We start from the raw sequence: 71,136 nt of genomic DNA, 5'->3' as shown, positions 1-71,136 counted from the left end.
TACTTCGAAGCATATACCTCTCATGTTCTCTTCCGCCAAAACACCTTCCTTTGACGCCCACTGAAAACCTGCGACAACTGAATCCTTGATTTCATTAAGGTACTGAACTCCCTTACACATATCCACAACCATGTTTGGACCAGTAGTATCGGGACCAAAACACCAGATCTTCTTTGCAAGATCCTTATCCCATCCAAACTCTTCAGATAAGATCTTTGAACGAACTTTAGGATCATCTCTTGGACCAATACGACCATCATCAATGGCTTCAGCAAGTCCATCCTCAAGAGGACGTGCCTCCATGTACAAACGGTTGTGCTTGTTTGGAGATTTGCTCATCACAGTTCTTGAAGACTTTTCAAGCACAGTCTCACGGAAAGACACCACGGGGTCGGACTTCACAATTTCAGCACCACCCATGAAATCATCCTGCAAATCCTTCAAACAGATCTCAAGATGGAGTTCTCCAGCACCTGAAAGAAAAACATTTTAGATCTAATCCACTTTCACATGAGAGAGTGTGTCATGTAACAGAAGGAAGATGATGAATAGTAACAGAAGGGATGACAAACCTGCAATAATGTGCTCGCCCGACTCCTCAATGGTACACACAACCATAGGATCAGATTTGGACAGACGCTTAAGCCCTTCAACCAGCTTGGGCAAGTCAGAGGCAACCTTACACTGGACAGCAACACGAACAACGGGAGAGACAGAAAACTTCATGGCTCTGATTGGATGAGCATCAACTTCCTTCTCGTTTGTGAGGGTTGCATTCTTGGTGATAAATTGATCCAATCCGACCAGGGCAACTGTGTTACCACAAGGAACATCCTCAACAGACTCCTGTTTCTTTCCCATCCAGATAACAGTCCTCTGGACACTCTTGGTGTACAAGTCCTTCTTCCCACCAGGAACATAGTTAGGCCCCATGATTCTGACTTTAGCACCTGTTGCAACCTTACCAGCAAAGACGCGACCAAAGGCAAAGAATCTACCTTTGTCGGAGGCAGGAATCATCTTAGACACGTAGAGCATAAGAGGACCATCGGGATCACAGTTTCTGATGGCATTAGCATACTGGTCATCAAGAGGACCCTCGTACAAGTTCTCAACACGATACTTCTGAGCTGTGTGGGGAGAGGGGAGATGATAAATCATCATTTCAAGTAGGGCAGTAGCAGCAGGGAGCCAAGTCTGCATCACACGCTTCATCAAGGGCTTTCCAATCAATTCCTTCTCGTCATTCTTCATTACAACACCAAGCTTTTGCAACATAGGCCACAACTTGTCCTTTTGATCATTCATGCAAGTGGCAATGATCTGCTTGATGGGTTCATAACAGAACTGGACAAACCCACGCTTACATGTAGGAGACGCGGTTCTCTTATTAGTCCACTTCTTAGTTGCTGGGTCAAAGAAGTTCTCACCCCAAAGCCTCTCCATCATCTTACTGTGTTCAACACCGAACTTAGAAGCATACATGTTTGCGAAATTGGTTAGAGTGAAAGCCCAACCGTGCAAACCAGCAGAGAAGGCGACTGTTCCCTTTTCAGGGTAAACCTGGACGTCACCGAGGAGTGGGTCTTCGTAAGTGGCCATGATAACATTGGCATTCTCAATAACTCTGGAGAAAGTCTGATAAGCCTCTTCTCCATCAACCTGTAGCTCTAGGAAACATCTGTCCATCTTGTTGACAGTCAACACAGGCCTGATCCTTTCTCCAAGAGCTTGTCGAAGGACAGTCTCGGTTTGAACACAGACACCCTCAATACAGTCCACCACAACAAGTGCACCATCAGTAATACGTAATGCAGCTGTGACTTCAGAAGAAAAGTCGACGTGACCAGGTGAATCGATAAGGTTGATGAGGTACTCGTTACCCATTCTGTCACCCTTGTAGGCCTTTAAAGACTCATCAGACATCTCATAATAGAGAGAGATACCAGTAGATTTAATTGTAATACCACGTTCTGCCTCATCTGCACGGGTATCTGTCATACGAACATCACCAGCAGTTTCTTGGGCAATAATACCAGCAGCAGCCACAAGAGAATCAGTAAGTGTTGATTTTCCTGCAAAAGACACATAACAATATGAGCTAAACTAACCAACTTCATGCACAAACCATCTAAATGCAACGTCAATACCAAACAGAGTCAATACTAAACAGAGTTGCATACCATGGTCGACATGAGCAATGACGGACATGTTCCTGATATTATGCTTCAGGTCCATGATCCGGCGCAGCTCTTCAGCTGTAAACTTCACCTGCACAGATTAAACCGTAAAAAGAGTATCAGAAACACGCCAATCATAAAATCATAGCATATTGAACATAATAATAAATAGTCTGCAGAAAAGCTTACCATCTTTGCTTCTGTAAAAAATAACTTTGTTACTACCAAATATCACTGAACAGGCAAATCCCTGAAACGTAAAACACAAAGAACAGATCCACCGAGTCACATTACAGTTAACAAATATCACAAATTGATGTTTAAAATCTACATCTGAAAAAAAAAATCATTAATCAGCTGAATACAACACCAATCTATAAAATCTATAACACTAAGATTACAAAAACACATGGATTGATTAACAGGATTATTATTTCATCGAATCATTAAATACCAAAACAAATACTCAAATCTCTACGCTATCATAGATTTACTTTCAATACGTGACTAAGATAAAGCAAAAACCCTAAGATTGAACAAAAACAACACAATCTAGCACATATATTCAGAACAAACATGACGGATTAAGATTTAACAATCAATCTATCTAGAAAACAATCAGATCTGAAATTTTCTAAGCAAAACTCATAAACAAAATCAGCATCTGAAAAAAGATTTGTTGACTTCTAGAAAATCAAATCCAAGTTTCAACAAATCAAATCAAAATATCAGTAACAGAACAGATGATGATATGGAGGAATCATAAAATCTTATATGTAAGAACTGGAAACCCTAATTTACCTGAGAGGAAGTGCCGCAGTGGGAGGAGAAGAAGGAGAAAGAAAAGAAGTAACGAAAAGAAGGAAGGGTTTCCTCTTCTTATCTAAACCCTAATGGTTAGGTGTTCGGACTTTGGAGGAAGCAATCTTAGCCTTAGGTCCAATTTATTATCCATCCACAGGTCCAAGCCTCGTTTGTGATAAGAAACTAAAATGACCGAACTACCCCTCTTCTATTATGCTATTTGCTGAATGGTGCGTTTTTCAGCTGCTGACTCGAGCTTCGTTCACGGCTGATTCACATATATCGGTGTTGGATCTTGGTTGCCAAGACTCGGTCACTTGAAGGCCACGGTTCTTACCAGGTATAGGCTACAAAAAATATACATAATTATGCAAGTCCCCTTCATTTTATCCTGTAATTAGTGGCGCAGCTAGGGTTGACTTATCATAGCTATAGTCCCCACAAAAATATACATAATTATGTAAGTCCCCTTCATTTTATTCTGTAATTAGTGTTTAGTCCACCAAATATCTAAATTCGGTCCATTTTTGAATATTTTTCTTAAGCCCCTACATAGAGTTTTCTGGCTCTACCGCTGGTTCTTACACGTAAAATTATTGATAGATACTATACATGGAACCGGGAGTTAGTGCCATTATTTAAGATTCATAAATGACATATAAGCTCAGCAACATCTTCATAAAATCTGAATAAATCATTAATAGGAGATGGAGGATGTGGGAGTCCAGGGATCCGTCTCCCTAGCCATATCTTTGTTTTTCTTCCATTGTTGACTTCCATAAAGTAATTCTGCTGAACAATAAGTAAACCTTTAGTGATTACATTCCAAGTATATGAACAATTCTTAGCTTCAATCTTTCTATGAATTATGTCACCATTCTTAAAGTATTTGCTGCTAAGAAGTTGCACCATTAAGTTGTTGGATTCAGTACAGATTCTCCATGCTAATTTTGTGAGAAGAGTAAGATTGAGCTTTTTTAAATCTCTGAAAGCAAGACCTCAAATGTCTTTTGGTTTACAGATCTTGAGCCAGTCCAGAGGGTTGGAACCCTTGTTGGATTTATGTCCCCAAAAGAAATGTCTTTCAATAGCAGTCAATTTGTTGATGAGATGATTTGGTAGCTTGAATGTACCCATTTGATAAGCTGGAACTGAATTAAGCACATGTTTAATCATAGTAGACCTCCCTGCCTGAGTTAAAGATACAGAATTATAAGTGGATAACCTTTGTTCAAAGCTTTCTTGAATAGATTTAAAAGCTTCTTGCTTAGAATGACCCAGTAGTAAAAGAGAACCTAAATACTTTTCTTTAGATCTCATGACTTAGACTCCCAGATATGAGTTAGACATTCAGCTACTTCTGGTTTAGTATGCTTGCTGAAGTGTACTGCAGATTCCTCAAAATTTATAACTTGACCTGACTGTGAACTGAAATCATTGAGAAGATTGAGAAGATTGTTGACAGAAGAGAGATTTGCCTGAGTGAAAATCAGGTAGTCATCTGCAAAAAGCAAATAATTATTGGCAGGAGCATTATTGATAAGTGCATAATTCATATGATTTTAGTGTAAATTCCATACTTGTTTTAGCTATTATTCTTGCATATTTTCGTATTATTACTTTGATTTTCTCTTATTTGTCTCAAATAAGTGAATCATCCAAAAAGGAGCTACAAAGTGCTGAAAAGAGCTAAGAAGAGAAGTATCCCAAGTATCCAAGCGCCCAAGTCCAAGAGAAGTGGGAGAAGTGCGACGAAAAGGAGCAAAACGCTCATAATCAAGACACATGCCAAAGACCGATCTTGACTCATTAAAATTAAGTATTTCTCATCATCATCTTGAATATAATTGAAATATAAAAAGAATTCAAAAAGAATGAGGTCATTCCGAGTTCGGATGAAGAAGTTGTGGCCAAAACAGTTTTCATTGAATACCGAAGACAGTGAAGTCCGCGAACTGGGTTTGCGAACCGAGTTCGCAGACTTATTTCCGAAAATATCTGTTGGAATTTGAAGTTTTCGGATTGGGTAGTGAACTTATCAAATGTTAAACGTGTATTTACACTTTGGAAAGCCTAAGGGCACGTTTGAAGTCGTTAGGTCATATTTTCGGGTCGGGTTCCTAAACCTAACTAAATACTTGGAGACCAAGCAATGTAAACCTATAAAAAGGTATTAGGTTATGTAAAATAAATCATCGAATCTCATATCACAAATTTTACATCAAAAACCTAGGGTTTACCCCTTTAGGGGGAAACCACCGTTCTTCATCTTCTTTGTAATATGAGTAGCTAAATCCTTTGTTGATTAAGGATGAATTCAATGTTCTAAGCATGAAGCTTTATTAATAATACAAATCTATTGAGATTTCTTATCATCATCGTTTGTCTTTACCATATCTAGGGTTTATGAGTGATTCTTATATTGATTTGGGAGGCCTACTAGATCAGTATATTGATCATTCTATTTCTAGTAGAAGTTAGGAGATAAGTAATCGTCGATTAACTCTCTACACAAGTAGAAATCGCGAGACCTTATAGAGGGATTCTGTGTAGCAATCGGGGGTGAAGATAACACCAGCAAGTAAACCTTGAGCTAAGAGTTTAACTACTGGGATCAACCTAATTCACAAAGCTTAAAGCGTTCGATTGGATTACACCTTGAGTGAGCTACTACTTGGTGGTTCAGTTGAATAGAATCTGATATTGGAGAGCTTCTGTATCCGTGGTAAAAGGAGTTTTGGGGATAACACTGAGCTAGCTGTTATTCTACGGTTGGTGATGAATGGTTCTTATGAACAATAGATAAGTATATTAATCCAGTTATCGCTTGGTAACGGCGAAGGATTCCTTGATCATCTTTCTTTTATTATTATCTTTTTATTAATCTTAAAACCAAAACCCCCCTTTGTTATTTACTTTTTTTTGCTAATACAAATAACCTATCAATTACACAGCTCTCTGTGGGAACGATCTCTTACTACCGCTATATTACCATTTAATTAGTTGGAAATATATTTAATAATTTGTTGAGCCTACGACAGCCCATATAATTATCAGCCACTTTAATACATTTGATAGTTTTGTCTTGTTGAGATGCAACAAGATGTCTTGAGAGGAATTCCATAGCAAGTATGAATAAATAGGGTGAAAGAGGATCACCTTTTATTATACCTCTTGTGGGATGAAATTCTTCGCATGGAGAGCCATTAAGAAGCACCGAAAGTGAAGTAGTACTTATACATTAGTGAATCAAGTCACACAAGTCATCACTAAAACCAAAGTAGTTAAGAACTTTAAGAAGAAAACTTCATCATAACCTGTCAAATGCCTTAGACATGTCCATATTGAGTGCCATCCAACCAATTTGTCATCTTTTTCTCTTCGTTAAATGAATGATCTCTTGAGCTATGATGGTATTGTCACTTATAAGTCTACCTGAAACATATGTTGCTTGATAAGGAGAGATAATTTTCTCCATTAATGGTTTCATCTTGTTTACAAGAATTTTGGAGATTATCTCGTAAGAAGTATTGCACAATCCTATTTGCCTGTAATCTGCTGCACAAACTGATTTCTTCTTCTTAAGGATAAGAGAAACATAAGTTTTGTTAATTTGTTTTAACAGATGCCTAGACTCAAAGAATTTTTTGACCATTAAGCAAACATCTTCACCAATAATGTTCCATTGGCTTTTGTAAAATCCATCTTGAAACCCTTCTGGACCTGGAGCACTCCAATTCTGCATGCTCTTTAAAATACTAAGAATGTCTACTGAAGAGGGTATACTTGTCAGGAGAAGGTTATTTTCAGCTGAGATGATTGTAGGAAGGACAACATAGAGACCTTCATCGAGTACTGGATTTGTAGAAGTACTTATGCTACTGAAATAGTGTGTAAGATGACTGGCAATATCCTCTCTATTGTGCAACCAAATGCCATTGTAATCTTGTAGAGAGTCAATGTTTTTCCTGCTTCTTTTCCTGTTACATTTTGCATGGAAAAACTTGGTATTGTTGTCCATGTCCTTGATAAAATTATCTCTAGATTTCTGCTGGTAAACTCAGTCTGCACCTTATACAATTTGTTGAGATAATTAGTAACTGCTATGACTTGATCTTCTGCCAATGAGCTGTATGGTTGATCTTGAAGTATAAAAAGCTTATGTTGCAGATCATCTACCTGTTTATTAATATTACCAAAATGCTATATGTTCCATTTAGAGACATCATTCCTAGTGACATGCATTTTTCTAACTAACTGAAAAGTTGGTGAACCATTAAATTCAGTTTTCCAAGCATCAGAGGTAATTGTTGAACAAGACTCATCATTAAGCCAAGATAAGAAAATTTTAAATGGTTCCAACGGTTTGGCAGTGACAAGCATTACTGGACTATGATCACTACCTACTTGATTTAGATGATACAATTTAGAGTTAGGAAAAAAGACATTCCAGTCACTATTGTCTAAAACCATTTCTATTCTAGATTTCTTGTCTCCCGTGCCTAAATTGTTACTAGTCCAAGTGTGACATTTAAAATTTTGTAAATGACATGAAAAACAAGAATCTGGTCATTGCAAAAGTGAAAGTAAAAATATATATATTTTCCTATGTATTGGAACCATGCAACCAATATGGCAACGAAGGAAGAAATTGATCGGAGTTTCATCTACTAAAACAACGGAAAAAATGGGTTTCAGCAAAAGGATATGAAGAATGTAAACTTCGTAAATGGTTTCTTAGGTTTAAGAAAATTTGGTGAGAAACACATGTACGTTGTACATATGAGACTTGTGGTTTGTAATACTAGAACCAGAAGGTTACAACAAAGAAACAAAGTTCAACAACAAGATGAAGTAGCTCCATTGAATGGAAGAAAGTATGCATTAAGGAGGAGTGTTGAAGTCAATACACATTCTAGAATCACCTAGGCTGCAAAAAGTAAAGGAGTTAGTAGAATAGTCTAGAGTTAACTTATATAAATTTGTTGTGACATGTAAGAGTTAAAGAAAAGTCTACAGTCAAGTCGGTTAACTGTAAGTGTGAAAATATAAATTTTCTAGTCAGACTTTAAAAAAGAAAAGAAGCCTTCATAGAATACTGGAGCTGGTTTGTAAGTGAGTAAGATTAAGATGAAGGAAATAAAAAAAAATAGAGAAGTTAAGTAAAAGAGAAATATTACAGAAAAATAGAGAGAGTTTGAAATAAGTAAGATAATCGTGAGTTAGAAATCAAAAATTGATTGAGATAACATTGTTAGAGCTCTGCTTGTTCGAACTCGCAAGTATTGATATCACAAGCTTGTCGTCAAATTTAGTTACACAAAACCGTATCTTGATTTCTAGTCTACATATTAGTCAGGTCTCAATCTAGGATAGAATTGTGTAGTTGAGTTTCAGACATCACTGATTCACCTGTTGAAGACGGAGATCAACCGAAGACATCTGAAGAACTTCATCAACAAAAGGTAAGTGAAGACTGAACCATCCTATTTACTCATTTTTTCACCATTCTATCTTTACAAGAAAAAGTCATATGACTACGTGAACTTTAAACATTGTATGGAAGAAATTTTGAATCAAGCTTGTCTATTGCTCATGAACTAAGTAATGATTCAAGATTGATCATTCGAGAATAGCCCGAGCGATGATATATATATTCGTCGTTGATGTCATTTGGGAATGTTTCGAATCGATGAAAAGAGAGATATAAAACTACTGAAAATCTAGATATAGGACGGTATGCATACCCAATACTATACTGACTCAATTGTATTGGTTCTAGATCAGTGGTATGCGTACCGCGTAGCTATATGGTTCGATGACTTTGGGTACGCATGCCTAAATTATATATTCGTGAATTGGACTTTTAGGATACGCATACCCTGTATGCTTAAAAAGTGCTTGAGTTCAGAAACTGCTTTGAGGTACATGTACCCAGTACACATATCTTGGTAAGCTGAGTTCTCGAATTGGGTTGGTACACATACCCTGTATGCACACCATCTCTTGTCGAATATTCTCATATGCATTCAAACTATTTCCTACTATATGTTTGGCATTTAATTTGAAAAAGCGGGGGTCTAACAACCACACCCAATATTTCACTTAGCAACCTATATGGACTAACTCCAATATACTTTCAGAGAATCAACTATACATTCAGACTCAATCTTAAGAAAAGTATATCAAAGAGTTATATATTTATTTCTCAATTCAATCTGCAATCAAACAAATAGGAATTTGTGAGCCCGATTTGAAAAAGCGGGGGTACAACAACCTCACCCAATATTTCGATTAGCAATCTGTATGGACAAACTCCAATATACTTTCAAGAGAATCAACTAGACTCAATCTTAATAAAGTATATCAAAGAGTTATATCTCTCTTTCTCGATTCAATTCTTACTCAAGCAAATAGTAATCTGCGAGTCTAATTGAATACAAGAGAAATCACTTGAACGGTGCCAAAACTAATATTCAAGTATCAATCAATTTCAATTAACAACCAAAGGTCGGATTTCCAATTGATTGATTATAACGCACATCCCGTGATATTTCAATTATATAACAAAATATAATGCGGAATATAAATAACACAAACACCAAAATTTTGTTAACGAGGAAACCGCAAATGTAGAAAAACCCTGGGACCTAGTCCAGATTGAACACACACTGTATTAAGCCGCTACAAACACTAGATTACTACAAACTAACTTCGGTCTGGACTGTAGTTGAACCCCAATCAATCTCACACTGATCCAAGGTACAGTTGCGCTCCTTACGTCTCAGATCCCAGCAGGATACTACGCACTTGATCCCTTTAGCTGATCTGACCCAAAACTAAGAGTTTATACGACCCAAAGTCGAAGACTTTAATAAACAAATCTGTATCACACAGAAAAGTCTACATTAATAGATAAATCTGTCTCCCACAGAAATACCTACGAGTTTTTGTTCCGTCTTTTGATAAATCAAGGTAAACAGGAACCAATTGATAAACCAGACTTATATTCCCGAAGAACATCGTAGTATTATTAATCACCTCACAATAATCTTAATCGACGCGGCGAAAGAAGATATTGTGGTATCACAAATGATGAGACGAAGATGTTTGTGACTACTTTTATATCTTGTCTATCGGATATATTAATCTCAAGCCAATCATTACGATTGTACTCAACACGATAGAATATGCAAGATCAAGTCACACAACTACGAGAAAGTAGTATCGGTCTGGCTTCACAATCCCAATGAAGTCTTCAAGTCGTTAACCTGGTTTTCAAGAAGAAACTTAAGGTTAAAAGAGAATCGACTCTAGCTAATACAACCAGTATCACACAAGAGGTGTGGGGATTAGGTTTCCCAGTTTCCAGAGTTCTCCCTTATATAGTCTTTCAAATCAGGGTTTGCAATCAATGTTAGCTTAGTAACAAAGCATTCAATATTCACCGTTAGATGAAAACTTGCTTAGATTCAAGCTAATATATTTCAACCGTTGGATCGAAAACTCAGCTTGTTACACACAAATGAAATGCACGATTTTAGGTTTGTGTAACCGTACCCAAACATGTACATTTGTTGGTTCAACAATAGTTAACCAAATGGTTAGCCATATGAGCACTTTTATATCAACCATATTCTTCTTCACCATAACTAGTTCAAATGACTCAAATGAACTAGTTAGAGAGTTTTTCAATTGTATAAATATTATGTAACTACACAAGACACAATCGAAGCAAAAACGATTTGATTCAGTCGAATCGATTCATGAACTTTATAGCCACGGTTTGCATTTTGCATTCCTTAGTTAATATAAATATAAGTTCACAAAAATCATCTTTAGATATAACCAACTTAAATTGGCAGACTTAGTTCGCGGACTTAAGTTCCCGGAAGGAGTTCTCAAACTCCATCGGATATTCTCGGGATGAGAACTTCCGCCAGTTCGAGGACTGGGTTCGCGGACTGAGTTCACAGCTCTTGTTCCGGTTTTCCTGATCAACAAAGTACGAATACTTCGGTTCAAGGAAAAAAGACTTATACATATATGCGTTTCCACACAATGCTTATATCCAACAATGGTTATATAATCTAAACTCTCATTTCAATCATTGAAACATTCTTAGAGGATGTTATTATATAGTTGTTATTCACAAACTATTTTTCCTCAAAGCAATTTTCAAAGTGATTGAAACATAACATGACTTTCGTCACTAGGTAAAGATGAACTTGGCCAAAGCGAAATCTTACCAACACATATTTCGAGAAATAGATAGGCGAGATAAACTCGGCTTAAAATAACAAATGTGTATAATCAAAGTCTATATAGCAAAACGACTTTTATCTCAAAGATAGGAGATAGAATAGATAGACTTTTGAGTGATAGATAAGTTCAAGTCTCCACATACCTTTTAGTCGATGAAGTTCCACCAGTTCCTTGAGTAGTTCTTCGTCTTGTATGGTGATTGCCATGGTGTTCTTGAGCTCAACTATACTTTCTATCCTAGTCCGAGACTTAGCTATAATAGACTAGAAACCAAGAATTATAGTTTTGATCATTAACATTGACAAACATGCTTGAGATAGCAACACATGCAAGTTCGACCAAGCAATGCTCTAACAATCTCCCCCTTTGTCAATTTTAGTGACAAAACTATCAATACATATGGAATACAAAAAATAAATGAATTACTTTTGTAGCTCCTATTCCACATGCCTAATCTTCAACATTACTCGAAATCTTCGTCACTTCCAAGTACTCCAATGATCCCAAAGGTTGTAAGTTCAGCATCATTGTTGTTGAAAATTTGTAGCTATAATAATGAGAAAAAAAGAATTCTCAATCATTGTTATGCAGTGTCATAGTATCATTATATAGCATCAAAATTCAATTGTATCACAACTTCGACAACAATATTATGGTGATATATATCACTCCCCCTTAGTTAATACTCCATCTCACATGTAAACCCCTCCCCCTTACATAATAATCCGAAAACCATATGTATTTGTAGTGTGAACCACATATTAATTCTCCCCCTTTTTGTCAATAAAATTGGCAAAGGTACGAAAACGGGATCCTAATGAAATTTCCAAAAGAGACATTTCATGACCAAAAGAAAGCACATATCATCTTATTTAGATGCAATCATATAGCTGAAGCTAAATGCATTCATCAAGGAGTTTATAAAGATACAAGATAATCCCTATAATATTCCACAGCCGCACTCCCCAAAAATATTTGGCAATTAAGCACAAGTTCAATTAAGAACTCCCCCCATAAAATGTCATTCTCGAAAGAACAACAAGAGCGACCTTAATTTCAAAAGAAAAGAAGGATTTCTTTGGACATAACAAATCACATACAAGTATGAATTTAAATCCAAAATACTCAATTAAATTAACCACAAGAGAACCCATGATTAATTTAATCGAAAATATACAATCAAATTTACCACAAAAAAGTTATTAAGTTAATTGACCATGCTCGACATAAGAGAACTTACGGAGCCTCACAGTAATACATAAAAAATATGGATCAGGGAAGATCAATACTGCGGAATATACAAGGATTCATTCTATATTCCATCACTATTCGCATAATGACATACAATAGACATAATCCTTGTCAACAAAAGATTTTAACCTATCTTCCATCAACAATTGACATAATAGGCTTAACTTTTGTATTGTCAAAAGTTCATTCCTTCTTTTATCAATACATGCATATCGACATATGAAAGACTTAACTTTTGACAAGGTATGGGACAATCATAGTTCACGGACGCAAACACACATATCCTATAACAAATTGCAATATATAAAACCATAAATATTAATACTGCAAAAATCATCTTCCAAACAATTTTAGAATTTAAACCAATAAATCTAAAAACATGATGATGAAAACGTTGCACATATATATGTATAATCACAATAATGGCAATTCCAAACTCTAGTTATTCTTCTAAACAAAACAAGAAAACAGAAGATTTACTAGGCAAATAACATTAATTTACTCATCGTCTTCATCATCGGAAACACTCCAAGATGCTTGAATCGTGTCCAATTCTTCCTTGATCTTGGAAAACTTAGTTGCAACCAATGACAATTGTTCTTGTACGCACTTCACTCTTGAATTTACCTTACACACACCCTTGTGAATTTTTTGGAGTAGACTCAAGGTGGTAGGGTCACAATCATCAAGGGAATTATCTCTTTGTCTTTTGCACACATTCTCCCTTATACGTTTGAAAGTACATGGACGAACCAGTTTGGGAACCCCAAGTGAGTTGCCAATTGCATCAATACCACGTTCACGAAAAATTTGATCAATCAAGCATGGGTAACCTAACTTCTTGCTGGGTGAAGTCATCGAGATCATTTGAGAAATGATGAAACCACAAATATCGAGACTCGGAACACCCAATTCAAGGAAATAGACCAATTCCGCAAACTCATGACTCCACTTAGAATTCTCAATTGTGGAGGGACAAAGACTAGAGATACCAAGTTTACCAAAAGCGATCAAAGCAACACTAAGAACATTAGTAGGAAACTTTCCTTGATTCCAAGTCACCTTCTTACCGCAAAGGCCAAGAGAGATGTCATCATGCGATGGTCGTTCATCACTTGGTCTAGGTAGATGAACATTTCCCAATGGAATTTTGGTAATCTTCGAAATCAAATCTCTATTAACAAGAAATATTTCTCTATTTATCATGGTTTTGAATTCCATTTACCAAGATCAACATCATGAATGTTGGCATATAAGATTCTTGTGAGAGTATCAAATCCTTGACCAAGACCATCAAATAAGTTTCCAAGATTGAATTTTTCAAAGCAAACTAAATCCTCTTTATGTCCACTAGAAGAATCCAATTTCTTTTCTAGAATAAAACCCATAGATGAAATCCTTTCAAAAATATTAGCACAAGAATCATTGACAAACCTAATTCTAATAGAATTTTGGTCCAAAGGAAGATCCATGCTAGAGGAATCCAAACTTTTTGAAGTTCTTTTTGAACCCTTGAGATTCATCATGAGATATAGAAATTGGAGAGGAACAAGAGGAAATTACTTATTTGGAATGAACTTTGACCACCTCCTTGTCTTATTTTCCTTCAAGGAAGAATTAATGGAGAAAAGAGATGAACCCTAAAAAGTTCACGTACGCGGACTGTTGAGAGGAAGAAGTAGGTCCGCGTACTTCTTCTTTATAGGCTCACTTATGGGCTTGGACCCGTTTATGAACCGTGACCCACAAAAGGAATGTGGGATTTCTTTTAATGTGCAATTCGTGATAACAAAAAATGTTGAGAGGAATCGGATGCCATAGAAAGCCAAATCTAAACTTAACCCAACTGTACACAAATCAAACCAGTTCTTGCCCCATCTCAAGATATATACAAATGGGGTAATGTCAGGTATGTTACCAAATGGCATGATGTGCAGAGGTATCCTCATACAACATTTCTGGTTGATATTTGTGAACAGTTCCAGTGATATAATCAAAGTAATAATGATAATCAGGGTTGTCTGAGCTTTCTATCTTCCTCTTTGGATGACTAGAAAGAAGATTCTTCCGAGTTTTAGTACGTACATTATTGTTTGATACATGTACAAGACTTTTATCGGGTTTATTCTTAGACTTAACAAAATTAAGTTTTTCTAAGAATTTAAAAACACTTTCGAAAGCTCTGAATAGATCTTTGTTAATTGATCCATTATGATAGTATTCCTTAAAGAGATTAAGAATTAATCTAGTGAGAGTCCATATCTTTGAGCGTGACGAGTGTTTCCTCAATCTTCCCTTCTTTTTATTTTTTCCTTTAGATTGAATTTCATCATCTAAATTTTCCTTTTTGGATGAGTTGAAATTATCATGAGAAACCAAAGGTTTTATCCATAATAATCTTTCAGCAATCTTCAAGGAATTCCGGCGTGCGATACATATGCCAAGAGCAAGTTTTCCAAAGAAATTTCCCATGGACAATTTTTATGGACCGAACAAACACAAACTTATCAGGTTTAAGGTGTTTTCCTACTCTGATACCAATTGAAAAAGCGGGGGTACAACAACCTCACCCAATATTTCGATTAGCAATCTATATGGACAAACTCCAATATACTTTCAAGAGAATCAACTAGACTCAATCTTAATAAAGTATATCAAAGAGTTATATCTCTCTTTCTCGATTCAATTCTTACTCAAGCAAATAGTAATCTGCGAGTCTAATTGAATACAAGAGAAATCACTTGAACGGTACCAAAGACCGATGTTCAAGTATCAATCAATTTCAATCAACAACCAAAGGTCGGATTTCCAATTGATTGATTCTAACGCAGTACAACCTGTGATATTTCAATTATATAAAAAAATATAATGCAGAATATAAATAACACAGACACCAGAATTTTGTTAATGAGGAAACCGAAAATGCAGAAAAACCCCGGGACCTAGTCCAGATTGAACACACACTGTATTAAGCCGCTACAGACACTAGCCTACTACAAACTAACTTCGGTCTGGACTGTAGTTGAACCCCAATCAATCTCACACTGATCCAAGGTACAGTTGCGCTCCTTAGGTCTCTGATCCCAGCAGGATACTACGCACTTGATTCCCTTAGATGATCTCACCCACAACTAAGAGTTTCTACGACCCAAAGTCGAAGACTTTAATAAACAAATTTGTATCACACAAAAAAGTCTACAGTAATAGATAAATCTGTCTCCCACAGAAATACCTACGAATTTTTGTTCAGTCTTTTGATAAATCAAGGTGAACATGAACCAATTGATAAACCGGACTTATATTCCCGAAGAACAGCCTAGTATTATTAATCACCTCACAATAATCTTAATCGACGCGGCGAAAGAAGATATTGTGGTATCACAAATGATGAGACGAAGATGTTTGTGACTACTTTTATATCTTGCCTATCAGAGATATTAATCTCAAGCCAATTGTTATGATTGTACTCAACACGATAGAATATGCAAGATCAGATCACACAACTACGAGAAAGTAGTATCTGTCTGGCTTCACAATCCCAATGAAGTCTTCAAGTCGTTAACCTGGTTTTCAAGAAGAAACCTAAGGTTAAAGGAGAATCGACTCTAACTAATACAACTAGTATCACACAGAAGGTGTGGGGATTAGGTTTCCCAGTTGCTAGAGTTCTCCCTTGTATAGTCTTTCAAACCAGGGTTTGCAATTAATGTTAGCTTAGTAACAAAACATTCAATATTCACTGTTAGATGAAAACCTGATTAGCAAGGTTGTGAAATCGTAAATCGCAACGCGAATTATTTTCTCATTTTATGAATCGAATCGTATATTGAATCGCGAATCGAAGATTCATAGTCAATTTTTTATATGAACTTAGAAAAAGGTTACACGTATATAAATACACACATAAGAACAAATACCATTCATAAATATACGCTTCATTCGTATAACCACACAAGCATCATATATCTTATGCTTCTTCAAGTAGGTACTCAATGTATTAGGTGTCTTAGTTCCATCTAAAGCATCTCTCGTCAATTTCTCTCTAGTTCCTAACTCTTCTTCACTATTCAGATCACTCAATTCATCACACTTCTCTTTATCGTTCTCAAACTTTTTAATAAAGGTAAGAAAGAAATTTTTTACTTCTAGTAACATTTTTCCTTACACTGAACAACACAACTGGACGTGCATAAATTCAATGAACTATACAGAAATTAAACTAAAAAATAAATGAAAAAATTTAAAAAACATATTACTAGAAATCAATTCCAATGAAACCACTTCTGTTAAGAACCCAATTTTGAAAAAAAAATCAATTAAGATTACACAATTCCAAATAAAGATCACTATTTCAATCACTATGAACGGTGACCAACTAAACTAGGAAACGGATACATTAGCAGTTAGCACTATGTAATGATTCCACTCTCACTTGACTTACATGATTCAGTGACCAAATCTTTTGATTTCAATATAAACCATTCAAACAGCTCCACTAACTTGATCTTTGATGGGTTATTTGGGGGATTTCTCTGATCTCAGTATTAGAATGGTAATGAAAGAAGATTATTTTAGGGTATTTCTTTGATCCAGAGATTCCATAGAGTGGATTTTTTTGGAACTCTAGAAAGGAATACGAGAAGAGTGAAGAAGAAATGTATTTGGGATTGGTATCGACCCCTTTTTTTCTTCCCTTTGGACGAGATTTTCAAATAAAAAAAAGGAAAAAAAATCAAAACCGTGAATCGCACTTTTGAAGCGAATCTATTGTTCAAAATCCACATAGTACGCTTTTAGAGAAAAACGATTCCCTTATGCGCTTTGAATCGTTTTAAGCATTTTTGAATCGAGTCGTACGCTTTGAATCGCAAATCGTACGATTTTAAAAACCTTGCTGATTAGATTCAAGCTAATATCTTTCAACCGTTGGATCGAAAACTTAGCTTGTTACACACAAATGAAATGCACGATTTTAGGTTTGTGTAACCGTACCCAAACATGTACATTTGTTGGTTCAATAATAATTAACCAAATGGTTAGCCATATGAGCACTTTCATATCAACCATAATCTTCTTCACCATAACTAGTTCAAATGACTCAAATGAACTAGTTAGAGAGTTGTTCAATTGTATAAATCTTATGTAACTACACAAGACACAATCGAAGCAAAAACGATTTGATTCACTCGAATTGATTCATGAACTTTATAGTCACGGTTTGCATTCCTTAGTTAATATAAATATAAATTCACAAAAATAGTCTTTAGATATAACCAACTTAAGTTCACAGACTTAGTTCACGGGCATAAGTTCCCGGAAGGAGTTCTCAAACTCCAACAGAATTCTCGGGATGAGAACTTCCGCCAGTTCGCGGACTGAGTTCACAGCTCTTGTTCAGGTTTTCCTGATCAACAAAGTATGCATACTTCGGTTCAAAGAAAAGGACTTATACATATATGTGTTGCCACACAATGCTTATATCCAACAATGGTTATATAATCGAAACTCTCATTTCAATTATTGAAACATTCTTAGAGGACGTTATTATATAGTTGTTATTCACAAACTATTTTTCGTCAAAGCAATTTTCAAAGTGATTGAAACATAACATGACTTTCGTCACTAGGTCAAGATGAACTTGGCCAAAGCGAAAGCTTACCAACACATATTTCGAGAAATAGATAGGCGAGATAAACTCGGCTCAAAATAGCAAATGTGTATAATCAAAGTCTATATAGCAAAACGACTTTTGTCTCAAAGATAAGAGATAGAGTAGATAGATTTTTGAGTGATAGATAAGTTCAAGTCTCCACATACCTTTCAGTCGATGAAGTTCCACCGGTTCCTTGAGTAGTTCTTCGTCTTGTATGATGATTGCCATGGAGTTCTTGATCTCAACTACACTTTCTATCCTAGTCCGAGACTTAGCTATAATAGACTAGAAATCAAGACTTATAGTTTTGATCACTAACATTGAAAAACATGCTTGAGATAGCAACGCATGCGAGTTCGACCAAGCAATGCTCTAACACGATTGAATATATGTGACGCCCCACTTCGAATTCTAGGTCGGCCGCCCTAAAATCCCAAGTGTGGCATACTCATGGACCATTTTACACACTCAAACCGTCATACCAACAAATGGAGATCGGGCTATTGTATGGAGCACATTGACAATAATCCATAAATAAAATAATTTATTTAAATGAAGTTGATAAGGAAATTATAAATTGAACTGAGTCTTTTAGAAACAAAATACAATAAAAATAAAATAATCCTCGACTCGCGGGTCGGTCTCCCAGGTAAATGTGAAGAACTTATTTAAAAGAAGCAAGGTCTCATCTTTAAAAGAATTTAATAAAACAATTAGCTAATTTAATACCTTAAAGTTATGACGAAATAGCTTTTCGAAACAAAAATGCAATGTACAAGCTTAGATTGCTCCACGATCACGAGTCTCCTGGAAAAAAATAGTAAATTGGGTCAGACCCCAACTAAAAGCAGGTTCTCGCACCCTTATAACCTTTATAGATGATATAACAAATCTCAAACAGTTCACAAAAATTATGAGAAGTAAAACATTTATAAGGATAACATTTTTCTAAATTTTCTGATCAAAACCACAGCCACCTAAGTAAAATGACTAAGGGGAAAAATTAACTCAATATTAACCAAAAACAAATTGTTTTAAATAGTGAAAGATGTTGCTTTAAATTAACCATCCCAAAATCCATTTCTAATTACCGACTACCCCTCTCTAGTTTTTACTCTAATCGTAAGACGTATCGTGTCAGCCCTCGGTAGTTCAAATAACTCTCCTACCGTGCGCCGGAAAAATTATATGTTGTCGATCCCAATACAAGATAATAGAGTCATATCTTTTAGACGACCCCTACCTAATAATTTATGGGAGTCGAGCCAATTACGGGCGACAATACAAAACAAACATCACAAATCCTTGACACATAGTAATCTTATCTCGCCTGCGTTCATACACAGTCGACCTTGAAACCACAAAGCAAGGCAGAAACCAACATCACCGTTCATCCATTAGCCAACGGTACTACGACTGAAAGATGGATGCTTAACATTTCCTTTCTACCAGAATCTAACAGATCAAGACAAATCATTCAAATCTAGGTCTAATTAATGGCATATGGTGCAAAGTATCTCTAAATCCAAGTTACTGACAACTTTCTTAATTTGCCACCTAGTTCCCAAACGAAATTCGAAATAATCTCACCATTAAAGAGACATCTGTAGTATTATAAACCATTATGGATACCCAATCCACTAACATCTTCTAAATAGCATACATAACTTTTAGTAATCTACTTTAAGGTCTCACATCAGTGACCAATCGTTTATAGTTCATAAAGATCATACAGGCAAAACAAGCCTAATTGGGTAAGGGATTCCTCACGTAACCTTACTGGTCAAAATCAAGGGATCCTATACAAGCATTCATAAACGGTAGAAAAAAAACTAAAATATAATCACTAGCCTATCCATTTATGCTAACTATTTTACGATTTTGGCATCGGCATCGATAGGGATGTTGTTTTAAAAAAGTTAGTACACAGCACAAACAAGAGCAACCTTAACTTATGTTCCCTCCGTTACTTTTTAATACGCCAGTTTGTATAAATAAATATTTCAAAAAAATAAGTCAATTTTTCTAATTGAGAAAATTAAATGTTACTTTAATTTTTTGGGACCACTTTTTTTTAATTTCTTTTGATGACAAGTGTTATGTGGACTATTTCATTTATTTCTTTGGCTGACAAGTGTCATGGGGACCATTTCACTTCACTTCTTTTATTGACAAGTGTCTAAAGGATCACTTTCAATAATTAGTTCTCTTAATTTCCTTAATTTTCTCAAAAAAGAAAACTGACCTATTAAAAAGTAACGGAGGGAGTAATTATTAGCTCTTCTTCCTCTTATTTTCACAATAAAACGTTTATATGTCGCAACTTTGAAGCTATTAATCAAAACTACACCTTTAACCCCTCCTTCCCATTCTTTTAGAAAATGATTTCATAAAAACTCTTTTAGACTTATTAGACCAACCTTAAAGAGTATAAGGGTTAGAAAACCTACCTGTATTGGAGCATAATCCCCAACTAATATCAATCTTTCGCATCAAACAATCTTCATTCTTCTTGCAACTCTCTCTCTCTTTCACATAGCTAGGTTCCCAAAAAATCCAAACGGCAACTATTTTATTTTAAGCTTAAAGAATGAAAATTGAAAACCTTAGTTTATATTTTGTGTCTAAATATATATGCGCCCGTTTCCAAGTCTAACCCTATGCATAAACCGCATTTTACTAAACTATGGATCCAGCTGCTAAGGAGATGGGATGAATACGCCCAAAAAGAAATTGACTACTTATTTACACCTATTTAGGGTAAGGGGTTTTACAATATAAGAAATAACTTAGACGATATCAAAAACCAATATCCAAGTGTCAATCAATTTAATCAACAACCAAAGGTTGGATTCATAATTGATTGAACTTATGCACAACCTGTGATATTTCAATTATAATATAATGTGGAAAACAAATAATACAGATACTAGAAGCTTTGTTAACGAGGAAACTGCAAATGCAAAAAAACTCCGGGACCTAATCCAGATTTGAACACCACACTGTATTAAGTTGCTACAGACACTAGCCTACTCTAAGTTAACTTCGGAGTGGAATATAGTTTAACCCTAACCAATCCCACACTGTCAAGGTACAGTCGTGTTCCTTACGCCTCTAGAACCACACCAGATTCTACGCATTTGATTCCCTTAACTGATCTCACCTACAACTAAGAGTTGATATGACCCAAAGTCGAAGACTTGATAAACCAATCTGTCTCACATATAAAAGTCTATTGAATAGATAAATCTATCTCCCACAAGTATACCTATGAGTTTTTTTCTCTTTTGATAAATCAAGGTGAACTTGAACCAATTGATATACCAGACTTATATTTCCGAAGAACAACCTAGAAATATCAATCACCTCACAATAATCTTAATCATGTGGTAGCGAAACAAGATATTGTGGAATCACAAACGATGAGACGAACATGTTTGTGACTACTTTGTATCTTCCCTATCAGAGATTAAATCTAGAGCAAATCTTAGAGAAGATAGTACTCAATTACGATAGAAAACAACAAGACCAGAACACGCAACTACAAAGAAAATACTTAGGTCTCGCTTCACAATCCCAATGAAGTCTTCAAGTTGTTAACCTACTGGGTTTTGGAAAAACCTAAGGTTAAAGGAGAATCGACTCTAGTCGCAACTAGTATCACACAGAAGGTGTGGGGATTAGGTTTCCCAGTTGCTAGAGCTCTCCTTTATATAGTCTTCAAATCAGGATTTGCAATCAATGTTACCTTGGTAACAAAGCATTCAATATTCACCGTTAGATGAAAACCTAATTAGACTCAAGCTAATATCTTTCAACCGTTAGATCGAACTCAGCTTGTTACACACAAATGAAAAGTGACTTCATTTAGATATGAGTAACCGTACCTAAACTGAAAAGACGAGGGTACCCAAATATACCTCAAACTAGAACTTTTCCACCTATAAGTCATTTCTCTGAAAGTGATTGTCTATGGACTGAGTCGAGACAATACAACAAATCGGTTCACACTTCGTGTGATCGTCTATGGATACCGGACCGAGACAATACGACACCAATATAACTTGTGTGATTGACTATGGATACAAGATCGAGACAATGCAACAACAAAGTATGTTTACTTGATAAATGGTTCGGACTTAACCAAACACAAATAGGATTACTATCAAGTAAATATGAATTAACGTTTGTGTAATTTACTTTAAATTATAATAACAACAATTATAATTGCGGAAAATAAAAGTAAATGACACATCAAGATTTTGTTAACGAGGAAACCGCAAATGCAGAAAAACCCCGGGACCTTGTCTGGAATTGAATACTCTCAGGATTAAGCCGATATACAAAATCAAACCAACTTCGTACAGTTGAGACCAAGCAACTAAACCTGTAGTTCACCTAGTTCCGTCTGTATTCCCACACCTACGACCTGTAATAAGTCACGTACTTGGAACAATTCCTTTGGTTCGTATTCCAAACAGTAAAGGAACAACAAATCTGTTTGGTATCAACTCTTTTCAACCAAGTGATGTGAGTTCGACAAAAGGCTCTTCTGTTTATCTCAATAAACTCCTTTGTCAGGTTCTTAGATCTAACTTATTATCAACTACCAAAGTAATTGTTAAGATTTTGCAATCAATACTTTTAATCACAAAGAATTGTATTGATGTCGATCTACACAACTAATAAATCTAATCTACCACAAGGATAAACCGATTATAGTTGGATCCTCTTTTACCGAAACAAGTATTGTGCACACCAAAGATTCTGAACCCAAATCAGAAATCTTCAAAGTCTTCTTTGTCTTCAAATCTTCTTAGATCTTCAATAAACACCTGCACACAATCAACTTGAATCTCTTGTGATGAATCACGCACATAACGGAGTCTGTTAACAATGGATTATCACAAGACGTCTTTAGATCTACAAACAGTCTAAAGATCCCCGTCGAAACTTCGATATAGTTTGAGTGAATCTTATATCAGAAGAGAAGATTCTCAAGCATAAACAAACTAGGTGCAATCAAAGTTCAACCACCGTTAGTCAATCAAATCAATCAAAAACAAAAGATAAACCGCAATTATCTAGTTTCCCACCAACGGTACTAATAGAGCTTCTCAATCCCAAAGAAGTCTTTAAACTGAGCGGCCGTAAGAGATTTCGCCTAATTAGGTTACTCTCCTCCCCGAATAGGCGGCCTCACCAGTAGCAGCACAATTGAGATAGTTTTGTTGTCTCTGAGGATTAGTTTGCTTGAAATGCAAACTTTGATATTTATAGACCAAGGAAGTTTGAACACCAAGGAATTTCCAAAACCGAAAATATTATCAAGATATGCAGTATATTCCATATTCGGTTTCCATAATTCCTGGAAATGATTTATCCAAATAATGACCGAAAATCTCTTGGGAAATCTCCAACTAGCAAATGCACATTACTAATTTTCATTTTCAAAAAATAAAATTAAAAAGCTTAAATAAAATATTCTCAATTTATTTTATTCGATCCGGGATTTTCTTCCTTTAGCTATTAAGGAATAACTTTGAACAATTAAAGATAAGCGTTACTGCACCTATTCATAGTATGTCGACATCTTTACTTTGTAAGTCCTCTTTCATACTTACAATCTTGAAACCGATTTTTCACACTTCCAAACAAGTTTAGAATTGGTTTATCTGACTTTCAAGAACTACGTGATTGATCAAGAACACTCAATCACTAAACATGAGTTTCACGGTTATACCAAAACAAGTTTCGGTTCTACCTCCATGTGAGTACTTTGCATAGTCATGCTAATCCCCAAAATTCGGTTGACTAGGTACTAGGATCGGTTCCCCACATATATATGGTATCTAACTTGTACTTGCTGCACATGTCCATAGGATCAGTTCCCCTTTGCCTAAAAACGTGCTGCACATGTCCATAGGATCGGTTCCCATTTCTGCTAAAAACTTGCTGCACCTCATACAAGGATCGATTCCCCTTTGTGATAGGTTGCACCTCTTACTAGCTAGGATCGATTCCCCTTTACCCAGAGTCGGTCATACCAGTAACACTAAGTTGATCATACCATCTCAGGTGATTACTTAAGATCGGTTTCACTAATAAAAGTCATACCAATACAAAAGTCAGGTCTTTGTGAATAGTTTTACCAGGAACATAAACAAGTCATGAGCGGTTATACTAATCACACATATTGGTAGTTTAAAATATATGCAATGGATAACAATACCAATAATTCCTGGCGATTTCTCTTTCAATTCACAAGACAAGTTCATGAATTTACTTCCTTAAAATAAATGTAAAACATTGTTTCCGAGGATGAAATCTTCACCTTATACCCATAGATAATCACAATAGCATTCAAACGATTATATCCATGTCTTATCTACAAAGTTTAATGGTTAAGCAATAAACCTCGTATTGTATTCCTTAATACTATGTCTAACTAGAGTATAATCATTCATGCTTCACATTTTTGTTTTCAATATGCACGACTTGAAAGATACGTTAGGAAATAAAACAGTTCAAGTCAGATATCACTAAACTCAAGTGGAAGGATGATGTTGTCGTTGTATATCCTTACTTCTTCACTTCTTCAAGTCTTCGCAATACTTATAATGTCTCATATCCTAATACTTTCAAGCTAACCTATACGAAGTTGACTCTAGTACATAATCTAGCGACTCTTTAAATGAGTTTTGGCTCACTAAAATATGACAACCAAACTTGACATATCAAAGCTTGGTGGGTTCAACCGAGCTACGCTCTAACATAAACGTGTACACCTTTGTTGGCTCCACAATAGTTAATCGAAGTTAGCCATATGAACACTTTCATATCAACCATATTCATCTTAACCATAACTAGTTCAAATGACTCAAATGAAACTAGTTCTACAGTTTTTCAATTGTTTATATTCTCACAGAAGTATACAAGACACAATTGAAGCAAAATCGATTATGATTCACTTGAATCAATTCATGAACATTACAACCACGGTTTGCAAAAGATTACATTCCTTATTATATAAATGTATTAGTTCATGAACAAACCGATTTTATAACATAACCCACTCGAGTATGCAAACGGGTACGCATACCTAAGTAGCCGGACTTGGACTGTGTTCGCCAGTATGCAAATGGGTACGCATACTGTCGTACACTTCCAAGCTTCAGTTGAATCCAGTACGCGTACAGGTACACATACTATAGTACCCGGACTTTAACTGACTTCGCCAGTATGCGTACATGTATGCATACTCTAGCTCCCGGACTTTACCTGACCTAGCTCGCCAGTACGCATGCGGGTATGCATACTACATTCGGGTCTTGGATCAACACATATGCAAGTACGCATACTGTGCTCATATTCCAATTATGGTTAAGTGTTCTAAACTCCCATTTTAATCATTGAAACATTCTTAGAAGACGACAATAGCCGTCTCACACAAACTATTAGCTTTGAAGAAATTTTCAAGCGATCGAATGATCAATACGAAACAATCCGACTCTACATCAAATGACCGTCTCACACAAATCATGTAAGATGTTACAAGGCGATTTTCACATGATCATCTTTTGATTTTACTCAAGAATATAAGATGAACTTGGTTAAAGCGAAAGGTTACCAGCACATATTTCGAGAAACATGTAAGCGAGTTAAACTCAGCTCGAAATATAAATGTGTATAATTGAAGTCTATATAGCTATACGACTTTTGTCTCAAATAGGAGATAAAGTAGATAGACTTTTGCGTGATGGATGAGTTCAAGTATACACATACCTTTGTTGATGAAGTTCCACAATCTCCCCTTAGTAGTTCTTCGTCTTTAATCGATGAATGCCGTGAAAGTAGACTAGAAATCAAGACTTATAGTTTTGGCAACTAAACTTGACAACAAGCGCAAATAGCAATGATTGCGAGTTCGACTGAGCAGTCCTCTAACATAATTATCTCTCTAAGACACTTCTAAGACATAATTTATCACTTAATCACTTGTGATTGTACATCTGATGGTATTTTTCAATGATGTTGTAGTAAGATGATTCGTTCACTCAGATTTGTTGAGAATTTGTTTTAAGACTTAATAAAGAAAATAAGGAAAAATATATATACAAAATTTGTCACAGGATGAAGAGAGACCGGGACTCGGGATTTCACTACTTTTCATATTGTTGTAGTTCAGTCATTACTTCTAGATAATATAGCTCAAACAAAAGAAGTTGTGACTCTAGTTCTTTGCCAAAAATAGATTTCGTAAAATATTATTTGTAAGTTAAAAGCGTGACGCATCTGAAGTAATTAAAACTAAGCATGCGACATCTAACAAAATAACAAGTAATTAATAGAAATCATAAAGCAATTAAATCTATGCAAAAAGTTAATAAAAGAATTAATTCATTTACCACAATCATGAAAAGTTGCTTCCTCCGTTGTACCGGTGGTGGGGTTTAGCTTCTCATGGTGAAAACACACTCAAAGGAATTTTTCATTGCTCAAAAAGGTGCTTACAAGGATGAAAAGGGAGGAACAACAATTAAAACCGGGTTTGTAACAATTATATTTGTTACAAACCAGAATGACCCACAGTATGTGTCACTGATACTGTTGCTCTAAGACTGCTGCCGATGTGTCGCAATAACTGTAGCAAAATAAGACTGCTGCTTGTGTGTCGCAAAATTTGTAGCAAAATAAGACTGCTCAGTGTGGGTCTTATGTTCTTCGTGTTCTTGGTGCAGCAGCAGCAATGGAGGTTTCTGAAACTCTGATTTTTCGTCTTTGTTGTGTTCTCTTTCTCCCCCAACTCTCCATACTCTCTCATAACCCTCAGCACCCTTTATATACTCTCCAGAATCAAAAATACTCGCCAATAACTCCGAATAATCTTCATTACTCGATAATATTCTTCACTTCCAGTCACAGGATTTCTTCCCTTTTTACAGCTTCTCACGCGTCTATATCCATCCAACATACTCTTAACAGACTCATACACGTCATAGAATAGGATATACATGCTCTAACCTCGTGCAATCTTTCCAAGAATAAAGAAAATCCCGATAATAACTCATGGGGATATATGATGCTATGTTTTCTTCCAATCGGTGATACAACCGTACTTTGATGAGTCTAAGAGGATTACCAGCCCTGTTTGCGGTTAGCAGGCCCAAACCAAGCTAAAACTTCGATTGAATTTCACCAGAAACTTTCCAAACCAAATCCAGAATATTTTTCCCGTGAACACGCAACTCTGTTTCCTTCTCACCGATTATCTGGTCCAACTGGATTGATTTTGAATATCACACCACGTTTGTTAAGCCCATATGAACAAATCCAATCAAATTCAGCCGTTTAGTCTCACTGAAACGAGCTCAAATCGCAACCCTAATTTCGGCAGCTGAAGGTTGGTTTTTCCCGCCGGTTCTCATAATTCAAATGAAGAAGAAAGGGTATCCCCCTAACCAAACTGGGGGTGCGACTAGCAGGTGCCCAACTGAGGTGCCCCTTAGTAATTGAGGTGCCCCTTAACCAACGTGAGAGTCCGAATAACACTTGTCCTCCAAGGGTGCCCCGGGCAACTTTTCGAGCCGAAATTTCCAAAAATATTTATTTCCAAAAAATACCTACAAACACACAAAACACCATAATAAGGACGAAAACGAGTACTAACAATACGAAACATTGAGGACAAATTAGACATATAAATGCGTCTATCAACATCAAGATTGAAGTCTAAAGTGTTAAATAATCATGATTATAAGTTTATGATTCAACACGGTTAGCCATCCATGAACTATCATTATACATGGTTCGAATGCGATTGACTATAATGTATATTCTACTACGTAATTTCAAGTCGATTTTCTCATACGCTTACGTGAAACCCTAACCATTGTTTCATCTAAACTGAGGAGGTTTTCACTTGGTTCCAAATCTACCTTAGCTTGAATCTTAAGCGACCTTCGATCATGAAATTCTTTAAATAGAGAGACTCAAACAACTGGGAAATTCAATCTCTGACACTTTCATATATCTTAGTTGTATGTTAGAGTCTTCCTCTATTAACCAAGGTGTCCTCTGAGAAACATAATTAAGTTAACGACTCAAAGACTTCACTTAGGGATTCGTGAAGCCAGGTCCGACTATCTTTTACCTTGATAGTTCGTGTATCCCGATGTTTCTTTTTTGTTATCGAGGTTTTCGTATCTCTTTCAGGTGAGATAGATAGTAATAAATTTTATTCATCTCAGTGTGATTCCACAAGTTCTTAATTGAACTCGTCGAAGATTCTTCGTGTGAGGTGAACAATAATCTAGGTTGCTCTTCGGGAGTCATAAGTACCGGATTTTGAGGTTTGCTGGACTTTATCTATTGAAAACAGATATCCTCACCTTGATTTCACAATCTAAACGGAAATCAAATAGACTTATATGTTAGTGGAAGATTGGTATCAAAAGCCTTTATTTAGGTTGAAGCAACTCTTAGGATGTAAAGGACGTCAGATAAGGGAATCAATTACATAGTTCCAGGTTCAAGAGACGTAAGGAGCGCGACTTTAACTGAATCACTTGGAGGGTGGATTCGGTCTCAATTACATTCCAGTCCGAAGTTCTGATAGTAAGAGATTCCCTTAACTACACAAGAATTTGATGTGAAAGAATTTCAAACTCAAAGATCACTTGTATCATCTCCCCAAAAACTTGATCTTTGGAATCGCCCAAGTACTCTTACAGTTATATCAGGTTCACAGACTCCTTATCTTGAACTTTCTCATTGTAAGAGAAAGAGATATAAACTTTTTGTACAATTTTGTTCAAGGATCACTAAGTTAGTCTACTTGGAACTGCATTAAGGTTTTGTCTATATAGGTTGTCGAACAAAAAAGTTGGTGGTGTACTTGGTACCCCTCGTTTTCACTATCAATTAATCACCATGGGTAAAATTCAAAGCATTGTAAAAACATAAAAACCTAAATCACATATAAAAATATCTAAATTATCAACATAGAGATCTCAAAAAGATGAGAAATCAAAAGATTTGAATCAACTTACACATGGATTTAAAATAAAAAAGATTTGAATATCATTTTAAGACATGAAACAAATAATTCTTCTAATTAAGCTTCAAATCACATTATAACATTTGAATAAACTAAAACATATATTATATAGTGTACAAGAAAGTACACATTCTATATAATCAGAAAATAAAAAAAAAATCAACTACTTTATCAATTAATTGAAGATCAAAGATTCAGCGTCTTAATATAACACAAAGATGAATAAATCAAAAATTTACAATCAAAGATCGAATCGGTTTATTATCATGTACTTAACAAAAACCAAAAACAGACAAACAGAAATCTAAGCGTTACATGAAAATGAGAACCTAAGAAATAACAAAATCAAAATAAAAAACAGTAAAGAAATCAAGAAGATTTAACAAAAGTTGAAACATCGAATCGTATTCATGTCATGCAAAAAAAGTTAATAGTCAAAAACACAAAATCTAAAGAAAAAAGAAAATTCGAACTAGAGATCAAAAATCAGAAACTAATCTGAGATGAAAATATAATGAAGAAAGTTAATTTCTCCAAAATCTCTCTCTCGGCCAAAAAGCAGCAAGCTTTAGGTCTAATTCAGGCCCGAGGCAAATTTGTATAGGATTGAATCTCAGAGATTCTCGCACATCTGAAGTTTTTCGAGAAAAGGTCGTGCTAATCTCCTGTTGACTGACTTTGGTTTGTCTTTCGCGTTTCATCCATCATGAGGTAAGGGCCCAGGGCAAGAGAATTCACAGAAATGACCTATCATGTTAGAAGGGATGAAATTAATTGGAGCTAGAGCTACTACTATTGCCCTAGCAGGTGCAACCATTGGTATTGGAAACCTCCCTCCCTCCTAGTTTAAAATCTCAAACCCGAAATAAAATCAACTCAAAAACCTCTATTTATATATGATATCTCTGTAAGAGTAGTTTTGGTATTAAGAAAATATGACAATCATTGAATCGTGTAGGCTTTGGGCACTCGTCCAAAATATGAGAACTTTTTTGATGGGGGGCATTTTTTGAAGGGGGCATGAGGGACAAATGATATGTTGACACATGTATTTGATATAATTGATTTCCATGAATTCTGTTTCAAAAAATACCAACACTAGTTAAGAAAACAAGTTTTTTCTCCAAAAATATACTTTTTTTTTATATTTTTGGAAAAAGAATTCATTAATGTCAAAAATATGTGTCAACATGTCATTTGTCCCCCATGTGCCCTTCAAAAAATGCCCCATCAAAAATTTATGGACCAAGCCGCCTACATGAGTATTATTTGGATTAGCCAGTTATGGGCTTTGGAAGGAGGACTAGGACGTGGAAAAAGGGGACTAAATGTTAATTTCCACTTTTTTTAATTGGTTGTGTTGTGTCTTGGTTGGACAAAGCGTTGACATGATGCAAGGCACAGATGTCCATGGTGTGAACCTTTTGAGTATTCATTTACAAAGACCAATACTTTTTGGCTGAGGATTTCTCTATTAAAGAACGATTTTTTGGGACCATGGTTTTATTTTGGGTAAAGACATTAGAAGTAATTCTAGGTCACCCCATATCTAGTTATTTATTTAATATCTAATCTATCCTCTTAATTAATTTAGGTTATGATTAGTGAAATGATTTAGTTAAAAACAATTAGTGAGATTAAATTAAAAGATGGGTTTATTATTAGTTGAGTAGAATTATTGTGAGAGTAGAGTTAGAGAAGATGAAGGACAAAAACATGGAAAATAAAAGTTTTTTCCAATTCACCCCCTTTGAGTATTCAAGTGATGAAAACTCGTCTGATTCTTCATCTCCATCCTCTCCTAGAATATTTGTTAATCTTCAAAATGATCCGGATTTGGCTTATTTCTTAGATGGTGATTGTATTCTTCCCCAAAATGAAACTCAAGATGAAAATGATGGATTTTATCAACCACAACCGGAGGAAGAGTATTTGGGTGAACATGTATGCTCCAAACTTAGATAATGTATGTTGAATTGGTAAAAACTTCCCCAAAAATGTAAATTTTTGAACTGGATTTTGCACAGTTCGGTTACATTATATGAAGAACATGTAACCGAACTGTTCTGAAGGTGTAGTTCGGTTGCCTCGTGAGATGAATAAGTCACCGAACTCATTTGAAGATGTAGTTCAGTTACTTTATCCAAACACGCAGGTTACCGAACTCCACATTAATGGAAGTTCTGAGATGCAGTGTTATGTTCGGTTGGTTTGCAACTAACCGAACTTTACGTAAAAATAAAGTATAACCAAGTGTATACAGTTCGGTTGGTTCGCAAACGGCATGTACCAACTGTCTAACCGAACTATGTTTAATAAGTTCGGTAGTGTGGGTACTAGAAATTTTGGGAAGAATCAAACAGTTCGGTTACACGGATTTTTTCCCTATTTTTGGTAATATGGCTATAGTTCGGTTACATGACAGTTCAACAATTTTTTTGCGAAACAACCGAACTCACGAGTTCGGTAACCTAGTTTTCAATCCTATAAAACTGAACTGTTCTTCGTGTTCTTCGTTTCATGGAGTTCGGTTAAGAAACTAGGGCAACAATAAAAGACGCTTTAACCGAAATAAACATTGTAACTTCAATTTGAACCCTATTTTGATGATTTCTAATCAATTGAATCGATGAAAATCAAATTAATATAAATGGGTTTCTTGGGAAATACCTGCGAATCGGTCCCATGGAAGAATCAAGCTTCTTACTGCGTCTATTATACTGGATTATGGATTCACTTGGCTCTTCCACTTCTTTATGAATCTCAAAATCACTTGGCTGATTTGCTAGATGTCCTAATGGGGGACCTGTTCCTGGGAGTCTTTTGGTTTTCTTTCGAAGAACCATTCTTATAGTCGATTGATTAATCGACGATGAAAATTTTATAAATCGACGATTAATCGATGAAGACGATGTTGAAAGGAAGAAGAAGAAGAAGAAGAAGAAGAAGAAGACTTTTTCTTTGTGCGGCGGTAGGGTAGTCTGATTTTGGTTTTTGTTAATAGATTAGATTAGGTTTTTATATATTTTGATAGTTATTAGTTTAGTTATAATCTCAATTAGGGTTAGGGGGGCAAATTAGTAATGTCTACACTTTAGGACATCCCTTATAAGTATAGGGTAGATGACCTTATAAAACAATGGTTCCCAAAAAAACCATGGTCCCAAAAAAATCGTTCCTATTAAACTAGTTTTATGTACTAGTATATGATTTCTGGGAGTGCATTTCTCTGAAATATCTAAGAGTTGTTAGAATGGGCATCTTCAAATATATCCAGATGGGCTTTTAAAGGACTACAAATGCAAGGTCAATGGACATTTAAGGTAGCACATTATGCTCCTCTAATTAGTTTATTGGTGGTTGACTCACAAATGGTTTCCTTAGTCGGAAGAACTTGGAGCTTGAAGACTAGTGATATTTTGCTTTTGAAAAAGAATGCTTCAAATTATGATCCACAAGAAAACTAGTGCATCACCAACAATCATAAACAGAAGATCAAATTTATTTGAATCAAACCCGTATGTTTATTCAGTAATGAAAGACATAAATGTTATATTCAATAACAGCATCACCACTAGTAACATTCACTTTCTGAGTCCGAACTTGAACATACCCACGAGCAAATCGGAACAGTCCGGCACCACCAACAATCGGCATCTCACGGACTTTTTCCGATAGTAACGCATCTCTTCCCATGATACTTATAGTACTACCGTTGTATTCACCAACCATGAAAGCAAAATTCATGTTCACCAACATAGCCAATTCATTTATTCCAGCTGATGCATAAAAACCCTGAGCTCGCCCGATAAGTTTGGAACTCAATTCCGGTCCTTCGGTTAACGGATCATCCATCATTACAACACCTCCGAAAAAAGTTGAGGAGTTTCTTGTTGTAGGCGCACTTGCAACTTCGATTGCAGTAGGATTAGGACCGGAGACAATATCATGCCTGTACATGAGAAAATGGCTCAGTTTTTCCTTTTTGAGTCCTAACTCTGTTGGATTTAGAACTCTACCAAAAGTTTGCAATTCTCCATCTACTGCAACAAGAATACAGTTGATGCAAAGGATTGCAAAGAGTAGGGACAGAGTTGCAAGTGAAAGAGCACTCTTAGAATGGATTTTAGCCATGAAAAAACTGATAATTAAGGAGGACTATCTGAGATATTAGCTAGAGATCTAGGAATATATGCTGTGGAATGAAAATTGAGGGGATGATTATAAGGATTTCTTAATCAGGAGATATTATTCTTTACAAGATGAAAAGACAATAGGGTGGGTGGGGATAATATCAACTTTTGACCGTTTGGCAAGTCTAAACTATTGGGGCCAGAAAATGACTAGTCAACCCTGTAGTAGGTGATATTTTTGTCCACAATATTGATACATCTATCTATCGAAAGAAATCTGGAAAAAAATGGTGAACTCATTTTCAACAGGTGACACACACCAAACAATTAACATTACTCGTACATTTTATTGAATTTAATACTCCCTCCATTTTTAGAAAAACGAAATAACATTTTTCTAGAACGAGATAGTATCCTTTTGAGACGGTAGCGAGAAAATTAAAATGGATGATCTTCAGTAATGAAATACATAGATGTTGTATTCTATAGTAGTATCACCACTAGTAGAATTCATATGATGAGTTCGGAGTTGAACATAACCACGAGCAAATCGGAATAGTCCGCTACCACCAATGATCGGCATTTCTCTAACTCCCGGCGATAATGTTTTATCTCTTCCCATGATACTTAAAGTACTTCCATTGTATTTGCCAACTATAAAAGCTAAATTCATATTCACTAGTGTAGCCGCTTCATGTATTCCAGCCGATGCATAAAATCCCTGAGCTCGCCCAATGAGTCTCGAGCTCAATTCCGGCCCTTCTGTTAAGGCATCATCTATCATTACAACACCTCCAAAATAATTGTTGGATTTGCTTGTTGTAGGTGCCTTTGCAACTACAACTGCTGTAGGCCTGGAGCCAGCAACAACATCGTGCCAATACATGTGAAAATGACTGAGTTTTTGCTTTTTGAGTCCTAGCTTTGGTAAACTGAGAACTCTACCGAAAGTTTGAGATTTCCCATCTACTGCAAGAATGTTGTTGATGAGAAACATCGCACAGATGGAGAGAGATATTAACAAGAGAGAACTTTTGGGGTTATATTCAGCCATGGCACTGAAAATTAACAAGGAACTGAATGAGAGTTTTAGCTACGAAAAATTGAAGTGCGGATACAAAGATTTTTGGCGAGTACTTATAGACATCTTTTCAGACAACTCTTATCCTGATATTCTTTCTTTTTCATTTTTGTTCTGTAAAGAAAAGCAAATACATCATTAAAGAGAAAAGAAAGCAATAAATAAATAAAAAGGCAGTCATAACTCATATGGTCTCCGAGACTGAAGAGTCAAGTACTCAAGTTCGCATGCACCATGAAAGTAATGGCAACGTGGTATTGTTCTGCTTCACCACGGGCCCTTGGTAAATATCCGCATTTACCTGATGGGGTACTCACGAAAGGGAGAATGTTTTCAGAATGAGTTAATATAGGATAACAGGAGTAACATTGTTGATCTGTTGGTAGGGAGGTGAAGTAGTAATTTAACACTTAACGGCAAAAAGATGCCATTTAATGGAAATAAAATCACAAGAAATGACAGATGAATCGGACGTTTCATTTTCTTTTGTTAAATCCAGATAGCAAGATGTCATTCAAGTGAATGCAAAAGCCATACGGATGCAATAGGCAGATTGAGTGTCATCTAAAGTAGATGCGTGCCGGCCCGTTACTGCCCGGCCCACGAAGTCACGTGCTGGGTTGGGCTGTGCCAGAGATTCAGACGTGCTGTGCTAAATGGCGTGCCGTGCTGTGCTGTGCCAGAAAAATAAACGTGCTGTGCCGTGCTGGGCTGTGCAAACACACTTACTTTATGTTCTCCAAAATGAATATTTTTGAGATATTTTAGTTAGTACATGTATTATTATTAAAATAAATTAGCATAACAAAAATAAAATGTCATAAATCGGCTAAAACAATGATTTTTTTTTGTGAATAAGCATCAAATGTGATGTATTGTGTAGCATTTTACGCATGACGTGGCGTGATTTCTTCGCGTGCTGTGCTGTGTCGGTGTGCCTCTTTGTCTGGCACAACACAACACATTAAACAAACGTGTTGTGCCCGTGCTGGGCTGGTCACGTGCTATGCCGTGCTGTGCTCGAATTTTAACGTGCTGTGCTGTGCCTTAAACGTGCTGGCCCGTCCCAATTTACACCTCTAATCTAAAGAGTAAAGAAAGATAACCAGTGACGGAACTAAGAACTAGAAATTGAATGTGGGAGGAGCTTAAAAGCTTATTGGGCTCGTTTATTTATTTTATTTATTTGTTTAAAATTGTGAAAACTACAGGGAAACCCAATTTTTGATTTTTCTCCACGGTGAAACCCACAGGCGTAGAAGTTGACGCGCGCATCCAATTTCGGAGAAAAAAATTCTCCTAAACCCATGGTTTATAAGATTAGGTTTCGGTTTTTTTTTTTTTTTTGTTCTTATTCAATTTCTTCTTTCACCATGTTCCTGATAAACCCTCTCTATTTCACTATACTCATCACCACCACCCTCAGAATCATAATCCCCATTCCCGTTCTCCTCCTCATACTCTAATTCTTCTTGTGATCTACCAAAAGCTTCAGAATCATCTTCCTCGTTCTCCTCCTCCCCATCTTCTAGTTCTTTTTCTGATCTACCAGAAACTGATGTTGTTTCTGTAGCTCCCAATTCTGCGGCTTCCTCCATTAGAGTATCCTCAACCTCCTGTTGTTGTTGATTAATACTTGTTGAATCGATATGTGCTTGTAACGATGATGCTGGTGATTCCGACGAACCAGAAACTGATGTTGTTGCTGGTGTTGTTGATGTAGCCTCCAATTCCGCGTCTTCCTCCATTAGAGTATCCTCCTCGTCCTCCTGTTGTTGTTGATTAGTACTTGGTGAATTCATATGTGTTTGTAACGGCGATGCTGGTGATGCTGACGAAGAATCAGGTTTAGATGAGTCTTCCGAGGAATTGGGAGACCTATGTGAAGGCCAAAGGACACAGTTTGATCAAGAGGATATTTTGTTTCAGAAGACGCCATTGCGGTACTAGTAGCAGTAGTAGTTTTAACGTTATTATTAGAAGAGAATAAACAGAATTTTGTGGCATCATCGCCATTATCATACTCTTCGGATCTACTGCTTATTTTCTTCTCCATCTCATTATTACTACCGTTATAAACAGTACTCTCGTAATCTTCCAACTCCATAGCACTGCAGGATGCGTAGTTAAAATCTTGATCACGATGACTACCATTTCTACCTGTTGAGCCTAAGCAGCTCAAGAAGGGAAGAGCTTCTCTAAGAGGTGGAGATGAGGGCGGTGTGGATAAACATGAAGCAGATCTATCATAATTATGGCGATATTATTGTAAGATAGAACTGTTGTTAGTGATGCTCGATGCTGCGTATAAGTGATGTGGATAATGATAATTAGGAGGAGGAATAAGATAACTAGAGGATGAAGGTGTAGGTGAATAGTGTTGCTGGAGTTGATGATCATTGTTAAGAAAAGATAATCAAGGAGAAGAAAACCAATTGGAGAGTGGTGGTTTTTGACCAAGATTTATGCTTAGAAGATGGAGGCAGTGGCGATTAGTGAAGATGAGGCAATGATGATAAGTGAAGTTAGGGTTGGTATTGCAGGAGATGGTGAATGGTTGCAGTGTAGTTCTTTAGTGTTTTGTTGTGGTTGCAATGAGAGTATAGGGGAGCTGAAATTGAGCTAAAAGGATGCTGCAGTGGCAAGGCAAAGGAGATGGAAGTGCAAATGGGTTTGGTGTGCGTGTGACGTGCATTTAAAACAAAATGGAGGTGTCAATAGTGATGCATAAAAGGTTATGCATCTACAAAATTTGTTGCATAACTTGTTATGCATTCTCGAAATTGGTTGCATAACGCGTTCTGCAGCTTTTTTGTTTTGCATAACTTGTTATGCAGTCCAGAAAACGGTTGCATAACACGTTATGCAGCTACTTTTTTCTTAGTATTGAAACCAACAGAAAATAAGGTTGCATAACTTGTCATGCACCTACACTAATATCTACATAACATGTTATGTAGTCGTGAAAATGGATGCATAACCTGTTATGCATCCAAAAATATGACTGTATAATGCATTATTCATCGAGAAAATTGTTGCACAATCTTTTATGCATCGAGAAAATAGATGCATAACCTGATATGCATCCGTAAATATGGATGCATACTACATTATGCATCAATTTTTTTATGTACGCATTAAAATCAACCAAAACAATGGTTACATAAATTGTTATAGATGCATAACTTTGTTATCCAAATGCATAATTTGTTATGCAGTGGAGAAAATGGTTGCATAATTCGTTATGCGTCTGCAGAATGTGTTATGCATCTTTTTTGGTGGCTGCATAATGGTTATGCATCAAGTTTTCGAAAAAAATCCTAAAATGATGATCACCTCCGATTTTTTCGTGAAAAACAAAAATTTGATATTCTTGTTTGTACTCGTTGCGTAGCTCTCTTAAAAAGATTTCCAACGATATAAAATTTGTAAAATTCCAAGACGCGTATTTTTAGATATGTTATATCTAAATTGCGTTGCCAATTATACCCCTGATGCATAACCCGTCATGCGGATGCATAATCCGTTATGCATACATTTTTAATAATTTCATATAATTATGGGTGTCACGGAACTAAAAATTAATTGTGGGCCTGACAATGAGAATATTATTTTTTTGGGCCTGCGCCTAATTTTCCCTTTAAAATGAACGATTTTTTGGGGACCATGGTTTTTTTGGGGGGACCATGGTTTTATTTTGGGTAAAGACATTAGAAGTAAATCTAGGTCACCCCTTATCTAGATATTTATATTAATACCTAAATTACCCTCCTGATTAATTTTGGGTGATGATTAGTTAGTGTTAATAATAGTTAGTGTAATGATTAGTGAGATGATTAAGTTAAAGATAATTAGTGAGATTAAACAATCAGATGGTTTTTTTTTTTTAAAGAAGTAGAATTATTGAGAGAGTAAAGTTAGAGAAGATGAAGAAGGAAAACATGAAAAACGATGGATTTTACCAACCACAACCGGAGGAAGGGTATTTGGGTACCCAGGTAGGCTTCAAACTTAGATAATGTTGGTTGAATTGCTCCAAACTTTCAAAAAAAATGAAATTTTTTATGAAGATTTGGGCCAGGTCGGTTACCATATGTCAAGAACATGTAACTGAACACATCTGAAAGTGTAGTTCGGTTACGTTTTCCAAACACGCAGGTTATCGAACTCGCTCGTTAATGGAGGTTTTGGTCGTACAGTGTAATATTCGGTTACCTAGGATAAAATGGTAGGTAACCGAACTTTGAACTTAACAATTTATTTGGGTACATCTTGTGTGTTCGGTTAGTTCGCAAACTTCAACGTAACCAAGTTCCCAATCGAACTACAGGTTAAAAGTAACCTAGTGTTAGAAGTTCGGTTGGTTCGCAAACTTCAACATATTTTGCGAATCAACCGAACTGGGCTTATATATGCATATATGCAATTAGGAAAACGTTCGGTTACTACAAAATTTATTTCTTGGCGAATTAAGTAGAGTTCGGTTACGAAGTTTCAAAGGTAGAGTTCGGTTACAAAGAAAACTTAACATTTTTGCGAACGAACCGAACTTGTGGACTTCTCATTATTTTCGTAAACTAAAGTTCGGTGATATCCTTATTTTGCGAAGGAACCGAACTCATGGACTTGTGTTGTTCTAATACAAGGAGTTCGGTTAAAAGTATTTTTTTGCGAATCAACCGAACTCTGAGTTCGGTTAAGAAAAAATTAATTCTTGATAACCGAACTTTTCTCTGGAAAAAAAACCCTCCATTAAACCTCTCTGCAACTTCCGTTTTCAACTCATTTTAATGATTACTTCTCATTTATTCAACCAAAAACGAATGACAAGTAATGGGTTTGTGAGAATATCTTTGTTAATGTTTTAAATTAAGCTATATATATATAGTGGTGGTGGCGGTTGGTGGTGGTGATAATCGGAGATGGTGGTGGTGGTAATCGGCGGTGGTGGTGGTGGTGATAATCGGAGATGGTGGTGGTGTTAATCGGCGGCGGTGATGGTGGTAATCGGTGGTTGTTGTTGGTGGTGATGGTAATCGGCGATGGTGGAAGGTGGTGGTGGGAGGAGGTGGCGGTTATATATATATATAGGTGGTTATTGGGTTGGTTTTAAATTAAATTAGGTTAAGAATAGGTTAGTCATTTCAATACTTTAGGACACCCCTTATAACTATAGGATAGGTGGTCTAATAGGACCATGGTCCAAAAAAAAACCATGGTCCCAAAAAATCGTTCTTTAAAATTTGCACTGCGCTTAAGCCTATTTTTCATGCATGTTTCCTCACCCAAACTGAAATTACTAAATCAAATGATTTTTGGGTTTTTGGGGTGGTTTCCTCACACACTGTGAGTGACTCCTCCCATGATGAGCCACACTAGTTCATCTACTCCTTCCCATATATACTCTCTAGTAAATCCAAAACATCTCCTTCATGTTTCTAAAGAAACATGACAAGTGGAACCGGAATCAATTTTCTAGTCTAAACTTAACTCAGAACCGGTTCATCACTCGAGTTAGATATTTTCTTCCTTTGTGGAGTTAGATATTTTGTCATTGACACTTGGTTAAAACGTGTCACCCTCATTATTGACACTTGTCTATTCACTTCAGGACCAAAAGTTCAGTTCAATAAATAAATACTTAATGAAGAAGAATCAAAATCTAACCTCCACGAGAAAAGAGAAAAAAAGGTTCAAGGTACAACCACTGTACCACCTGACCTTTTAAACCATGGATTCATCAAATCTTGGCCAACAAAACAAACTCCATGATCAAACCTCACATCACGATCAACCAACACTAGAAAAGCAGCAATCAACATCAAATATATTTTCACTTACGCTTGATGAATTTCAGCAGAACATGGTCAGCAACAAGAATTTGGGGTCAATGAATATGGATGAGTTTCTTAATAGTATTTGTAATGTAGAAGACAACCACAACAACAATGAAGATGGTAATAATCTCTTTATAAACCCATCAACAGATTCCAAAGTTCTTCCTCCTACACTTTCTCTAAAGACTGTTGATGAAGTTTGGTCTGAAATTTACCCTACAGTACCACCACCAAGTGGTGGTAATCCTGTAGTAAATGACAATATTACTCAACGTCAAACAACGTTTGGTGAGATGACACTTGAAGATTTTTTAGTCAAAGCAGGGGTAGTTCGGGAAGGAAATACAAATAATAAATCTGGATCTTCATCAAATTCGGTCGAGAATCAATTACGGGTAGAACCGGGGCAGCTAAATTTCCCGAAATTTGATAGACAGCAACCCGTCCTGATGGGTCATGGAGGTGGGAATTCTGTTAATTTGGGCAGTGTTAATGGTGGTGGATTTGTACCGGCTGTAGGGGATATGCCTAATTCAGGTATGTATATCGGTGTTAGTGGGAGTAGAGTTGGTAAAGACGTCGAGTATGGTGCAGGTCAGATGTTGCACCGAGCTACACCTGGTCGTGCAGGAGCTTATTACAGTAATCAGGGGGATCAGAGTCGGGCCGAGTTGGAGATGGGACGTGGGACGTGGAGAGGGAGGAAGAGATGTAGAAGTAGTAAGGCCACGGAGGACGACGATGGTGCCGGTCCGGTTGAGAAGGTTGTTGAGCGGAGACAAAGGCGAATGATTAAGAACCGAGAAGCTGCTTCCCGATCCCGAGCTCGGAAACAGGTGCATGTCTTTAGAATTGTTGTTTTTCGTCGACGACGCGCTCTGTAGATTTGTAGAGATGATTTATGTTTAATGCAGGCATATACGGTGGAGCTAGAAGCTGCACTAGACCAGCTCAAGGAAGAGAATGCACGTCTCAACCAAACTCTGGTACACACTTATTGCTCTTTTTCTCTTTGAAGCCTCTTTAAATGTAATGAAAACTTTCTATTGATGTTATTTTCTATTAATTGGTTGCCCCCCGGACCAAAGGCTTAACAGAAAAGATGTTCTCTCTGATTTTTGGTTCAAATGAATTTTTTTTTCCCATCAGATGGCCGGTTATATTGGGTTTTGCATGCAGGTACGAGAAATGAAAGGTTTGAAAGGTAAACATTTTGGGAAGGCGCAGGCAACGACACCAACCGCGAAATTGAAAATGTTGGGCAGGATGTGGAGCTTGCCACTGATTAGTTACTTGACTAAATAATTATTAGATTTTTAAGTGAGTGAATTTAGTGGTGAATTAAGGCGTATACATGGTGAACTGATCTAAGGTTGAAATTGCAAACCAGGTCATTGCTACGGACTCATCCCGGTACTAGTTAATTAATTTAGATTATCAATGATCTAGGATGAAATTGCAACACAAATCATTGATACCTGTATTAGTTGATTTAATAATGTAGGTGTTTTCTAGAGTTCATAAATGTAGATCACGTAAGTGTTGAGTAATGTTTGTAGTTGTAACTTGTAAGACAGCGCTGTTGTGTTATTTGTTCCTTGACATTTTATATTATTCCTACTGTGGTTGGTGGTTTTTAATCAAGGGTCACAGCTGTTGCAAAAGCATATGCATATGCATATGCATGTAAGAAAAAGCATTTGCCTAGCTAGTGAAGCCTGGAAGGTTAGATCCATAGGGCAAAAATAAAAAAAAGAAAAGAAAAAGAAACACGTTGCTGAACTGCCTTGACCCAAAACTGAAATATGCCTCGTGGGGCATTCCATCACTCTTGTCTTGCCCCGGCTGTGAATTCCTGCCACAGGTTTGACAGGTTTCTTTTCTGCTGCTAAGTGCAAACAGCTTGTTGGATGCTTAAGTATAATCCAACGGCCTTCACCTGTCACAGTTTTCCTTCCACGCGGTGACAGGTGCCCAAGAATGAAGAAACAAAAATCAATAAAACCCTGAGCTTAATTGTTAGCTGTATATTTGGTTTAGTCTTCTACGTTTACTAGGTTTCCCAGTTTAATAGTTCTTTGGATTTAAATTCACCATTATCAGAACGAAAAGTTTGTAGCTGGGGAATGAATTTAACATGGTTTCCAGAAGATATGCTCAAAATCCAGTGTTCCACGAGCGGACTAAGCACATCGAAATCGATTGTTATTTTGTACGGGAAAAACTGCTCAACGGCTTAATTAAACTAACACATCTACAGTCACATCTACAGTCTTCGTAACAGCTTGCAGATTTATTCACCAAATCTTTAGGAGTCAAGCAATTTCAACATTTGGTTAGCAAGTTGGGTATTCGATCCGGATCTACTCCTCCAACTTGTGGGGGGTGTTAGCGGTATATTTGGTTTAGTCTTCTAGGTTTACTAGGTTTCCCAGTTTAATAGTTCTTTTCTAGTTTTAGTCTTACGTAAATATAGCCAATCGTATTCCTAGAATATCTCTATTAGTTATAACTTATTAGTTAATCCCAATGTAATCTGAATCACTTTATATATCAATGATAAGGAACAAAATATTCACAGTTGTGAAACAATATACACCGTCTCTTAAAACTCTCTAAATCTCTTTATTAATACCAAAATCAGCCCAAAAAGGAAAAACCCTAAATCTGCAAAAACCCTCTACGCAGTAAGGTCACCACCATTCTTTAATCGTATTCTCAGCAGTCTCCGAAACCCAAAAAGGAAAAAAACCCTAAATTTGCAAAAACCCTGTACGCAGTAAGATCACCACCATTCTTTAATCGTATTCTCAGCAGTCTTCGAAATCACCACCAGCTTCTTTAGTCTTATTCTCAGCAGCCTTCGAAATCAACTTAGCTTTAGAAAACAGAGACCCAGACATTAAGTGGGTGGCGCCACAAGGTGCAGGTAGATTTTAGCATATGTTTATTGATTATTCAAAAGTTTATTGATTATGAAGTGGGTGGCACAATGAGTTCATGCTCCAAAGCGAATGGTGATGATTTACCACCTGATGTCTTATACGAGATCTTCATTCGTCTTCCACTAAAACAGCTATATGAATTCAGGTGCGTTTCGAAGCTTTGGAACTCTCTTTTATCCAACCCATCTTTCGTGCGCAAGCACAAAGTATTCAAACCGTGGACCATCGTTTACGACCGCGATGAGTTTTCTTCAAGATACCCTCAACAAGTCTTTCAAACCTACTCTCCCAACCTTCACAACAACTTCATAAACGATCATGACGGGTTTTCCTTTCAATTCCTATTAAAATTAGATGGTTCACACGCACTCATTAGCAAGTGCGAAAAACAAAGGGAAAGTGATAACATGGTGGCTCCCAAAGTACAACTTTTAGCTTCATGTGTCAATGGTCTAGTTCTTTACATGTTGTGCCCCAGTATAGAACTCTTTATAAATGGTAACTTGACGTTGAATGTGTGTAATCCTCTCACCAAACAATGTGTCTCACTTCCTCCTCGCCCAAGTTCTCTATACTGGGATTTTGTTAGTTTAGTATCTGAATCCTCAGTTACTAGTAACTATAAGGTGGTTTGTTCATATACAGCTAGCCGTAACAACATTACCACCTTGGAGATATTTTCTTCCGATACGGGTGAGTGGAGATCGTACCTTACGTATGAAGTTGACAAGTACAAACCGATTCGTTCAGGTTTTCATTCAAATATGGTTATCTGCAGTGGAGTCTTGTATTGGACTGATAACCTGTACAGAACAAATATAAGTGATGAGTCTGATGATGCTGATTATGAGCTGGGCGTCACAGCTTGCAATCTCGAGAACAAAGAAATTCCAAAGGATACTATATGGTTAATTCACTTGCCTGAGGATATTAAACGTCCCGCTGGTGGTTTTTTTGGGGTGTCAGAAGGGTCCATCTACTATGGAAATGTTATTCACACGACAAGTAATTTGCGGGGTTTTCTCAGTGTCTGGCTGCTTGAGGACTACTCTAATGGAGGATGGGGTTGGCAATCGGTTCACAAGAATGTTGAAATGAAGATTCATCACATAAACCCATATTTCGATGATTTTCTATTTAAATTTTTCTGCTATCTCCATCCGGAGGATCGAAATGTTATTATCGTTGTTGAAACACGTTTCTGTTTGGCCTACGACATCAGTACTCGAACTTACGAAGTTCTTCGTGCTTCACCTATTCCATCTTCTCTGGTACATACTTATCCTAGCTTTCTTCCACCGCTTTTGATTACACCAAAGCCAACAAGAATTCCTTTATTGTTACCCTCTCTGGAAGAATAATTACGAAGTTAGTTAGTAATCTTTTGCTGCATTATTTTTCTAATTTTTTAATTCTTTTAATGAATGAATAGTTAGTAGTACGATCTCTTGTTTCTTAATAGAAACCAATCGAAGGAGCAACTTATAACTGCTGTAATTTTGAACTTATGAATTGATTGTATGGACATAACATACAAATAGCTAGATCGTTATGGAAGGAGTTGCTAGACATGCACTGCACCACAATCTTTAATGTGTATATATGATTTGGTAGAATTTTTATGGTCAATGTGTAGCTTTGGTTGTTAATTGGTTCTTGAGTTCGACAGTCACTCCAAACGCAAACGCATAAAGAACATACACATACAGTCAATGAGTCAAGTTTACATGTACAGGAATGCATGACAACGAAACTAGTAAAGCTTCGAAGGTTACATATATAGCAGACAGATTTCATAGGCTGATTAATTAACACAAACATCTGCCGTGAGGCCCAAATTTTCAGAATGACCAAAAATAAGCTACTCAAAAAATTGCATCCCGACTCGAAATTGTAACTTTAATACTCCTTTAATATTGGATCCATTTCATTGTGATTTGCACCTGAATGGATCAGCTAGGCCTATCCCGTCCATCCCGGACTATATTTTGGACTGAACTATATTTGTCCCTTTACATTGAACCCTAACTGTGATACCTACAAGCTTACACACAAGGAAAACCTAATATTCTCAGCTTATATATATGAAGGAAACTGTAGTTGCATAAAATCACAAACTACATCCAAAGGCGAAGAAGATAAACTAAAACAAGTAAAGATGCATACTCAAACATGAACACAAGGATATACGTGGTTCGGCATGATTACCTACGTCCACGGGGTGAAAGGATGATTGTTATTACTTCTCGTTTTATGTTACAAAGTGTGCTCTCTTTCTCAAATGAACTATCTCTCCAAATCTCAAGTGTAATGCCTTTCTTCTCTCTCTCTTTCAACCTACCTCTCACTCTCGACAAGCCCTTATATTTATAGGCCATAGTCGAGATACAACGAAGTTTCAGTGTTGGTCACAATACATCATCTCTGTTGTTCCCTATCGGACCTATCTTAGTTACTCGCCCGTCTTTCTAGTGTGGCCGATGGATTTTGGTCCTTGACAGCCTTTCGCCCGAGGCCGAGTCCTTGGTACTTGATTAGGCACGATATCGCCTTTCTTCCTTGTCGTCCCCTTGGTTTTGACCAGTTTCCTTTGTTTGACCGAGTACTCCTTGCTCGTCCGTTACTCCTGTCAGATGATAAGGGTCACGACACATCCGACAACTGTAGGGCCATCACGTCCGACCCACGTGACTCCTTTTTCTTCGCGCCACCTGAATTTATTCTGTGCTTCGCCTTTCTTCATTCCTTGGTGCATCCTAGCCTAGGATCTTGCCACCTAGCCCTGTGGATTATTTACACCTACATTTATGCCCCTTCTTCCGCTCATGTGCTTGGCACGAGGGGAAGAAAATCGTTCTATCTTCCCACGTCCTTGGGCATGCCGTGAATCCCGCCATGCAGTTCCCCACTATCATCCCTTTATGTCTTGTAACCGTTACTGTCGGTCGAGACTCCTCTTCCTATAAATACCTCCATTTACTTTCTCTTTCACTCATTTACAATTTTCAGAGAGTTCAAAAACCAACTTCTTTCCTTCGCTTGATGGTAGAAATCATTCAACTTTATTCATGCCCCCGTGTTTTCATCTGATTATAAAAACCCAAGAACAGACAGGCCCAATATAAATAAAGTCTTAACCGAAACAACACATCATATATCACATATAATCAACTGAGTCTGTTCTTTGCGGTACAATGTACACTACATAACTTCTGGTTTTATGTTTTGCTAGTTTTTGTCGAGTTTTCTTTTCTCCCTTTTACAGTTTCAAAATATAAAAAACCAATAGCGCGTGGAATTTTAGGAGACCATTCCACTCCAATCCAAAGTTGTAAAATCTAAAACGCACAGGAAATTTCATTATAACAAATCTGGTGAAGTACAGTTGTGTGGTGTCGACGTGGGCGTCCACATCATAGTACATAATATATAGTAAAAATTGTACCCTTCAGGTTAATTTCAAAGAAAGAAATAGCAGTAACCTACCGTTTTTGAACACCTTTAAAATTTCTATATCGCGCAATGAGATACAAAAAACATGATTAATTTGTTTTTCTAAATAACATGGTTGAGTTTTGCAGTAACCGGGATGAATAATTTTTGCTTTTAGTGAATCAGAAGACTAAGAAAGTGTACTGCCAACATCTGTTTATTGCCAAACAGAGGCCAAAAAAGTGTTATTTCTATACCAAATCTCTGTAGTATGGGATAAAAAGAAACAACTCGTGAGCTAATCAATGAAATCCACCTTCAAGGGGATGAAGCTTGTTAAGAAGACCAAAGATTAAGCATCTGCATCAACCAATAACAGAAAATAGAAAATTAAGAATACGCAACAACGAAAAACATAAACACCGAGTTTCCCTACACTATCAAAACATTAATATAGCTGATAAAATTGGTTTTCCCCATTGGTTGTATTAAAACATAAGGCCGAAGACCTTCGTTTTTAACGTCACCATGGTATTTCTAAAGTGATATTTTGGTAGATCATGTGAACTGGTTGACCCATGAAATAGTGTAATAGATCATAAGTGGTCCAATTTATATAGGAAAAACAAAAAATAAAATGACAACTTACTAATGGAAGGACTAAAAATTGCTCAGACAAAACCAATCTAAAGGTATCTGATTAAGTCCTCCAGATAATCGGCCATGTTTACAGGTCTCAAATCTTTACCTTCAAAAAATTTCATTATAAAACCGAAACTACAAATAAACAATGTAAGAAAATTAGAACCCTTCTTACAAATAAATTGGAGGTAACACCAATTATTGAACAACCATAAATTGTTATTAGAAGAGGGTTAATTAATTATTTACCAATCATGATCCATTTTAAGCAAATACCAAATACTCGAGTGTGCTTTGACAGCCACCAAAAAATGTAGTGGGCTACACAATATCCGGAAACATTTGATTGTATTCCATTTGATGACTTTGCATTAAAACCATCAACGAATCATCAACAACATATGCTACACTTTTATATAAATAATATAAGAAATCCTTCGTATTATCCTTCATATTTACTTGTAGACTTTGTCTCAGAACTTTTCATAATTGATTATCACTCACCCTATTTGAAAATAAATTATGTGTTTCCAAATTATATAACACGAATCTTTAGAATCAATTAAATAAACACATTTGAACTTAGACGCTACCAGTCAAAAAATATCCTTGCATCATGAAAAAAATTAAACTAAATGTGAAAATACTGAACGCAAATTCAATTCGTCACCAACCTGTAAAATCTATAAATTTCCAAGCCAGCTAAGAGAAACTGGACATGCCACACGTTTATACTCTCGACTGCTTTTTATCTGTTACCTCCAACCACTGAAAGCGCTTTATACCCCCTACAAAGAAGGAAAATAAACATTTTTTTTAAGAAAAAGAATTTAAATAATTAATGGGCCTTGGTTTGTTTGTTTAGATCTCCCTTCCTGCCTTCGTTTTCTCTTTTGGTTTTTCATCCAGTTTGGCTTTGTCCAAGCTTTCTTCCTGTTTTGTTTTTTGCTTTGGTGGTTGGTTGGGTTGCCTCTTTGGCTTTCCCTCATGTTCTAATAAATCTTTCTTTATCGAGCTAAAAAAATAGAAAAAGATAGATTATCAAACGACAAAAGAAGTATATGTAGGTCACAACTGATAAAAACGTTTTTTTTTCGGAAGATTATTTCCATTGTAACGCGGAGAGCCAGCACGTTCAATCTCATCAAAAATACATCAAGCACACACCAACATCTCAGACTAAGATTTGATGAGGAAGATATAGCAAATCCTAGATCCTTTTAATTAAACACATGATCAGCAAAGCATCATATTCCAAATCTGACTCGAAGGTAGTTACATTTCACAATTTTGATAAACTAACAGACTAATTTGAAATGATAAACATAAACAACGATTGATAGATAAACTTACATGTTGTAATGAGATCAAATACTTACTGCATAATTCTTGTAACCTAATTTTTTTTTAAATAGAGATTACTAAAATCGAAATTGTATGAATAACCAAAGCAAAATCAAAGAAATTCAATTCACAATAAAACAATTCAATAATCAAATTAAAACTAAGCCCTAAATTGTTATCCTCTGGCATGATCGATGGCGGAAATACCTGATCAGAATATGAGAAATAAAAACCCTAGTAAACAGATCGTGTAAGGTTTTCCTTCATACATTTATACGTGTAAGTGTCATCATTAGGAAAAAGAGAAACGACTTTGGCCTTCAATGAGAATTAACTCCACAAAGCGATTTGGGTGAGTAAGTGCAAGCACGGCCTTGAAGGGAGGTGATTGAATACTCTTATCTGTAAATCACCGTCCAATTATGGTCAGATTGAATCAGGACCATCCTTTATATATCCAAATTGTAGATATTATTGGATCGATCACAACCGTATTTTATGTGTCTATACTGTGGATAACCGTCGATATGGTAAAACACCATTGTCCCATATAATATATATTTGTTGGAAATTATAGATGTTTCAGTTTGGCCTACAACATTAGTACTTGAACTTACGAAGAACTTCGTGGTTCAACTATTCCATCTTCCATGGTAGATGATCGTCCTTGCTTTCCACCAGCCCATTTGATAACACCAAAGCTAACAAGGATTCCTTTACTGTCACCCTCTCGGGGAGATTAATTACTATACTAATAATCATTTTTCTGCATAGTTTTTCATTTATATTCTTTTTCAATGAACAGATACTTCGTGTGGTTTCTTGTGTTCAGCATAAATTTAGTCTTTATATATTAATTTTTTGTGAAAGTTGATATATTGAAAAGTAAACCAGAAAACTACAGGACGCTATTTAACCTGTTGGCTACCTTTATCTCACTAGCGGAAACTGAGGTATGAGAAATGTACAACACATTATTATCCTCATATAGATGTACATATCATTTGAAAGTACAAACCTGGAATCAAAATCTAAAACAGATCGAATACTCCATTATTGTTTGTGAGAACCTTTGACTTCTTATCTGCTTTGCTAAAACAAATGCTACTTATTGTTACTATTCCTATGATTGAAAGTATAAATAAACCAAAAAATGACTCATATGAGTTAAGTACCCTCTTAGCTTCAGATATTATTGCATGATTTCTCCACTGAATTGTATTTGCATGACCCTGCGCAAAATTAATTACTCCCTTGTGATCTCCTTCGCTATGGAAGTCTTGAGAGGCCATGCTTTCAGCCCACCTTGCTGCCTCAAGCAGCGTCAGTAGAATCGGTACTTCTGCTTCTTCAGAGATGGAGGCATAGATAGTCCAGATCTAGCTTAGATAGTTGTACCTGTTGCAGAACGTAAAATCAGTTCATAACCTGAGAGATTGTTTCCATCAATCATGATGCATCAAAGTTATTCTTATACTTATTTGGTTCAGGTGGGTCCATCTTTTGATTTTATTAGTATTCAAAACTGTATGAGGATTGTTCCTAAATTAGATGTTTGTCCTACTGTTAGTTCAGTAGAAACACTTAGAAGTGATGGGGACCAAAATTTAAAATGTCTCAGCACACTCAAAGACGTCTGTAGACTAGCTAGTTTTTTTATTTTCCCTTTTAAATTCTCATACACCTTTTATTCCATACTATCCAACATTTTGCGGCTATAATTTCAATGAAGTTAGAGTATAGATTCATGAAAGGAAGATCTGAGTTGAGGTTGAAATTCAAACCTGACAAAGGAGAAGCATCCATCGCTGAAATGCAATGTAAATCGATGTTTGCTAGTATTGACCAAGTATTTTCCTAACTGTTAATGCATTTCCATAAAAAGAGCGTGATTCTCTAAGACACATTCAACTTCCAAAAGGCTTTCTATAGTCCAGCAGTAGACTGCGTAATCTGATTAGGTACATTGTTCCAAACATCGAGTTAATTGTAAATTGATCATTTTTAGCTTTAAGCCATCTTAAGATGCTTTATTTTAGTTTCCTATCTGTGTTTGGAAGAAAAAAAATGATATGTAAAATTTTATCTGAAAGAGTTGAAGGAAAGTTATTTCTAACATTTTCTGAATACCACTTTTGTGTGTCTGAGTCAGTTATCTCAAATACAAGTGTTAAGGAATTTAGTTTTGAACCACATAGTTATTCATGAGTCTCATGTAGGCCTGTATCCATTTATGTATCCAAATATTGATCATTTTTTATGAATTCTACTTTTGTGTGTCTGAGTCGATTATCTCAACTACAAGTGTTAAAGAATTTAGTTTTCAACCACAGAGTGATTCAAGAGTCTCATTTAGACCTATATCCATTTATGTATCCAAATATTGATCATTTTTCGATCCCCTGCTTAATGCATTTTCAAATCCAGGTCTTACTGTAATGTTTTTTAGTGTGATAGATTGTGGTTTCTCTAAAATATTTATCTTTTAGAATACTAGACCACATTGCCTTTGGCTGAGAAGCAAATCTCCAAGCTAATTTGGCTATCATAGTCATATTTGTTTTATTGTCTTCTTTGAAGCATCACCCTCCCAATAGCTATTTGGTTTGCACACGAAGTCAAAATATTTCAACTAGCAACATCTATGTTTTTCGTTACCCCACGGTAAGTCTCCCTAGATTGCGTTAATCCTTTTAGTAATCTTTTTGGGAAGTATAAAACAACCCATTTGATAAATTTGCAGATTAGTTAGTATTTATTCAGTACAAACCCACTTGCCTGAGTGAGAGAGATGCCATCAAAAATCATAAATCTGGATTTTGAACAATGGTGTCGAAAGATTTTAGTTTAGATATATCAACAAAAAGTGATGCACCTAGATATTAGTCTGTGATGTTTACTTTCTTAGTTTTTAAGAGTTTGATCATCATTCTTTGATACCTCGCGTGTATTTTCATACTAAAGAACAATAAAAAATTTAGAAGTTTATTAGCTACCCCGAAGCCGGACTAAATTGATTTATGATGTTAAGCATGTAATTACAACTTAGAAAATTAGCTTTTGTGAACAACAGACAATCGTCTGCGAAAAAGAGATGGCTGACAGATTGTGTTGTCTAGCTATTGATTCCAGTTATTTTCTTTTCATGTTATTTTGCTATGAGTATGAGTAATCTAGAAAAGGCCTCTATACATATCAGAAAGAGATAAAGAAACAATATGTCTCCTTGTCTCAAACCTCTACAAGAAGAAAAGAATTATCCATGATTTCAATTTTGCAGAACTGTTATAGAGGCAATGGACAAACATTGAGAAATTACAGTGCACCAGTCCTTACGAAGTCCAAAAACGAACGTAATTTGATTTAAAAACTCCCAATTGACCATGTCGAAAGATTTCGACATGTCAATTTTAACCCCTAGCCCCACATATTTATTCTTCATGTTTTTTAAGTACACTTCATGTACACGTGCTACCACAGTGTTATTTGCAATCTATCGAGAGGGTGTGAAAGCAGACTGATATGGTGATATCATCCTTTCTAAGTATTTTTTAAGTCTATTGGCCATCAATTTAAATAGTATTTTATAGGTATTACTTAATCTTATTGGTCTGAAATCATTTAGCTTCATAACATGTTTTATTTTAGGTATATATAAGAAAAAGAAAAGTTACATTTAGTTTTGGATTGATTGTCTTTGTTTTAAAATTTTCTTGGATCAGGTTTACAAATTGGTGGCCTATTAGTTCCTAGTTTTGTTTAAACGGAAACCCATCCAGTCCTGGTGATTTGTTAGTTGTGCTATCTTTGACTACATTCCATATCTCAGTTTCATTAGGAATAGACATTAAATCTAGGTTGTCTTGTTCGGTTATTATACCCGGCTCATTAGAGGTAGGGGAAAAAGTAAACAGATCTATAAGATGGCTTCTTAAAAATTCATCCATCTGAGATTTCTTAGACAACCTCACCATTCTGATTTATCAAGAAATCTACCATGTTTATCAAGCAGTCTATCATGTTTCTTTTTCTTCTTTTTTGAGTTTAAATGTGGAAATACTTTGTGTTATGTTCACCTAAATTCTAAAGTTTTTTTTGTTTATGTTTTCTTGTTTGAAGGAATTTTTTATTTTCATGGCATTCAGATTAGTTATCTCTTTCGAAGTGTACTTGGCTTTAGACTTTATATATTGTTCTATTTGTATGAAACTTACATACAAATCTATCGAGCTCGGGAACGATACACTCTTCCACAGAACTACACATAGAATGCTTATACGGAAAATTCGGCATTTCTTTCCAATCCACAGAATGGGCGTAAATACACCTGTGTGGATCATCGGTGACGATTACTGGAATCATAAGTAAAACGTGCTAAAAATTACAAGCAGAGACAGGAAAAATATCTACGGCAGACAAGAAGAAATTGCAAGTAGATAGGATGAACCACACACCGTCAGATACAAATTCACCACTACCCAAAACCCACAAATCCAACGACTACAATTCACGCTGACGATATCTTTGATAAAAAAAAGTATCTTCTCCATCTCTGTGAAAGAGATATATCCCTTCTCCCTTGACTCTTGTCTTCCTTTTCTGATGACATCTTTTGACTCCCCCAAATTTCACAATTCGAAGATTTAAGGATTCAATTCACACTCGATTTACGGATTTAGGGATTCAATTGATGCCGGTAAGTCAAGTTCCGGATCAAGAATTCAATTCATTCGGCCTTCAATTTTGATGTGTATAAGTTATTGAGTTTTAGGGTTTTTCGAAGGAGTAATGTCAGGTGGAAGATTTGAAGGTATAGAAGGAGGATCATCATCAACATTGACGACTGTAAACGGAGGAGGACGGAACTATACTTCTTCTAGTCCGACGCTGTCAGGACGAGGTGGAGATGTTACTGGGATATTGAGTTCTGGTTCTACTACTTCATCTAGAGGGAGTACAACGTTGTCGTCTGTGGGTTTGTTACCGCCTTTATCTCAGTGTATTATGTTGGAGACTATTACATTGGATGATCAGAAAGGTACTAGGTCTGGTGAATTAAAGAGGATTTTTAATGTTGCGGATGAGAATTCCACGACTGCACAGTTTAAGGTGGGGAGTCCGGCGATGGTGGAGGATGTAAGGAGGTTTAGAGGTAGTTTGGTGGAGACTTCTACTAAAGCCAGGTAAATTTTGGATTTCTTGTGATTTTTGTAGTTTTAATTGCATTATGTGTTTTGTACTGCTTTGAGTGTGGAAATGAGAATGTGATTCTTGTAAGCTGGGGATGTTGTGAATTTTGAAGTTATCTTGTAGACGAAGTGGTAATTTGGATAATTAGGACTGAATGTTTGATGTTTTCGTTTTTTTTTTCGAATAGGGATAGAGTGAAAAAAATGCAGGAATCTGTGTTCAAATTGGACAAGTATAGGTTTAGTTATCCACCAAAGCGTAGAGCTAAGCTGTCACCTAGTGGTGGTACGAACGCGATGGTGGTGGGGAATCAGATTCAGCAGAACCCAATGGAGCTTGTGAATCAAAGATTGGATAAGAATGTTGGTTTGATTAAGCGTGTTCGTACTTCAGTAGCTGAAGTAAGTGTTTGTATTGTAAGCTTTAAGGGTCTTGCCCTATCTGTATTTTTTTCCCTTATGGTTTTGCAATTGTTTATTTTTCCTCGATGTTCAGCGCAGTCATGTTGCAATTGTTCTTATAGGTATCTGACCCGATGTTGAATGGTGATATTGCTATTTAAAATTGTTGTTTTTCCATCTTGGTATTCTAATCCCCGGGCACATTGTTTGCTGAATCCTCAGCTAGTAATATTAGTTCCTCTCGTTTCTTTGATTTCAGTCGGAAGCTAGGAATATTGCACTATCAAGGCAATCTGTAATTTTGGACAAGGACAGGGATATGCTTAAAAGCACCAGTGGAGGGGGATCAGTGCAGGATGAACAAAAAATCCGAGTAATGCCTGCTGGAGGGGATGGATGGGACAAAAGGATGAAAAGGAAGCGTTCTATTGGTGCAGTGGGTAATAGGGCCGTGGATGGTGATTACGAACCAAAACGAGCAATGCATCAGAAGCCTACCAGTGATCCTAGGTCACGTTCTCTTGATCCACATGGCTTTGGGTAATCTCCCATATACCTACAGATGTATTTATGTGGTCTGTTAGTAGTTGCTTGAATATACTTTGCTGGGATAAAATTGGTTTTCTTAATCTGAATTTCTCTTGACACCTGTTTTTTTTATAGTGGAAGAAGTATATCTGTCTAGGTTAGACATTTGTAACTACATTTCAATAGATTTTTGTAACCAGTCAATTGAGGGGGACGGCTGAATCTTATAGTGTATTTTGTTTCTTTTAGTTTCTAATATCTTCTATACGTTATCTCTATTTAGTGACAGCATGATAACATGATATCTTGTTCTTAAATTCTGATATCTCTCCAGATCATGTCCTTCAAATGGAGGTAGTGGAATCAACAAGTTCGACGTTACTTCTCAACTTACTAGTTCTAATATTCGTTTAACACCCAAGATTGAGCTGGAAAACATTTCTTTGCAAAATGATAGAAAGGACCGTGGAATGAACAAGTTGGATGTCACATCTCAACTTAGTTCCAATATTCGTTTGACACCCAAGATTGAGCCGGAAAACGTTTCTCTGCAAAATGATAGAAGGGAACGTGGATTTGGGTTTGATAAGGAGAGGGTTGTGGTTGTACCCAAGCTTAATAAGTATGTATCGAACTCTTTGTCATGTATGCATCTCTACTTTAGTATGTATGCTAATTGCTTCCAGCATTTCTCCTACTTTTTACTTTCTTATCTAACATTATGGTTCGCCTTTCATCCATGTACTTGCAATCCAGGCTTAATATTCTTGAGAGCAATCAGATAGGCTGCCACAGTCCAGTAACGAAAGGAAAAGCTTCCAGGGCAACACGTACTGGTCCTGGTGGGATAAACTCATCTCCCAACATCCCCCGTACACCTGGAGCCCATGAGATCTCGGAGCAACCTTCAAGCTTAAACAAAGTGCAGACTTTGGGTGGGGCAAATAATCGAAAACGCCCAATGTCTGCAGGATCACCTTCACCCCCTGTGACTCAATGGCTTGCTCAGAGGTCGCAGAAAAACTCGCGAACAAGAAGAACAAACCTGATTTCTCCTGTTTCAATCCGCGATGACATTCAGGCAGTGCCTGAAGGGTATCCAACTCCTGAAAATGGTAATAGATTAATGTCTAGTGAGACAACTTCCCAGCTCCACAAAGGTGTATCTAACAGAGCCCAACAGTATAAAATGAAACCTGAGAATGTTGCATCCCCCGCTAGATTTTCTGAAAGTGAAGAATCAGGAGCTGGTGAGAATAAAATGAAGGACAAACATGTGGACTATGGGGAGATAGAGGATCAATCTGTTGATGAAGTAAAGAAAATAGGGTCTATTGCGTCATCTATGAAGAAGAATAAAGTTTTTGTTAAGGAAGATGTGGAAGATGGGCCAAGGAGGGTAGGACGGAGTGGAAGGATTCAATCAGTGTCAAGAGTGTCTGTTCCTCAAATAAGGGAAAAAATGGATAGCCCAGGCACAGCAAAACCTGTGCGAAGTATGAGAATTGGCTCTGAAAAGAATGACAGGTGGGCTATTGATTCTAAATTTCTAGTGAATGCATTTAACTCGCGTCTACCAGATAATATCATCGTCTTTTATAAACTAATGACATTATGTTGTATGGTTCAGTAAACCAGGTCGTCCACCTTCAAAAAAGTTTGCAGAACGCAAGGTTATAACACGTCCTGGGAAGGCGCTAAATAGTGGTTCCCCTGGTTTCACAGGTAGTGTTTTCAGATAGTTTTCATGTCATACATGTACTAGCGTGCATAGCCAGCTTTGTATATCTTCAATTATTCCCGAAGTGTTTATAATGTAGTGTTTTCTCAAGATAGCGCAAACCCTAATGTCTCTGATACACCTAATGGATCATCTTAACTAATTTATTTATTTATTCATCTGTTTCTCATTCATATATTTCATATAAATTAACCTGCAAAATGTATAAATATTTTTATATTTCATGTATAAAATCTCTTCTCTGTTTCTCCATACTAAGAAATTCTTTATTAAACATCTTTTTTCAGGAGAATCGGACGATGATCACGATGAACTATTAGAAGCTGCAAATTTTGCTCTGAAATCAAGATGTACTGACCTTTCATTTTATCTGGTTCCCGTCTCTTGCTTTTGCAAAAACAAGGCTTCATTTTCTTTTATTTATGGCTATTATTATGGCTTGCAGATCTTGCTTGCTCAGGTTCGTTTTGGAAGAAAGTTGAACCAATTTTTGCTTCTGTGAGTTCAGAGGACACGATCTACTTGAGGCAACAGGTGTTAAGTGTTAACCAGAGTTGACTTTGTGTGCCATTTTGTTATTGCATCTCTTACTTCTGTTGTTGTTTAAAGTCTCTCTGATCTGATTCTATTTCTTATGCGGAATTGGATCAGTTACGTTTTGTGGAGGAGCTTGATGAATTATTTTGTGATGCGTCTGGTGCTGACCTTAATGATCTGGTATAGAACATTGCTAACCCTGTTATAATTCTTGGACTCCTGTTGGTCATTAGCATACATTGTTGTGTATAGAAGTTAGATTTAGTGAGGGTTGTCTATTCTTAGCCTGCTGGCATTGCGCAGTTTACTATAAGATCTCTTGGTCCTTCCTTCTAGTTAGACTTATGTTTCTATCATCTCAGGGAGAGGTTGGTTGGACAGAACCAGTGTCCAAGCTCAATGGTAATGGGTTGAGCATATCGGGTAAAGCTTCAGATTCTCTGACTCAATCGCAGGAATTTGATACTCTCTGCAGAATGTTAGACACAGAAGGTTATGAGAAAGTTAATCCGCTGTATCAAAGGGTTCTCTCTGCTTTGATTGGAGAAGATGAAATGGATGACAGTGACCATGTCAGTGAAGGACAAGAATTCTTTCACTATGCAAGTGATGACTCACCTTGTATTACCTTTGGTTCTGAATGTAAAGATGCGGATACGTTGGAGTCTGATCTTGATTCCAGCGGTGAATTGATAAATTCAGATACTGGGACTACATCTGGCTTTGACGAGAATCATTTGGGTGGGTCACCATCCTTCTCAAATAGTTCTGCTTCTGCAATTTCTTCTTCTGACTGCCAGTATCAACTCATGTGTCTGGACGACAAACTCATGCTAGAGCTGCAGAGCATTGGCCTGCATCCAGAGAGAGTGGTAAGTCTCATTTTTCCACCTCTTTTTCGCAAGATCTCATTTGCTAATTAGGTTCATCCTTTTGAGTTGGAATCTCATGTAAACTTTGATCTCACTCTAAGATTCAGCATATTTGTTAGTCTGTTGGTGGTGCATTTAGTTATTACTTGGTAGTGATTTGTCTGGTTGTCTCTAATATTTGTTTCATCCCAGCCTGATCTGGCGGAGGGAGAAGATGAACAGATAATTAAAGAAATTCAGGAACTTAAAAAGGGGCTATACCAAAAGGTTTGACACTGGATTGTTTTTTTTATTGTACTGAACTTTTCTTAGAATATTCTGATGGATTTAAATATTTACTTTACCCAATTACCCCACATTTCTTTTTAAGCAACTGATGACCAGACCTTGTATGTGCGAGTTATCTGATCTCTTTTTCGAAATAATGTGGAACATCATTTTTCTATGTTGATCTAGCAGGCGAGGAAGACGAAAGTTAAGTTAAGCAAGATAGATAAAGCTCTTCTGAAGGAAAGGGAGGTTGAACGAAGGTAGGATAAACAATTGGATGTTTTTCATATTAGATTTTTATCTTGCTCAAGTAAACATAATGGAGGATATTTTGCAGGGAGATTGAGAAGATTGCAATGAACAAACTTGTTGACATGGCATACAAAAGGCGAATGGTAATTTTCATTTGGTTTTCCTTTTCTGTAGTTTTACTCTGTGATTTAAGTCTTTTGTGCCAGTTTATGGGTTTATGATATAGTGAAGCTTATGTATCGACACCAATGCCATACGTTACCAAATTCATGATGAATTAAAACATTGTTAATGTAATGTTTAGTGTCTTTCCAAAGAATTGCAGCTGCATTGGGCTTATACTCTAGTTACTAGCAGAATACCATGTGGACCAAACTACAAGATTGTTATAGATTAGGGGCTCTCAAGCAATATTGACTACTGTTTAGGCTAATTTCTTTTACTAAAAAGCCCTTAGGTGAATATTGTGAAAGATTTCTATGCATTAGGTGTGATCCATGACATTCTTTTGCTTCAAAACGTCTGATAGGCGTGTCGAGGAGGTAATTATTCAAGAAGTGGAGTCAGTAGGGTCTCAAAAGTAGCTGCCCTAGCTTTTGTTAAACGGACTATTACTCGATGTCGGAAGTTTGAAGCTACAGGCAAAAGTTGCTTTAGTGAGTCGTCTCTTCAAAAGATCATTTTGTCTGCATCTAGATGCAGCAACGATGGAGAACCTGTTGATACTGTCTGTACTGAGGCTGCTGCGAATGTACCGTTAGGTATGCTAATTTATATTTCATGTCACACCAACACCCAATCCTTCTGGCATGCTAATGTAATGTTTGTTAACTTTTCTGCAGCTCCAGGTGCTGTTTCTGTCAGTGTTGAGCGACCTGGTCCATGTGGTGTTAAATTGGATAGGGGATCCAATGCCTTTCAGTCTCTTAGCCATTCATCTGTTCAGACCTTTGCACAATGTGAGCCAATGTCAAACAGAGGAAAAAAGAGAGAAGTACTGCTTGAGGACGTTGGAAACACTGCTTCAAGAGCAGTAGCGCCTTATGGTGAAGTTCTCTTGGGTAATGTAAAGGGAAGTAGAATTGAGAGAGATAGGGATCTATCAACTGGTAATTTTGTTGCAAAGATTGGTCGCCCATTACTGGGAGGATTTAGAGGGGAACGCAAAACTAAAACAAAACTCAAGCAGCAAAAACTTGTTCAGTTGTCAGCTTCAGGAAATGGTCTCTTTGACAAGGTTAGAGAAACAACAGAAGTCTACCGTCCAGTTAGTGATTTTAATGAAACAACGACAAAGGATAGAAACAAGGTACGGGGCGAAGTGGAGCTACCCCCACCCAACAAAACTCATCTGAATTCATCCAAAGAAACGCGGGAACCAGGTCTTTTTGGCAGTTTACACCTAAATGATTTGGATCCAGCTTCTGTGTCTAACGATCTTGACGAGCCCCAAGATCTTACATCATGGTTGGATTTTGATGTAGATGTGCAAGACCTTGATTCAATGGGTCTTGAAATACCTATGGATGACTTGTCAGAAATTTTGATGTGATAGTTGGGCGCAGCGGAAGCTCCTTTTTGTCTGAATCATCTAACTGCCGTCTTCAGTTATAGCCATCTCTGTGATTCTCGAAAAGTTCAACAGTTTATTTTGAACAAACTTGGTAACAGGTTCTTTTCTTTTGCTGATTCTACCTATTTTGTGGGTATCATTACTAGCAAGAGCTTCTCGGATCTGCGCGTAAGCGCAAATGTGTACATACATTTTGTTCCCGGGAAGAAATCTTCAGTGTTCCTATGTACATGATAACTTATTTCCGAGTTGATCAGGCTCTGTTGTTTCATTGTTGTAAATCAACAACTCGGTCCCCTTCAATATTACTCGGACTTCATTTTGTTCTTGCTTATAGTCTAGAAAAACAGTCGGACGGTTAGACTCGGCTAGACTAAGTCACAGTGCCATTGCCATTGCCATTTGAACCGACTTAACAGAACAAGGCAGTACACAAAGCTTTCATCAAGTATATATAACAAGAATCAGAGTTTGATGTGAAATAATCAGCATATTTCAAATGAAAGAATTCCTCAGTAAATCTATTTAGAAAAAATAATTAAAAAAAACAAAATACAAACACAATCAAAAGTACATATCAACTGAATAGATAACACAGACGCTTCTGAGTAATTCGCAGAAGTGAATGTATTTTTTCCGATTGCGGCGCAATTCGTAGATATATAAAACAAAATGAACGAACTTTAACACTGCAATGATGCTTTTGTTCGTGTCAGGTAACTTAAATGTGGTGCTCCTCTCCTGTTGCTCTGTACAAAAAGAAACTCACCATTTCTTGGTGCAGATATTATTGGCACACACAGACAACCAAGGAGATGACAAGCACTTGACACTAACTTGACGCTATAGACCCCCCATCTTCACTTGTATACACTCTTCTTACCTTCCTTCTGCTTTCACCATCTGTGAGAAAACTCTGCTCATTGAAATACCTGAAATATCATCATCCCCAATGTCGATTTGAGTATCAGTGCCAGTACCTGTTGTCGTGTGGACGACGTCCGAGACTTGTGGTGAGAGTTCACCTATTCTGTTAGTGCTGTTTTCATCAGGATCCTCTGGCAGGACTGCCTCTTGAAGTTGAAGAACATACTCCAGATTCCATAAGATATCTCCCATTGACGGCCGATCAACACCATATTCAGACAGACATTTCTCAGCTGTCTCTCCAAACTTCCTTAGAGAATCAGGTCTTATTTTACCAACGAGGTTAGGATCGATGATTTGATCCAGCTGCCCCAGTTTCTGAAACTTCATTGCCCATTCTGCCAAATTCACCCTGTCCCTTGGAAGAGATGGATCAATAACTGGTCTTGCACAAAGAACTTCAAATAAAACAACGCCAAACGAGTAGACATCTGACTTCTCTGTTAACTGTTGTCTTCTGAAATACTCTGGATCCAAATACCCAAAACTTCCTTTCACTGCAGTACTAACATGAGTTTGATCGAGTTCAGGCCCTGCTTTTGATAACCCGAAATCAGCAACTTTAGCCATGAGATTCTCGTCGAGTAGAATGTTTGCAGATTTCACATCACGGTGAATGATTGCCTTTTCAGAACCAGTGTGAAGGTAATGAAGTCCTCTAGCCGATCCAATGCATATTTCCACCCTCTGCTTCCAACTCAAAGTAGGAAAATCTGAGCCATAGAGGTGTCCTTTGAGGGTTCCATTCTCCATGTATTCGTAAACTAAGATCATTTCATTCTTTTCATCACAGTAGCCAATCAGAGAGACCAAATGGCGGTGACGGAACCGGGATAACAGCTCAATTTCTGTCAAGAACTCTTTAAGACCTTGTTGCGATTGTGGATTGCCTCTCTTTACTGCCACCTTTGTACCATCTACCAGTTCTCCCTTGTAAACCTTCCCGAATCCACCAACCCCAATTACCCAAGTCTCATCAAAATTGTTGGTGGCGTCTAGCAATGCGACTAAAGGAACACGGTAACCAAGGTTTGTGATGGTATTATTAGTAGTACCAGTATATTTCCTTCCTCCCATGGTAGTTGTATTCCCTCCGTTCATGTTCATGGAGAAAGGAACCCAATTCTTCGATTCCTGAAGCTTTGCCAATCTTTTTCTTCTTCTACAAATGAAGAACACAACTATAGCCAAGATCAAAGCAATTACTGCAATAGCGACTCCCACTATGATACCAAGATTCATCTTAGAACCAGCCTTAGAGGCCACAAACGGTGTACCACCAAGACTATTTGAAGAACTATTCATTTTCATAATCTCCAGCCCATTTAGAATGGCATTCGGAAAAGTATCAGCAGAGTCAGTTGAAGGACCAACACTTACGCTAAGCTTATTATTCTCACTTTGCTCTGTAATGAAGTCATAAAAAGAAGGAGTACCCAGACTAGGAAACTCGAGACTGCGACGTGCTTCCCATGTGTTTACGTAAACATTGAAGCTGAGCTGGTTAGCAGCGGGACTTACTATATCACAGAAGTGAAACCTAATGAAGTACTGAAATCCAGGATCCACGTCGAAAGTCCATGTCACGTTGATCTTGCTATTGGGGTCACCTCCAGTATTCATCACTCTGGCAGAGCCATAGACAGGATCAGGAGCAATATCCCTGGAAGGTCCACCATCTACATACTTGACAGTTCCCGTCTTCTTTCTGGCAAGATTCTTGCTCGCTAAAAAATCATCATCAGGAATCCAAGTTCGGCCAAGAGTATCATTAGTTGGGGACACTTTAGGTCCCCCCATATTCACTCTCCATAGCGTTTGCAATGCTTGCTTTGTCAGACCTTGAAAATTAGCCTTCGAAGGCACATTTGTAGCATCATCGGTTATGAGCTCATCAGGTACAGAAACAACTTCCAACGCATTCAAGAAAGCAAATGACCCGCTGGCTGGAGTGAACTGGATATTGAGGTCGCCTGCGTTTACGTTGACAGAGAATTCCTTAACAACCGAATCCTTCTGAATCTGGAAATCGCTAAGAAGGACAAACTGCTGGGTCGCAACAGAGAATTTTGCAGTAGTCATATCATAGCTTTGGTAAATGAACGGAGCGAAATATAACCGAATCCAGTGTCTACCGGCCTTCTGCATACGAAATGTGTAAGACGAAGTACCATTGAATACCCGAGCAGTCTGAAATAGAGGCAAACCATAGGTACCCGAGTCTAAAATCCCAGTAGTATTCGCCAAAATGTCTGATGTAGTTGAAAGTGTCTTGGAATCGGAAGTATCCGGCTGAAAAAGCCGATCACCGATGGATGTATTGGTGGGTGATCCACAATCTATCAAGAAACTATCTATAGGACTGAATCCATTACACACATAAACATAACACAGGATGAATGAAACCCATACGACCAATACAAGTCCTCCTCCTCTAACCCCCATCTTGAAATCCAACAACACACAAAACCCAAATCCAACCACAGAACAAAATTATTGAAATATTTCAACTCTTCTTGTAATCTAGGTACACTCAAACTAGGGTTTCCTTTACAGATACAAGCAAATCAATAGCCCTAATTTCAATAGTACTTGAAAAAATTGAAGAAAAATTAGTGTAGTACACAACAAAAAAAATTAAGGGAGTACCTTTCAAGAGAGAAAATCCAGATTCTTCATCATCATCATTATACTAAAAAAAAAAAAAAAACTTTACCAAACAAGATTAAACACAAAACCCATTTCTGATCTCTAATTTTCTTCTTGATGAACCTCTTAAAAAATTGATGGGTAGTAGTACCTGGTTTTTGGTATTCAGGAGATAAAAACAACAAAATGGAGTCAAATGGGATTTGAAGAAAAAGGCCAGCTAATTGTGAAGAGATAGACCCACCACCGTCCTTCCTCTTCCTTAACAGCCGTTTCTGCTTGGACACAGTAATCTAATCTCAACTCTCTTTTTTTCTTTTTTTGTTTATTGGTTTTTCATTTATTTATTAAGTAGCTGAGTGAAGAAGAAAGAGGAGGACAGAGATATTTTTATTACTCTGTTTTGTAAAAGACCTTTATGGGTACCACGTCCATGTTTTGTCAATTTTTTTCAACCATAACTGTGCTTTTTATGTCCTCCCCGGCCCGGATAACACGGTGCCAAGACAGGGGATTTTTTTGTACTGAAATACTTTCTGTACTTCGTATTTTTCCACATTTTTTCTTGATTTGTCCCTGACTTGAAATCACCACATAAAATGAATAATTGTGTATTTCAATTTTCTATACACACTCTTAAATAGTTTTCTCTATGTATTTCTTTTAATTTGAAATTTTCCAAGAAAACAACAAAAAATCAAGACATCTAAAAACTAGAAATCTTAAATACTAACTTAGGATACTTTTGGGAAAAAAATTATTCTTTTTCTGTTTCTTAATCTTTATGCAAAATTCTATTTTAACATCTAAATTATGACGGAGGGAGTAACATCCTTTGAAATTTGGATATCCAAACACTGCACGTAACTTTTTGGTTCTGGACCAGGATTGAAAATAAAATAAGGTAGTAATTATATAATTAACGTAAGTTTTATGAAAGTAAGTAGAAATTCAAGGAAGATGATAAATTTACAAGTCCCAACTAAATCTTAACTCGATAAAATAAGGTAGTAATTATTAATTTATCGTAACTTTATTGTATTTTTAAATAAGTTGTCGAAACTTCTTTTTTTCCCGACATTTCTTTTGTTTGTTTTCTGTATAATTTTAAAGTGACAATTGGGAGTTGGGTCGCAGTAAATTATAGTGTGATTCCGTGGACACTCTCGAGTTATCGATCGTCGTTTTAAACGAGGTAACAGTATTGATGAATTATTTGAGTTGTTTCTTCAATGTTAGCTAGTGTAATCAATCTCAATCGAGATTCTTGGTCTCAGTCCACCGTCGTGACGAGATTTGATCGAGAGAAGACGATCAAGATTCAACCGAGATATGTTGTGGCAAACTTAATATATGGAAAATTAGTAACAAGAATCAAATCCAACCTTGAAAAACTCCATTCCATTTTAGGGTTTTTTTAAAATTGGCCGCATTTCTTTAGATATATACAAGCGTAACATCGATAAAGTGTGTAAAACGCTTGGTTTATACATTAACGGGTATGAAAAATAAAAATAAAAAATATTATGAGATTTTATCAAGATCTCCCAGGGTAAAATTATCTCGGTTTCTCAGTCCAACCAAAATAAGACCGAGATCCAAAATTGATTATACTGGTGCTAACGATGATCTTAGAGCTCTACACTCATGTTTTGTCAATTTTTTTCAACCATAACTGTGCTTTTTATGTCCTCCCCGGGCCGGATAACACGGTGCCACAAAAAATAATACTCCCATGTCCTAGTTTACATGTCAAGATAGGCGATTTTTTTTGAAACCTATTATCCGGATTCTAAGGATTTGGTTTGCAGGGTTCTTAGAGCATCTCCAACAGTGAGTGCTAAAAATCCTACGTGGAGTTTTTATTTAGATCCTTATTTTTGGGGTCATATGCATGTGGCAAAAATAGCAAAGTTTTGCTCATGGACTATCTCCAACAGTGTGGGGTATTATTTTGAGGATTTGTTGTTTTGGATAATGATAAAATTGATTTCCCTTTTTCCTATTGGTTCAGAAAAAATTAGTAAAGAGTAAAAATTTAAAATATGGTTAAAAAAATGACGTGGAGGTCATTCACAAGGTCTAAATAAGACTTTCTCCAAGACCTTCATATTTATTTTGACACCCTTCCTATTTAATAGGACCCACTGTTGGAGATGGATTTAATGTAAATGTGGGTCTAAAATCCTATGTGTCATTAAAAAATAAGACCTTCACCCTCTATTGGAGATGTTCTTATGGATTCAACTATCCTAAATGTGGATGTGGGAGATCTATTTTGTTATCAAAAATACAAAAATATCCTTTGAAAACCTAAATAATTATCGTACCTAAATATAATTAAATAAAAAACAAAACGCAAATTGAACAATATTATTATTATTATTGAATAAAGAGTATTACATGAACTAGTTGGAAGCCTAACAAGCTAAGCTCCAACGACATACTACTGCATTAATTGAACAGGTTGATGTGCTAGCCTACCAGCGAGCCTCATGGGCAACCTATCCAAGGAAGCCGAAGCGGATGGGGGCTGAGATGGTGTCACGAGGGGGGAAAACTAACTCTACCTTCCACGTTAATATCTGCAATATTACGCCATTGGGGCTCGAACCTGGGACCTCCTTGAACACTCTCGAAGATGATCAAGATTCAACCGAGATATGTTATGGCAAACTTAATATATGGAAAATCAGTAACAAGAATCACCGTGGGAAAAAAATTATTCTCTTTGTGTTTCTTAATCTTTATGCAAAATCCTATTTTGGCATCTAAACTAGGACGAAGGAAGTAACATCCTTTGAAATTTGGATATCCAAACACCGCACATAACTTTTTGGTTCTGAGCCAGGATTGAAAATAAAAGAAGATAGTAATTATATAATTAATGTAAGTTTTATGAAAGTATATGTAAGTAGACAGTACAGTAGAACTTCAAGGAAAACAATAAATTTACAAGTCCCAACTGGATTTGTACAAGCTAAATGTTAACTCGATAAACCAATACCTTCGCTTAAATAATATTTTTCTTTGATTTTAAGGTTATTAATGTATCAAAATTTTACTGTATTTTTAAATAGGTTGTCGAAACTTTATTTCCGACATTTTTTTTAGTGTGATTCCGTGGACACTCTCTGAGTTATCGATCCTCTTTTTAAACGAGGTAACAATATTGATGAATTATTTGAGTTGTTTCTTCGATGCTAGCTAGTGTAATCAATCTCGGTCGAGATCCTTGGTCTCAGTCCACCTCCGCGACGAGATTTGACCGAGAGAAGATGATCAAGATTCAACCGAGATATGTTATGGCAAACTTAATATATGGAAAATCAGTAACAAGAATCAAATCCAACCTTGAAAAACTCCATTTCATTTTAGCATTTTTTATATATTGGTCGCGTTTCTTTAGATTTATACAAGCGTAACATGGATAAAATGTGTAAAACGCTTGGTTTATACATTAACGGGTATGAAAAATAAAAATAAAAACTTGTATGAGATTTTATCAAGATCTCCCAGGATAAAATTATCTCGGTTTCTCGGTCCAACCAAAATAAGACCGAGATCCAAAATTGATTATACTGGTGCTAACTGATGATCTTATCGCCCTTCCAATTCCGATTGCTTGAAGATTTTATTTGCTTTGCCCAATTTCCCAATAACTATTAAAAATTTGACAAATTTGTTCTCCTTTTTACATTTGGGTGGGAGAGATATGGGAAATATCAATCAAGCATTCACATGTGGGTTTTGAGGAGTTTCCTCCTAGATTCTTGTATTAGTGTGGGGTTTAAAGTAAACATGTTAATTATGAGTGGGAGTCAAAAGTGGTTAACATTGCACTTTAATTGGTATGGCTTTCTACTTACTCAAAAATCTATGTCATTCTCAATCAATTTAAAGTCTAAAGTAGAGTCAAAAACCTATGATCAAAAAAGGACTAGAGTAGAAGAAGGTGGAGTAGAAGAAAAGTTCTTTTTGACCCTTGGTGCTATACTGCTAATCCATTGTCATTACCAACTAAATCTTAGTATTAAAGCTTTTAACCAAGAATTTTTTTGACAGAATATTTTCATTCTTAACCGACATTGAGCAACTGATATTTTCTTTCTTTTTGAGAAAGAGGAAAACATTTGTTCCAGAGAGTCTTCCTTCCGGAATAGATTTTTTTTTTTGGTGGATCGAAGAAAGATCAGAGTCTTCCTAGTCCCTCTGTTTTTAGAGAAGAGATCCTATCATTTTTTTTTATTTTAGTCTAAAAATCTATTCTATTATATAAAGGGAAGACCCCTTAGGCACTGTTCATGAACAATGTTTTGAAGCTGCAGATTTCGAATTTCCAAAACTGTCTTTTTCCCAAGCCCACATAAATTATGTATGAAAATAAAAATGAGGGTATATCAGTAAGTTTTTATTTTAAACTTACACATACAATTACAAACAATGGTAAATCCCGGTCTTCCCACAAAAATGATGGGCTCCATTTCCAGATTGCAAGTGCGGAACAATCTTGTAGGCCACATTAAAAAAAAGTGATAATAAATCTTTTCCAAACATAGAAAAGGTATTAATTACTGGTAAATTGAAGGCATGAGACATTCTGGATCACTAAGTAATAGCAAGGGTAAAATGCAAATGTACTCCTGTTTTTTTTGGCTTTTCAAGTGGACCTCCGTTTTTTTTTTAAGTTTACAAATATACTCATGTTTTGACTTGGTCCCATTGTTTTTTTTGAAAAAAACGGTTTTCATCTAGTTAAGTGCAAGGTGACAGTTATCTCACCTATTAAATACCCATGAACCACATCTTTTTCGTACTTGGTCAGTTTTCCACCAACTAAAAACTCGGAATCCTGATATTCGCAATGATGAACCCTGAACCGTAAATTTGGGAATGATAAACCCTGAAATAAAATTCACGAACCCTGAACTTGGATATGGCGAATCCTAAACTAAAAACCGTGAATCCTGAATTTGTGAATGATGAACACTAAACTAAAAACTATGAACCCTGAACTAAAAACCATGAACCCTGAATTTGTGAATGATGAACCATGAACGGATGAACCCTAAACCATGAACGCTGAACTTGGGAATGAAGAACCCTAAACTAAAAACTTGAATCCTGAACTTGGGAATGATTAACCCTTTTGGGGAATACGAGGTAACGAACCTGAAAATGATGGAACAATCTTGAACCTGAAAAATAATGTAGAAGGTTAACATGGCAACAACTAAAGGGTAAATAAGTAAATTGTAGGATCAGAATCTCGCAGCAATAATGCCTCAGCGAAATTATTAACAACACAACAGCGTCGCAGAACAATTTCAGAAATGACATAATAAACGACGTCAACTAAAATCATGAGAAAAATGTGATGGTTCTGCGAAAATAAGAGAGTTTGTGAGATTAACATTTGTAAGGTTGCGAGAATATCGCAAGACATATCCGAAAATAAAGGACATATTAGCTGTCATCCACTATGTACTTCCCCTATAAATAGTCGTTCAGTTGTAAAGGAAAGAGAGAGATCTTTTTTGAGTAAGAAACAAGTAAATAGGAGAGAGAAAATCTAGAGCAGTGATTATTATTGATTCCTTTATCTTTTCTTGTAAGATTGTTCAAAGATTCATCAATAAAATTAAGATTGTTAATCTAAAATGAGTTGAATGTTAATGAAATCATATTAGGGGTGTAGTGTAGGATTTCCTGCAACTACATAATGGCGCTAGAAACAGAGAACATTGAAGATTATTCTAGAAAAAATTGAAGATTAATATTGAGATTTGTGAAGATTTGGAGTGATTGATTAAGAATTTTACATAATTTCTTGCAATTCGTTAACATTGAAGAAATGGCTAGAAGAAGAAATACATCAGAACAACCAACTACTGTTAGAAGAAGCAAGAGAATTGTTGGAAGGGAAAGAAGTGAAATGGGAGAATCTACTAGAATGAGAAGTAATAGAGAAAATCAAATTCAACCACCAGTTCAACAAACACTAGTACAAGAGAGGAATACAGATTATGATAGGGTGAGTATACACACTTGGCAATCAAATTCAGCAGAAGAAATAGAAGAAGAGCAACAAACCAGAAACCATAAACAGGTAGAGAGAAATCAAGAAGCAGATGAAGGAATAATTCATGGAGATGAGGTAATTGGAGCGTTAGAAACATTGAGACGAAGAATACACGAAGAAAGAAGAGCTGAGGCAGAAGAACGTGCGAATTTAACAAGGCAAAATCACGAATTGAGGATGCAAAATATGAGACTACAGAGTAGAAGATCGAAAAGTATTACAAAATCATATTCAAGATCGACTAGAAGAGAAATCAGGCGAAACTCACCCACAATTAATGCTGGAAACAATATTCAAGAAGAAATATCAAATCCTAATGAAGAATATCGGGAAAATAGAGAAAGAACTGATGATCGTTACGTTCCACAAAATGAAACTTTTGATGATAGGCAAAATGATCGAAATCAAGAGAACGAACAACGTCAGGGACGAAATGACCAAGATGGCGAAGGAAATCGAGAGGAAGAAATGAGAATTTTACATGAAAGAGAAACTCAAAGAAATCAACAGACGATTGAAGAAGAAATTGAAAGACATTATGCTGAACAAGCACGTATAATTTGCGAACGTGAAAGATTGAGAGCGGAAATGGAAGAACAAGAGCTTCCGGAGATAATTCGCCAGAACAATCACGACAATCGAGAAAGAAGGCGTACACAAAACCGGAATAACGGTAATATCAATGAAGAGTATGGCTGAAAGACAGCGAATGGAATTAATAAGAAATGAACAAAATCATGAAGGGGAAAATGAGAGACATAATCATTTGCGAATTCAAGATAGAGATGAAGAAGAGACTCGCAGAAGAAGACGAGATGAGGATAATGAAGAAGAAATGCAAAATTTCGCGAGAGAAGAAAGACATGAACGCAGAAGAAGAGAGGCGAAATTAAAAAGACCAATGGATCAAAATTCAGGTGTAAATAAACAAATCTTGAAGGAGTTAGAAGAAATGAGAGGAATGCTAAATAATAGAGGAGAAGTAGGCAGAAGACAATTGGATGAAGCTATAGAAGAAGCTGCGAAAACTCCATTTACAAGGGAAGTACAACTAGGAGGAATACCACCGAAATGCAATTTGCCCGCATTAACAAGCATTTTTGATGGAACAACTTGTGCAATTCAACACATTAAAGCCTACGTGAGGTGCATGTTGCAATGGGAAAATCATGATGTTGTATTATGCAAGTATTTCGCATCCAGATTAACAGGGGAGGCGTTAAAATGGTTCGAAGGTCTACCAAAGAATACAATAACATCTTTCAATCATTTGCAGACTACATTACTGGGGCATATATAAGTAATAATTCTTCGCGACCTGGTATTGAAGACGTGTTTGGATTAAAATAAAGGATTGGCGAAAGTTTGAAGCACCTAACTAAAACATGGAGGACTATGTGTAGCGAAATGGCTGGCCGTGTAGATGAGAGATATCTTATATTATCATTTATCAATGCTATGTTTGCAACCAACCTATTGTATGTCCAA

The 71,136-nt window shown here is 36.4% G+C and overlaps 9 protein-coding genes across 11 annotated transcripts in view; 3 read left to right on the top strand and 6 right to left on the bottom strand.

Annotated features, from left to right (window-relative positions):
* LOC113309882 (elongation factor 2-like) overlaps positions 1-3,090 on the bottom strand; it is a 4,035-nt gene extending 945 nt beyond the window's left edge. The window contains exons 1-5 of the mRNA XM_026558402.1: positions 2,982-3,090; positions 2,370-2,430; positions 2,184-2,271; positions 573-2,075; positions 1-473 (exon numbers count right to left, since the gene is read on the bottom strand). The exon at positions 1-473 is cut by the window's left edge and continues 472 nt beyond it. Of these exons, the coding sequence (XP_026414187.1) occupies positions 1-473; positions 573-2,075; positions 2,184-2,271; positions 2,370-2,372 (2,067 nt within the window). The 5' untranslated portion in view covers positions 2,373-2,430; positions 2,982-3,090. The remainder of the gene's footprint in view (positions 474-572; positions 2,076-2,183; positions 2,272-2,369; positions 2,431-2,981) is intronic.
* Positions 3,091-3,983: 893 nt separating this feature from the next.
* On the bottom strand, positions 3,984-4,304 carry LOC113311468. The gene has a single exon (XM_026560304.1). It carries the CDS (start codon positions 4,302-4,304, stop codon positions 3,984-3,986), a length of 321 nt encoding a protein of 106 aa, XP_026416089.1.
* A 28,392-nt stretch (positions 4,305-32,696) lies between these two features.
* On the bottom strand, positions 32,697-33,497 carry LOC113308078 (dirigent protein 22-like). Its single transcript, XM_026556548.1, has one exon. It carries the CDS (start codon positions 33,344-33,346, stop codon positions 32,741-32,743), a length of 606 nt encoding a protein of 201 aa, XP_026412333.1. The 5' UTR covers positions 33,347-33,497; the 3' UTR covers positions 32,697-32,740.
* A 147-nt stretch (positions 33,498-33,644) lies between these two features.
* On the bottom strand, positions 33,645-34,443 carry LOC113308079 (dirigent protein 22-like). Its single transcript, XM_026556549.1, has one exon. It carries the CDS (start codon positions 34,397-34,399, stop codon positions 33,800-33,802), a length of 600 nt encoding a protein of 199 aa, XP_026412334.1. The 5' UTR covers positions 34,400-34,443; the 3' UTR covers positions 33,645-33,799.
* Positions 34,444-35,781: 1,338 nt separating this feature from the next.
* Positions 35,782-36,533, bottom strand: LOC113311467 (mitotic apparatus protein p62-like). The gene is made up of 2 exons (XM_026560303.1): positions 36,305-36,533; positions 35,782-36,257 (listed from the first exon to the last, which is right to left on the bottom strand). The coding sequence occupies exons 1-2, from the start codon at positions 36,531-36,533 to the stop codon at positions 35,782-35,784; spliced, it is 705 nt and encodes a 234-aa protein (XP_026416088.1).
* A 3,624-nt stretch (positions 36,534-40,157) lies between these two features.
* LOC113311466 (protein ABSCISIC ACID-INSENSITIVE 5-like) lies at positions 40,158-41,648 on the top strand. The gene is made up of 3 exons (XM_026560302.1): positions 40,158-41,099; positions 41,178-41,249; positions 41,443-41,648. Exons 1-3 carry the CDS (start codon positions 40,158-40,160, stop codon positions 41,566-41,568), a joined length of 1,140 nt encoding a protein of 379 aa, XP_026416087.1. The 3' UTR covers positions 41,569-41,648.
* A 1,607-nt stretch (positions 41,649-43,255) lies between these two features.
* Positions 43,256-44,569, top strand: LOC113311464 (putative F-box protein At3g28280). The gene has a single exon (XM_026560301.1). The coding sequence runs from the start codon at positions 43,256-43,258 to the stop codon at positions 44,567-44,569; it is 1,314 nt and encodes a 437-aa protein (XP_026416086.1).
* An 8,648-nt stretch (positions 44,570-53,217) lies between these two features.
* On the top strand, positions 53,218-60,318 carry LOC113309525. 2 transcript variants are annotated; one of them, XM_026557955.1, is made up of 16 exons: positions 53,219-53,322; positions 53,410-53,809; positions 54,004-54,217; positions 54,477-54,757; positions 55,080-55,367; positions 55,502-56,272; positions 56,376-56,470; positions 56,774-56,836; positions 56,932-57,020; positions 57,138-57,203; positions 57,386-57,895; positions 58,088-58,162; positions 58,352-58,425; positions 58,503-58,560; positions 58,947-59,178; positions 59,260-60,318. In XM_026557955.1, exons 2-16 carry the CDS (start codon positions 53,415-53,417, stop codon positions 59,967-59,969), a joined length of 3,921 nt encoding a protein of 1,306 aa, XP_026413740.1. In that variant the 5' UTR covers positions 53,219-53,322; positions 53,410-53,414; the 3' UTR covers positions 59,970-60,318. The 2 variants fall into 2 exon arrangements, with proteins under 2 accessions (XP_026413741.1, XP_026413740.1); XM_026557956.1 differs by having other exon boundaries at positions 53,218-53,809; positions 58,355-58,425.
* A 152-nt stretch (positions 60,319-60,470) lies between these two features.
* LOC113309526 (receptor-like protein kinase HERK 1) lies at positions 60,471-63,914 on the bottom strand. 2 transcript variants are annotated; one of them, XM_026557958.1, is made up of 3 exons: positions 63,718-63,914; positions 63,567-63,609; positions 60,471-63,362 (listed from the first exon to the last, which is right to left on the bottom strand). In XM_026557958.1, the coding sequence occupies exon 3, from the start codon at positions 63,360-63,362 to the stop codon at positions 60,870-60,872; it is 2,493 nt and encodes an 830-aa protein (XP_026413743.1). In that variant the 5' UTR covers positions 63,567-63,609; positions 63,718-63,914; the 3' UTR covers positions 60,471-60,869. The 2 variants fall into 2 exon arrangements, with proteins under 2 accessions (XP_026413743.1, XP_026413742.1); XM_026557957.1 differs by having other exon boundaries at positions 63,567-63,914.
* Between the last annotated feature and the right edge of the window lie 7,222 nt (positions 63,915-71,136).

Source organism: Papaver somniferum, chromosome 9 (assembly GCF_003573695.1).
Source record: "Papaver somniferum cultivar HN1 chromosome 9, ASM357369v1, whole genome shotgun sequence".
Lineage (NCBI taxonomy): Eukaryota > Viridiplantae > Streptophyta > Magnoliopsida > Ranunculales > Papaveraceae > Papaver > Papaver somniferum.
Note: the sequence above shows the minus strand (reverse complement) of the source record. Positions and strands in the feature narration are given on the sequence as shown.

What these genes read in the sequence shown, in the direction of transcription:
- LOC113311466 (XM_026560302.1), top strand. Translation starts at nt 40,158, where the DNA reads ATGGATTCATCAAATCTTGGCCAACAAAACAAACTCCATGATCAAACC. An exon ending in GATCCCGAGCTCGGAAACAG is followed by an intron (nt 41,100 to 41,177) that starts GTGCATGTCTTT and finishes TGTTTAATGCAG; the next exon opens with GCATATACGGTGGAGCTAGA. An exon ending in CACGTCTCAACCAAACTCTG is followed by an intron (nt 41,250 to 41,442) that starts GTACACACTTAT and finishes TTTTGCATGCAG; the next exon opens with GTACGAGAAATGAAAGGTTT.
- LOC113308078 (XM_026556548.1), bottom strand. Translation starts at nt 33,346, where the DNA reads ATGGCTAAAATCCATTCTAAGAGTGCTCTTTCACTTGCAACTCTGTCC.
- LOC113311464 (XM_026560301.1), top strand. Translation starts at nt 43,256, where the DNA reads ATGAGTTCATGCTCCAAAGCGAATGGTGATGATTTACCACCTGATGTC.
- LOC113311468 (XM_026560304.1), bottom strand. Translation starts at nt 4,304, where the DNA reads ATGAGATCTAAAGAAAAGTATTTAGGTTCTCTTTTACTACTGGGTCAT.
- LOC113311467 (XM_026560303.1), bottom strand. Translation starts at nt 36,533, where the DNA reads ATGGAGTTGGAAGATTACGAGAGTACTGTTTATAACGGTAGTAATAAT. An exon ending in GTCCTTTGGCCTTCACATAG is followed by an intron (nt 36,258 to 36,304) that starts GTCTCCCAATTC and finishes ATTCTTCGTCAG; the next exon opens with CATCACCAGCATCGCCGTTA.
- LOC113309526 (XM_026557957.1), bottom strand. Translation starts at nt 63,362, where the DNA reads ATGGGGGTTAGAGGAGGAGGACTTGTATTGGTCGTATGGGTTTCATTC.
- LOC113308079 (XM_026556549.1), bottom strand. Translation starts at nt 34,399, where the DNA reads ATGGCTGAATATAACCCCAAAAGTTCTCTCTTGTTAATATCTCTCTCC.
- LOC113309525 (XM_026557955.1), top strand. Translation starts at nt 53,415, where the DNA reads ATGTCAGGTGGAAGATTTGAAGGTATAGAAGGAGGATCATCATCAACA. An exon ending in GTTGTACCCAAGCTTAATAA is followed by an intron (nt 55,368 to 55,501) that starts GTATGTATCGAA and finishes CTTGCAATCCAG; the next exon opens with GCTTAATATTCTTGAGAGCA. An exon ending in GCCTGCATCCAGAGAGAGTG is followed by an intron (nt 57,896 to 58,087) that starts GTAAGTCTCATT and finishes GTTTCATCCCAG; the next exon opens with CCTGATCTGGCGGAGGGAGA.